The following is a 72,089-nucleotide window of genomic DNA, read 5'->3' as shown; positions in this document are numbered from 1 at the left end:
TGGTGCACCTGGAGGGGGAACAAAAGCTCCACACCCCTCCCCCATACCTTGCTCTATGGCATCTCTTCCATCTGGCTGTTCCCAAGTTATATACTTTTGTAACAACCTGCTAATCTAGGAAGTAAGATGTTTCTCTGAGTTCTGTGAGCTGCTAGCAAATTAATCCAACCCAAGGAGGGGGTCGTAGGAACCTCCAACATGCAGCCAGTCAGTCAGAAGCACAGGTGACAACCTGGGCCTGTGATGGCGTCTGAAGTTGGGGGAAGAGCAGTCTAGTAGGACAGGTTCCCTTAACCTGTGGGACCTGACGCTGTCTCCAGGTAGATAGCGTCAGAATTGAACGGAGTGACAGGACACCCAGCTGCTGTCAGAGCATCCTCTCCATCCGCTCCCACATTGAAACTGGTCTCAGAACACCGAAAGAGGTAGTTAGCATAATTATCCCATTTTACAGATGAGGAAACTGAGGCACCGAAAGTATAACTAACTCACCCAGGATCACATAAATGAAATTTCAGATCTGGGATACAAACAGAAACAAATCTGATTCTAAAGCCCTGTCTCTTCCATGTTTACGCTGTTCACTAAGAACACAGCCGATGGTCCTAGTGGTCCCCATATCTAACAGGAAGACGCGCTGCAGAAGGAGCAGTGTATGGGGTGCTGGACAAACTCAAAGGACAGTGCCTAGCTTCGGTCAGGGAGTGGGCTCTTTGGGGGTAACTGGAGGGGCACAGAGCAGTTTTATGAGGCTCTTCTAAACCTTCCTACCTGAGATAGAGTACCATTTTTCAGCTGAAGGCTATTTGTGGTTTTGAGTTTGTCAAAATGGCTCTAAAGCAGCTGTTAGCCATTGCAAGGCTGCTGGGTGGCTGAATATCTTACCTTTCCTGGCTTTTTTTCCCCCTCTCTCTCCAAGATCAAGGTGACCCTAGGTTTGCTTTCTTCTGAGGTCTCTCCCCTCGGCTCGCAGGTGACCTCTGTCTTTGCTGTTTCCCCTTATAAGGACACCAATCATATTGGATTAGGGCCCCCTCTCAAGGACCTCACTGAACCTTAATTACCAGAGGAAGTCCTCAAAGGCCCCGGGCATTTGAGAGAGAGCAGGTGAACTCTGAGGATCACAGGCCTCACCCACCTCCCCGTTCTGCACCTGAAAGTCCAGGCTAGTCTTAAAGGTCTATTTGTGCACGGGTCAGGCCTCTCTCTGGTTAGATGCTTGTCTCCTATTTTCCAAGGCGCTCTGAATGGGGAAAGCAACAGTCTTTGGTCTCCTACCTCTTCCGTTTGGTTGATTCAGTGCTGGAGATCGCTAGCATCTGGACCGGAGGAATTTTCTCACTTGTAGACATTCTGTGATAAGGACAGTGGCCCCCTGTTCCCAGTCTCTGCAGCCAACAATCTGCGCAGTAGGTTAGTACAGATGGCCCTCTGTATCTGTCAGTTCTGCATCCTTGAATTCAGCCAACCTTGGATCAGGCCCACTGCACCTTCCTCCTGCTCCTTAACCCACCGGGCGCCCGCCCCCCCCCCCCCCCCCGCCACCGCTGGGACCCGCGCACTTGACAAGGCTGTCGGTTCCCTAATGAGAATTGTATTTAATTGATTTTACTTTGGGATGGAGGAGTGAGGCCCGTGGAGTATATTTAAAACTGCCTTTTCATGGCTGATACAGCTAAATGAATACAACTATCATATTCAGAAGCTTGCCTGAAAGGTGTTTTCTCCAGACTGGAGTTTGTTTTGTTGGGGTTCAGTGCCCCTGGCTAGAGGAACAAATTCCCACAAGGCAAATGACTGTGAGAGCTTTTCCTGTGCACTTTGCTGCCACAGATGTATAACATTAAAAAAAATGATCCTCTTGTGAAGAGAGCACCCCGCCGACTCCAGCCCCCAAGCGGGGGGTGGTTCTCTCAAGCCTCTCTCCCACCCTCCGCTGAAGGCATCTCCAGGTCCCCCACTGCAAGAGACCCCAACTCCTTTAATTAGGGTGTGGTGGTCTAGGCTCAGGAAACAGCTGAGGATGGTTTGGGGGCGCACCCAGCGGTGGATATTTGATTCCTTAATCACAGGATCAAATTCAAAGGGCGTCCAGGGAGGACCAGTGTCCACCTGGGGCTGGGAACTGGCCATGGTGCCAGGCATGGCGGTGGGTGGTGGGGACAGGGTGGGAGGGCTCCTTTGCTCCCCCAGTCACTCTCTGCTCAGAGGCAGCTCTTAGGCTTGTTTCTTACCCCCTGGGCTGGGCCGCTGCCACCAGCAGGTAATATGTCAAACTACTGACAGTTTCCTACCCTTTAAGAATCTCCAAAGCGCAGCTGCCCAGATCATGCTTTAAAAGGGAGAAGGGCAAGCCTGGCTGGGGCCCTCTGGGAGCAGAGTTGGGCGGCAGACACTCTGGAGGACACCACACACGGCAGAAGGGACAGGGCGCTGAGGGCGCGTCAGTCCTCCTGGGGGTGTGGGGGTGGGCGCTGCCATGACAGATACTGCGGACTGGGGGCTTAAGCAACAGAAATTAATTTTCTCACAAGCTGGAGGCTAGATGTCCAAGACCAAGGTGACCTTAGGTTTGCTTTCTTCTGAGGTCTCCTTGGCTTGTAGATGACCTCTGTGCTGTGTCCTAATCTCTTCTTACAAGGACACCAATCATATTGGATTAGGGCCCCCCCCAAAGACTCATTTAACCTTAATTACCTCTTTAAAGAATCTGTCTCCAAATGGAGTCACATTCAGAGGTACTGGGGGTTAAGAATTCAACACATGAATTTGGGGGGGACAATCCAGCCCATAACACATGGTGAGGGGGACAAACATGAAACATGGCCTCCTTCTCAAGCCTGTGGAGAACAGCAGGGTCACACGTCCCCCCGGGAACTCCCCAGGAGGTGGGCACATCCTTTCATCCAAGATGATGTCCTAGGCCTGCATGGGGGGTGCCCTGCAGAGCAAGGCAGTAGCTGGGGCTCAGTGGCTCGCCTGACCCTGGAGGCCCAGGTCCCTGGACCGGATTCAACTTTGTCTGAGCAGGAGACCCAGGAGGGCCCTTTCCCTGCTCCACAGTCACGAAACGTGCTTAGGGGAGAAGCAAGCTCCGTGCTAATTTAATAGTTATTAATAATTGATAACACCTGTTCCTCAAGGATTGTTTTTTTTCACGGTGCTTGGAGGCTCAAGAACTCGTGATAAAATTTTAGCACCAAGATAAAACTGGGTTAAGAGCTTTTCTGCCTCTGTTTAAATGTTTCTCTACATAAAATATTCATTTTAAGTTATAAACTAATAAACAAAGATGTCCCCGTTGGCTCCCATGTGCAAAAATCTCATATGATCATGTAAATTAGGAAATAGTAATAAACAAATGATAAGAAAATGATCAGTTGGTACACAGCAAAGTATTACAGTATTAATAGGTCAGCACAACAGAATCCGAACGGGACAGGAAGAGGAAGGGGCTGGTGCCCAGTGCCTGCTCTGTTGTCTGTGGTGACATGTCACCTGCAGGTCTGGCCTTTCTCCCTTCAGCAGGGCTCTATGGGGCGGCTATGATTTGGCAGCTAGTCTCCCCCAAATCGGGGAGATGTCTTCCATGTGTGGTCCTCACTTACCTTCCTGCCCTTCTCCTTTAAAGCGATTCTGTGAAGATGAAAATGCTTTTAGACCTCAGGTCTGCCTAGGCTTCCCTACTTCAAAGCACTGATGCTGGCGGCTGCCTGCAGTCTCCCCTGCCTCTGGCTGCTTCTCTGTCTACCTACCGAGTCTCTAAACATAGTTTGTCCTAGAGTTTCCGCTCTTCTCTGCTACGCCCCTTTCCTGGTGGTTTCGTCCACCCTCCCAGCCTTAAGAGATGTCCTTGCAGACTTCCCATTTTATGGCTCAAGCCAAGACCCTCCTCTGCACTCCAGACTCACACATCTCTCTCCCTGACATCTCCACCTCCTAGAGCTCCTATTTCTCAGACCCCTCTCCTCCCTTCTCTGCTTCTCCTTCCATCTCGGTAAATGGCGACACAGCCACTCACCTGCTCAAGACAAGACCCCAAGAGGCATCCTTGGTTCCTCCCTCTCGCTCACTCCCCAGATCCAGTCCATTAGGGAGTTCTTTTAGTTCTACCTTCAAAATCCACCTGGACTCTGCCTACTTCTGTCCATCCACTCAGCCACCACATGGGTCCAGTTGCCATCATCTCTGGATAACATCTGTACCGTCACCTCCTGATAGGTCTCCCCAGTGTCACTGGGCCAACCAGCAGCTCGAGTGATGGTGAAACGAAAATTAGATCATGGAATGCCACTTCCACCCCTAGTTTGCACAGAATCCTTCAGTGGGTTCCTGATGCCCTTGAATAACATCCAAGCTTCTGATGGTCCCCCAGGTCCTGATGGAGCACGCCCCGCCCACCTCTCCAGCCCCAGATTGGCCTCTAACGGGCCCCTAGGACTCTACCACTGTTAGTGAAATCTTACAATCAGCAGTCTCAGCCTTACCTGGAGCTTGTGAGGAAGCTCAAGCCCCGCTCCAGATCTACTGAATCAGAATCAGGAGTGCTACAAGCCCCCAGGTGACCTGTCTACAAATTAAAGCTTGAGAGGCACGACTAGCAATTAGCACACAGCAAACACTGCACCTCAGGGCCTCCTGCACACACTGACCTTTACCCTGGCCTTCAAACGGCTGGTTCCTGGACTATCTTTGGAAATGGATGCAATAAATCATAGCTGCTTCTGGAGAGAGGAACTCGGAGTCTGGCATCAGGAGTGGGAGGGAGGGTTACTTTTTATTACATACTCTTATTCAGCTTCAAACTGAGACAGCCTTAGACCTGGAACGTGGGACCCTTGACCAGAGTGCTTGCACCTGGACAAACGTCTCCTCCAGCAACAGAACAGCAAGGAAGCGACAGGGGACTAAAATAACTGCACGCGCGCACAGTCAGGGCAATTATGAGCAATAAGATACAAAAAGGCCACAAGCCAACTGTCACTTCTGAGGATCTGGGAACAAAAGCAGGTCCTGTGCGTGATCCCTGCACACAGCGCCACGACGGGGGTGGGCAGGCCACCTAAGCCACCCCTCTGTCCAGACCCACTGATCTCCCCCTCATTCTCACCCCGTCAAGGGACCAGCTGGCCCTGGCGCCCGGAGGGAGCGAGGGCACCTGTTACTTGTTCTGCCCCCTCCTGCTGCAGCCCAAGCCCCACTAAAGCCTCGCCTGAAGTACTCATCTGGTCTGTTATCAATGTATCTATTGATTAAAGAGTTCAAGGACCCAAGTTGGTAAAAACAAACAAAAACGCCATGTGAATGGCTTTCAGTTCTGTTGATGGCCACCCCTGTATGAAAACTAAACCCCATGCCTTGGCGTCACAGCCGCCTCGGGCTTCCTTCAGAGTGCTCACCCCAGCTCTGTCACTGTTACATTTCTTCACTTGGTGCTTGTCTTCTCCATCACAGGGCTGGAAGGGAGTACCGGATCGGTCCCCTTCACCACTGTGTGTCCGCTGCCGGCAGCGCAGGGCCGGCACGTGGTCAGTTCTCAAATACTTTCAAGATGGGCTGCTGAAGTCCCACGTTCAGATACATCTCCGGCCCTGCCGGCCTCTCCCAGTGTGTTTCCTTGGTTCATCCGTCCCCAGGGCCTTGTGTTCCCCCTGCTCTGCTCTCTGTCTTTGAGGCTTCAGCTTCTAGCCGTGCTGGCTTGGATCTGGGCTTCCGTCCTCCTCGGCTTCCTCACAGAAGCTGTTGATCCCACCCCCAGTTAACAGAGGGAAATGGGAGTCATCGGGGGGGGGGGGTAAAAGTCCTCTTTCCCCGCCAGGAATTCCACAAACCTACCTGCGTTTGCTGCCTTTTCCTCCTTCCCGTCTGCTAACACGACAGTAAGTACTCCCTCCACAGGGGTGCCGTTCTCGCTCCTCTGAGGATGTGCTGGTAAATGTCGATCAACTGGCTCTCTAAGCGCTGATTTGTAGAGTTCTTTGATTTCTGTGGTGTGAACACTCCTTTCGTGGCCAGTTTCAAGCTGCCAACCGAGTACCACTAAATGCAGAGTTGGAAGAGGTGCAGAGAAGTGAGTGCCCCCCTCCATTACTCTTACGGTAGAGATAGAATACATGTAACCAACCCCAAGAGAATAGCTATTAGTAAAATGTATAAAAATAGGTAGGAAGGGATGAGTTTTGAGCATATATTACCTCTGTTTTTAATATAATCCGTTCAACTGTAAGTGTACGTAATTTAATTTTTAATGCTGGCTCTGTTGGACACTGAGCTTGCAAAGTTCTGGAAAATCTAACACTCAGCTCTCTTGCTGCCAGGCACCCTCGCTGCTCACTTTCCCAGTTCTCCAGCGACCATGGTCCTGCTCTGCTACTTACCTTTACTGGTTTATTAGAAAGGCCATTCAGGGACAGCCTCTGGGAAGAGATGCATTTCCCCTCCTCATTGCTGACTCCCGCCTCACCTTCCTGGATCCCCCCAGGGGCATCAGGTTGTGGGGCGGGGGTTGGGGGGCTGCTCCACTGGCTCCAGGGTGTTGCAAGCCTGGACTTCCTCCTGCCCTCTGGCTGCCCGCTCCTGCCCACTGTTCTTTCCCAGCTCCCTCCTCTGTGCATCCCTGAGCCACCCTAGCGTCAGCCTCTTCTCCCCGGTGCCCTGTCTGGGTGATCCAGCATGGTTGTGACTCCACTGCCGCCTTGTGTGTGTGAATGACACTGTGTTCTCCGTCTATGGTCCCCAGCCCTCCTGGACCTCTGCCCACAGCAGGCATCCACTCTGTGTTCATGGTGCTGAGATAATCCCCTGTCCCTCTTCTTACTGGCCTCCAGCCCGTCCTCCATGTCTAACTAGAAGCGCATCCCTCTAAAATGCAAGTTTTAAACACTGGTTAGAGCCCTTCAGGGAAGCTTCTGAAGTGGTCCAGGGAGACCAGGCTCAGACCAGCTGGCCGAGAGTCGGGGGTGGGCAGTACTGGAAGCCTCCCGGGCTGTTCTAGAGCCGGAAGCTTCAGACTCAAGCATCTGCAAGACGTGGAAGGTGGGGGAAAAGGGCAGGGGCAGGGACGACTCAGACCACTGGTAGAGGGAGCCAGATGGAGAGGATGGAGAGGTACCCTTCATTGAAACAGGGACTCTGAACGTTCCTACTCACAACACTGCTGACACCAACTCTGTGAGTTTTTCCCTCACACCAACCTATTCTCCAAGTTTCCTGAAACTGTCTGGGTGTCCTACAATTCAATCCCCTCACTGTACCTGGAATTAGAGTCAGAGCCCTCAAGTTCAAGGCTCAGTCCCACAAGCCTGCCTCCCCGTCAGAGGCCAATTGCAAGTCTCAGGTCTCCTGTGCTTCTGACCCACTAACTTTCTCAGGATCAGTGATGTGCTAGAATGGTTCTCGGAACTCAGGAAAAGAGTCTACTTACATTTGCCAGCTCACTAGAAAGGACACCACGTGCAGATGGAAGAGATACTGGGGGCGGGGGGTGTGTGCACAGCTCTGCTTTGCGTGCTCCAGGAGCCCCACCCTTTCAGCCTCTTGATGTGTTCGCCGACCCAGAAGCTCTCCACAGCCCGTGGTTAGGGTTTTTCTGGAAGTTCCGTGATGGGTGAAATCATTGGCCATTGGTGACTGAACTTATCTCCACGTCCTCCCCTCCCTGGAGGGTTTCTCTAGTAACCAGTCCCCAACCTCCAGGAGTCAGTTTATTAGCGTGAACTCAGGTACGTTTGAACTGGGGCTTATTACAAATAACCAAGGATGTGCCTCTCACCTCTATCAGGAACTTGCAAGAGTTTTAGCTCTTGTGCCAGGAACCATGATGAAGACCAAATTTATATCTACTTCTTACTTTATTACAGTGTCACAGGGACTATGGCAGGAAGAGCAGATTTGAGGGGAAGTTGTCGAGTGTCACAGGTGCCTCCTGGACTCCTGGAGATGCTGGGAGGGCAGACAGGGTCAGAGCAGGGGTCTGGGATGGAGAGCTGAAGCTGGAAGTTGTCAGCATATGGGTGGCAGCCATGTCACAGAGATTAACACAAAAACTTTCTGGTGATTTTTCCTGGATTTTAGAATAAACACTAAAGTCCTGAGTTTTCTCTCCCACAGTGCCCCTCCCCCGGTCAGCTCCCTCCTACACATGGTCTGGGGCGCAATGCAGGCACTGCAGGGTGTCCCTGGGCCTCCTCCTCCCTCCCCTGAGCCCCCTCTGCCTGCCCTGGGGGGGCTGGTTCCTCTCACAGCAGTTGTCACACTGAGTCACCTGCACAGAGGGCCACGGGACCTGACTTGCCTTTGTGGATCCCCCATGTGTGTGATCACGGTGGATGATCCGTCAATATTTGTCAAAAGAAGACGTTAAGAAATGAGCTTTCTGAGGCTTGGGAACCAGCCCCGAAGAATGAAAATCCCAGTGTTGCTCGTGTTGGAAGCATCTGGTCCCTGGAGTCTGGCCAGTCTCTCCTGGATGCTGTGAATTGTGTGCTCAGGGAGGCGTGAGGACGTCCAGAGATGCCAGGCTCCCAGGGATGCTAGGAACACGTGCCTGTTTGTTCCCTGGGTGGCAGCCTCCCCGTTTCCAGGCACATTTTAAACCCTTCTCGAGAGCCTGCCGGCTCCAGGAGACTTTCCCCAACCCCGCCCTGGGCAAACACACAGCCGCCAATGCCCCTCCACCAGCACTTCCCTGCCCCTCTGCTCTGTCTGAGCGCTGGGGTCACTCAAGGATTCCCTCGGGGGAGGGACGGGAAGGGTGATGACAGGAAGGAACTTCCCTTCATTTCTGATTTACTAGCTGGTGTCTGGGGCTGTGCTGGGTGCCGACCTTGTCACATTCCCAGAACCAGGTATCAGCTATTCAAATAAAGTAGGAAATGTCTGTCCCTGTTCTTTCTCAAGCTGGATTCCGTGCTCGTCGTCAAAGTACCCGCAGAGGACCCTGGGGTAAGAATGGCCTTGAGAGGCCAGGAAGGTCCAGGAACCCGGCCTGCCCTCCTGCCCGACCCCAGGCCCACCCCGGGCAGTTCCCTGAAGATGGCTCTCTAGCAAAGGAAGAAGCAATTGTGGATACTTCCCCGTAAGGCTGGCTCTCCCAGCAACCCTGCCGGGCAGTGGTTTAGTGGTAATGAAGGTAGAAGACATGAGAAGGCCCATGGCCACCTGTGTTTTACAGATTTGGTCACATCAGAGGCCTTGAGATACAATCTCAGAGAGTAACAGTCAGTGTGCGTGTGTGTGTGTCTATTTTTGGGGGCCTCCCTCCCAGGCCCTCCTCTGAGCTGGAGGCCAACCCCGCACAGGCACGGCTGAGCACTCACCCTTCTCAGAGCTGGCTGAGAACCAGAGGCAATTCCCAGGTCAAATTAAACACACAGCCTTGTTCCTGCCTCTGCTTTGAAAGTGGAAGTCACTGTCACATCCTCGCTGGCCCCCTCCAGCTGCCACAGTCCCGACCACATGTCTGAACTGTGGGTGACCTCACCCCTCAGTGCACACACCTTCTGGTCCACCATGCTTCACAGACCTGCTTCTGAAGTGGCAGGAAGTAACTGATAAGTGATCAGTCTGGACAACTGTTTCTCAGTGTCACCACAAAATACAATGTGGGAGGACAGACAAAACAGTTATTGTCTCTGAAATAGTAACATTAGAAGTCACTGTTCAAACCTAAATGTCCGTCAGCAGAAGACTGAATAAAGAAGCTGTGGTAGAGTTATACAGTGGAATACTACTCAGCCATAACAAAAATGAAATAATAACATTTGCAGCAACATGGATGGACCTAGAGATCATCATTCTAAGTGAAGTAAGCCAGAAAGAGAAAGAAAAATACCATATGATATCAGTCATATGTGGAATCTAAAAAAAAAAGACACTAATGAACTTACCCACAAAACAGAAACAGACTCACAGACATAGTAAAAAAAACTTATGGTTACTGGGGGGAAAGGGCTGGGAAGGGATAAATTAGGAGTTTGAGATTTGGAAATACTAACTAATGTATATAAAATAGATAAAAAACAGATTTCTTCTGTACAGCACAGGGGACTATATTCAATACCTTGTTATCACCTATAATGAAAAAGAATATGAAAACAACTGTATGTATTTATACATATGACGGAAACATTATGCTGTACACCAGAAACTGACACATTGTAACTGACTCTACATCAATTAAAAAAATAAATAAAATGTAAAACGAACAAAAAGAAATCACTGTTCAGTGGTGTATTAGAGTTTCTCCAGAGAAACACACCAATAGAATTGATGGATCGATTGATTGATTAAAAGGCGTCAGTTCACATGATTATGGAGGCTGAGAGGTCCTAGGACCTGTTGTCTCTGGTGGCAGAGTTAGAAGGCCTGAGCCTGGGGAACATGGTGTGGGTTCCAGTCTGAGTCTGAAGGCCCGGGAACCAGGAGAGTGGAGGGCGGGAGCAGGAGGGAAGCCGTGTCCCCGCCCAGCCGTTGGGCAAGGAGAGGGCAAATCATGCCTCCCTCTGCCATCCTGTTCTGTCAGGCCCTCCGCAGACTGGACGATGCCCACGCTGGGGAGGCCACCGGCTTCACTCGGTCCACTGATTCAGATGTGAATCTCTCCTACAAACACCCTCACAAACACGCCCAGACATGACGCTGAACCAGGTATCGGCATCCCGTGATCCCATCAAACTGACAGAAAATCAGCTCTCACGGGCGGTCACGGTGCTTTTTTCCCCCTCAAAGTGGCTGAAATAAAGGTTAAATAGAGGGGAGGGTATAGCTCAGTGGTAGAGTGTGTGCCTAGCACACACAAGGTCCCTGGTTCGATCCCCAGGTCCTCTATTTTAAAAATCAATAAATAAAGATAAAAATATATAAATCTGATTACCTGCTCCCCCTCCCCAAGAAAAGGTCAGACCGAGTCCAAGTTACAGTATTACGAAATGCAAACTAGTGAACTCCCACAGGCTTTGGGATTTTCAGAACCAAGTGGCGTGTTGCTATGTCAATACCAGGAGCTGCTTTTCATGCCCCAGGCCCCAACGGTCACAAAAGTGCCAGCCGAGAAGTTACAGTTTGCACCTGCTATTTCAGTGGTGCATTAGTGGAAAAAAATGTCCCTTGGTTTCCTTCTTATTTTAAGTAATATTTTCAGCAACATATTTATGCTTTTCGGGTCGGGGCATAAATCAGTATCGTGGAAAACACATCTGTATCCCTTCCAAGGCCTCGATCATCAGGGTGGTCACGAAAGGGCCAAACAGGCATCAGCACTAAATCACGCAGCTTCAGAAATGCAGTAATAAATCTGTAGTGGAGTCTTTCCAGAAGAAATGCAAACTACAAATCAATTGGCCTCACATAATTCATGTATTTAATTTCTCCTTTGGATTTACGAAGGGATCCAATTAATTTAAAGATGCTTCATCAGAGCTGGCTGCTCTCTCATTGAGAACGTTCCGTTCCCGGAACCAATGACTCATACCTTCATTTCTGTGCATCCGTGCTCAGCCCTTTGGACCTGGTTTCCTCCAACTCAAAAAGTCACGGGATTAACCCCTTCAGCACCGTAAAAGGGACACTTACTTCGTGCAGCTTAGCCTGTTGACCTCGCTTGTAGCTTTCCAAGCCGTTAAAATGATCAATAATTTCAATACACAAGGAGGAAGGAGAAACCAGCTCTGCCTAATGGATTAATAATAGTCTTTCAAATACCCCTAGACAACGAAGAATAACTTACTCTTTGGAGAAGGGGAAACCCAGGCTGACATTTTGTCTTGGAGACCTTTCCAAACTAGCAAATCTCTTTTCTTAGAAGTACTATTCCTTCTATTCAAGCAAGAGAAAAATAAAAGCAATTTCTGTTTTAGATGAAACTAAGATTATCCACATTGTCTATTTGTATGAATTATTTGGTTTAGTTTTTTGCCAAAGGGAAATCTACCTTGTGTATTTCATTCAGCGGACAAAGGTACCTTCCAGCTTCAGGTTTTCTAAGCTGCCTCCTTCCCATGATTCCACTGAGAATACTATAAAATGGAGTAGAAAATGGAGTAATTCCACAAGAGAGCTGACAGCAGGAGGGAGTGGCAGCAGCAGATCAGATTTTGATATACTCCTGGAAGGTGGGGAGCTGGTAATCAGGTTACCTACAGCAGAAGCAGCTCAGGAAAACAGCCTGGAAACTGAGTCCTGGTCTTGGCTCGCAAAGAACTTTAGGTTCGATTGCACAGACACAAAGTGCACCAGTGGAAAGAGGGGCTGAATTAGGCTGGTTCTGCAAAGGTCTCTGAAGAACTGCAGCCCCACCGGGCAGTTCGCTCACAGCACTGACTCCAAATATGATTCCTGCTAAGTCAAGACAGCCTCCCTCTAAGAAGTGGCATGGTCGGGATGGGTAACCCCAGGGATCGGTCCTGATGTGGGTGCTGGTGCCCCACCCCAGAGGAAAGTCCTCGTTATGTGGGCTTTGTGGGGGTGGGAGGGAGTAGACATCTGTTGCCTGCCTGTCACCCAAGAATTGAGCCGACCAGTTGTCCTTCCCCGTCCATGAGCTTGGTTGTCCTGTTCTAGAAGGGGAGCTTGGGCAGGAAAGGGCTACACAAGTGCAGAGGTGCCCACAACTCACTCCCCCCATCGAGGAGCCTGGCTTTCATCCATAAATACACAAGCACAACCAAGACAGCCTTGAGGAAAACCAAGAAAACAACCAAGATAAGTAACCCAAGGATGGTTCCCGGGGAAGGAGAGAGAATTCAAGAAATGGAAGTTTCAACATAGATCAGTGGAACAGAATGGAGACCCCAGAAATACACCCACGTACTTACGGTCAATTAACCTATGAAAAAGGAGGCAAGATTATACAATGGAGAAAACAGTCTCTTCAGTAAGTTGTGCTGGGAAAACTGGATGGCTACATGGGAAAGAATGAAATTAGAACACTCTTTGACACTTTTCATTTCATATTATTCTATGGCTCAGGAGTTAGCAAATTAGCAAATTATGGCCCATAGGATGGATGGTTACATGTTTTTGTAAATAAAATTTTATCGGGGCACAGTCACACTCATTTGCATTACCTGTGGCTGATTTGTGTTAACAATGGCACAGTTCAGTAATTATGACAGAGGTTGTATGCCTTGCAAGCCTAAAATGCTCGCTATCGGGCCTTTCACAGAAAAAGTTTGCTGACCTCTGCTATGGATTATGATTTTTAAAACTGTGTGCATGTTTATCTTGAGTTTTAAAAAAGAAAACAAAAGTGGGGGAAAATCTAAACTTCCTACTTTTCAATTAACTATTTTAAAATTTCTGTAAACTTGAACTCTAGGTTATATAAATCTCTTTTTAATTTTTATTTAAAGATTGCTATTTAAAAATCTTCTTTTTGGGGGGGGAGAGTATAGCTCAGTGGTAGAGCATGTGCTTAGCATGCATGAGGTCCTGGGTTCAATGTCCAGTACCTCCATTAAACAAACAAAAAACAAACAAACAAACAAACTTAATTACATCCCCCCAACCACAACAAAAACCGAAACCAACCAAACAAAACACCAAACACAATTTTTTTATAACTCTTAAATTACATTATGTCTCTAATTGCAGTGCATCTGATCCTGGAAACAAATTCTTTACCACGGAGGCCACGAGAAGATGCTGGAACAGAGAGAAATTTGGTTTGCTATTTGCTTAGTTTTTCCCCAACAAAAAGCCCAGTTTTCCAGAGGTCTTTAGAAAATCAGGTTTTGATTTATTTCTCATGACAATCTTGTAAAAAGTCTTTTTAAGTCAAATTATGTACAAGTGAGAGAAATCAAAGAAAACAGGGATTGCAAATAAGGTGATACTGCCCAACAACAAATAGTAAATAGCACTAGAACACAGGAGATGAAGGACATAAGGACAGGAGTGTTTCCAAGTGTGGCTGAATATAGCCCACAGTGTTAACAACTGACTGACACATTTACTGTGAGAAAACAACTCACTGCACCGTGATCTGAAGTCAAACGAAAATGTAAAGGTAAAAACTGGTCTTGGAGGTATTCACTCTATGCCTTTATTCTGACAGAATTTTTTTTTCCAGTTTCTGGCTTTTGATACATGCAACGGGAAAAATTGGAAATCTGATTTGTTTGTTTTTTCCCTAAGAAGTCTGTTCTTACCCTAAGAACTACAACAGACTTCTTGTCAGAAACCATGCAAGCCAAAAGACAATGGATTAACATCTTTAAAGTTCTGGGAGAAAAATCTGACAATCCAAAATTCTATACCTAGGAAAAAGAGCCTTAAAATGAAAGACAGGAGAAGTCAAACTTTCTCAGACAGAAAAATTGAGGAATTCAATGCCAGCAAACCCACCCTGCCATAAATGTTAAAGGAGGTTCTCTAGGCAGAAAGGATATGATAAAGGGCAAAAGAGCATCTTAAATAAAGAAGGTAAACTAAAATCTTTTTTATTATTTTTATTTGCTTTAAAATATAACTATTAAAAGCAAATATAGTAACAATGAAATATGTGTTTATAGCACACGTTAAAGTAAAATATATGACAACAATGGTAAAAGAGATGAGAGGGAAGAATTTAAAATATGCTGTTATAAAATCCTTATATTGCTTGTGAAATAGTGCATTATTTGAAGACAAACTCAGACTATTTAAAATGTATATTATAACTAGGCAATGATTTAAAATGTGTATTTTTAAAATTTGAGATATAATTGATATAAAGCATTATATTAGTTTCAGGTGTACAACATAATGATATTTGCATATATTACAAAATGACCACCACAGTAAGTCTAGTTAACAGTCATCATCACACAGTTACAAATTTTTTTCTTGTGATAAGAACATTTAAGAACATTTACTCTCTTGGCAGCTTTCAATATACAATGCAGTAGTAACTATAGTCACCATGCTGTACATTACAGCCCCATGACTTATTTTTTTATACCTGGAAGTTTGTATCCTTTAACCCCCTTCATCAATTTCATTCCCCCCTCATGTCCCAGCCCACTGCCTCTGGCAACCACCAATCTGTTCTCTATATCTATGAGCTCGCTTCTGTTTTTGTTTTAGATTCCACATATAAGTGAGATCACACAGTATTTGTCTTTCTGTCTGAATTATTTCACTTAGCATAATGCTCTCGAGGTCCATCTGTGTTGTCACAAATGGCAAGGTTGCACAGATATATTTTCTTTATCCATTTAAAATGTATTTTTTAAAGAGGTAAACAGAAAGTCACAGAGGAGATAATATTGAATCATAAAAAAATACTCAAACCCAGATAAACTGTAAAGGAGATAAAAAGGACAAAGAACAAGTGGAACAAATAAAAATACCTAGTAAAATGGTAAATCTTAATGCAATCATATCAATAATCATTTAAAATATGAATGGTCTAAACATATCAGTTAAAAGACTGAAATGGAACAAAAAAAGTGCCTCAACTATATGCTATCTACATAAACCCACTATAAAGTCATACACAGGTTAAAAGTAAAAGGATGTTGAAAGATATACCAACACTAACCAAAAGAAAGCTAGAGTAACTATACTAATTTTAAAGTAAACTTCAGAACAAGGAAGACTGTCAGGGCTAAAGAAATATTACCTAGTGGCTGCACCAAACTGCATTCCCATCAGCAGTGTAGAAGGGTTCCCTTTTCTCCACAGCCTCTCCAGCATTTGTCATTTGTGGACTTTTGAATGATGGTGCAGCCACTGTTAAAAACAGTATGGAGATTCCTCAAAAGACTAGGAATAGACTTACCATATGACCTAGTACTCCTGCTCCTGGGCATATATCCAGAAGGAACCCTACTTCAAAAAGACACCTGCACCCCAGTGTTCATAGCAGCACTATTTACAATAGCCAAAACAAGGAAACAGCCTAAATGTTCATCAACAGATGAGTGGATAAAGAAGTTGTGGTATATTTATACAATGGAATACTATTCAGCCATAAAAATGACAACATAACACCATTTGCAGCAACACGGATGTCCCTGGAGAATGTCATTCTAAGTGAAGTAAGCCAGAAAGAGAAAGAAAAATAGCCATATGAAATCGCTTATATGTGGAATCTAAAAAAAAAAAAAAAAGAACATAAATATAAAACAGAAACAGACTCATAGGCATAGAATACAAACTTGTGGTTGCCAAGGGGGAGGGTGGTGGGAAGGGACAGACTGGGAGTTTGAAATTTGTAGATACTGACAGGCATATGCAGAATAGATAAACAAGATTATACTGTATAGCACAGGGAAATACATATAAGATCTTGTGGTAGCTCATAGTGAAAAAAAATGTGACAATGAACATATGTATGTTCATGTGTAACTGAAAAATTGTGCTCTACACTGGAAATTGACACATTGTAAAATGACTATAAATCAATTAAAAAAAGTTTAAAAAAGACATATTACATAGTGATAAAGATGTCAAATATCCAAGAAGACATAATAATTGTATATCTGTTTGTACCTAACAACAGAGCTTCAACATATACAAGGCCAAAACTAATAGATTTGAGAGGAGACATAGACAAATCCGCTATTAGAGTTGGAGAGTTCAACCCTCCTCTTCCAGCAGATGATGGAACATGTGGGCAGAAAACTGTAAGGATATAAATGACCCAAACAGCACTACCTACCAACTTGACTTAATTGACATTTACAGAACATTCCACCCAACAACAGCACCACCTGAGTGCACATGGAACATTGATGGGGAACGTTCACCATATTTGGGGCTTTGGGGCCACCAAATGCTAACATAAAGGCTGCATTCCACATACCAGGTAGTCTGGGTCTGATGTGCACCAGAGAAGAGCAGGCTTGGGTCATGTGAAAAAAGCTCCTTGGAATTTCTGATTCTTTTCCCTACCTCCTCATTTCCATTCCCCCGCCCTTCCACTCTGACTAAGAACTTTTGGGCTGGACTCTGACCAGCAGGGAATGAATGAAGGTGAAGTGTGTGCAACTGGAATGATGTGTTCTCTTAGACTGACCCTGCAAGGGAACATCCATGTTGTTACATACTTTGTTTATCCCTCCATTGAGCAGACATTGATGGAGCATCTCCTCTGTACCAGTGACACCACTATGCTGGCGGCTGCCGCTGGCACTGCCCAGGCTGATGGGGGGCCTTGCAAACGGAGCCTGCAGCCTCCTGCAAACTGAACCAAAGGAATGTCCTGAGACCCAGTGAGGGGGACAGAGATCGGAGTTACCAGAAATTAAAGAGAGAGAATTAAAAACTGGGGATTACTCTCTTTTTAATAAACAATCACCTGCCAGAAGTATCAGATCTTTTGCTCAATATAAGAGGTTGACCTTGTTTGTGGCTCACGACAAAAGCCCGAGAGGGCACCTCTCCGGACCCAGACCCAGAGAGGCAATCCCAACTCTATACGTAGACCACACTAGACTTGTGTATTAGTTTGCTTGGGGTGTCATAACAATGCACCCCAGACCAGGTGCTTAAACAATAAAAAATTTATTTTCTCCTAATTCTAGAGGACAGAAGTCCAAGCTCAAGGTGTCGGCAGGACTGATTTCTTCTGAGGTCTCTCTCCTTGACTAGTAGATGGCCATCTTCCCTCTACATGCATCTGTGCCCCAATTTCTTCTTATTATGACAACTGTCATGTTGGATAAGGGCCTACCCTAGTGACATTATTCAACTTAATCACCGCTTAAAGGCCCTAATGCCAAATACAGTCACATTCTGAAGTACTGAGGGTTAGGACTTCAACACTTGAATTTACGAGGACCCAAGTAAGCCTATAACAGCTTGGAAGCCCAGCACTCAGTGAGCAGTGATCATAAACAGAAGAGAGCTCTGGAGACCTGCCACAGCCAGCGCAGAGGGGTCCAGTGGATGTACGGAGCAGCAGCCTTTAAGGGCAGGAGCTGCTGGGACCTCCAGGGCCTCCCGGTGACCCAGGAAAGGTCTGGCTCCAGCCAGTGCCGGAAAAGCCAGCTCCCAACTTGTCGCCGTGGAATTCAGTGCCTGGTTCCGCATCCTCTGTAAACGTTTCATGCACTTGAAGTATTTCAGCACCACCAGTGGACAGTGATCCAAGAGGCAAGGCAATCTTGAGGTGGGGGCTCCTGAGGGCTGCCCCACACTCAGCACGGTCATCCAGACTCTGCCTCCTGCTCTGCCCTCGGGGGGGGGGGGGGGAGCCCGGGAGCCCACCTGGTGGGAGGGGCCGGTCCTTGCAGATGAGTTTATGGATGAAGTGCGGGGCGGGGTGGGTGATACTCAAAACAACCTGTTCATTTCCCTCCTTCCCCTCCTTTGGGAAGAAAGATGGAGCATCTGAGTCTTCAGCTGGGTTTATTTAGTCTGAAGGACGCCCCAGTGACTTGCGTCTAGTTTCCTTTCCCTCAGTAGCAATTTTGCATTTTCCTAAATTTGGTAACCAGGGTCCTTATCTCCAGGGGAATCTTCCAGGGGCAACTTGCTCTTTTTTTGGACAGTGAGCTAAATGTTGACTTTCTGTTTTTCTGAAAATGTAATAGCAACTGTCAAGCTAGGCCCCTGGCAGGGAGGTCTGCACGTGCCCAGGGAAGGGCAGGTTGGAGGCCTCTGGCCTCTCCACAGATCCTTCTGGGTGCTCTTAGGAGAAGTTAATAAAGCAAACTCCTGGAGGACACCCCCAAAACCGGCCTCTGGGCATCACAAACACAGCTCTCCTTTCTTTCCACGCTGAAGAGGATGACTTCCCTACAGAAGAGGAGGAAGCTATATGTTGTGTCTAAAGTGAGTTGCCTGCCGCCTGAACACCTGTGCTGTTACTCCAAACACACGTATTCAGCTTCCATCATTTCTGCCATTTGGTCCTGAACAGCCTATTTTCTGGAGATTATTTTTATCTACCAAGGAATACATTACGATTTCTCTCCACATGGGAGTTAAACAGAACTGCCTGGGAGATGCAGGGGCTGGGTGGGGAGAGCAGGCCCAGACCCCTCCCCCATCATGGACGCCTCCAGCAAGGACTGGAAAGGCCCCGTCTTCTGACAGGCTGGTTCCGCCTGGCCTCCTTCTCCCCGGAATAGGAAGCTTCCCAGGCACCCTGGACAATGACATTCTGCATAAGAGCCCATTTGGGTGATTTTCTGGATGATTACTTCTTGGTAATGATGAGTATGACGAGCGAGGTAATGTGACCATATTACAGAACGAATGTAAAAGGCCCCACCTCAGGCCGCTGCAGGCCAGGAGGCCACCCAGTCCGAAGTCCCGTCCAGGTGGAGACGTGTGCAGCACCCAGGAGGGACGGCCTTCCTCGCTCCGCCTGCTCACCCTGGGCATCAGGGAGCTCACCCCTAACTGGGCACCCTGTCCCGTGCTGGACAGCTGTGACAGTTAAAACAGTTCTTCATCTGTCTTTCCCTTGAACTTTCATTTCTGGTCCCGGTTTGTTTCCTGCAGAGTTAGAATAAGTCAATTCCCTCTCCTTTCTCCAAATATCTGGACAGGCATGAATAAAGTGGAGAGAATGTTGTTCATCAAAATTCCCCTCGGCAGGATGACTCCCTTTGTTTCGGAGAAATCCTGGTAAGCTGCTTGGGGTGGTGTGTGAGTGGGGGGACCAAGTTAGGTCTGAGGAGCTCAAGATAACCAAGAGCAATTCGTCCTGCAGGCGGGGGTGGGCTGTGGGGTGAGGAAGCTAGAGAGGGCTTCGACCTCTGGGACGTGTCCCCTCCACGAGACCCCACCCCCAAATATTCATTAGGCTTGACTAAGATGAAGAATGCTAGGTGTGCAAGGATTTCTTCTGCAGACTGCTAAGGGGCCAAGTTCTGGGGGAAGACAGCAACCCCCCCTAAAATACACAAGTTCCAGGTGAAAAGGGCTGTGGGAACAGAAGATCAGGACAGGTGGGGAACATGACCAGGACGTTGCCATCATGGTGGGGCCGCCCTTGGCAGCTGGCTGAGAACCTGGGACTCTCGGTTCCAGGAGTGGGAGCAGCGCACCAGTGCAGGCGTCCCAGCCTTCTCTCCTGCGAGTTTCCTCCCAACCACACATGAACACACAAAAAGTGTGTGTTCACTTGTACATCCCTTCTGAGAAACAACAAACCCTCTGTTGGCCACAAACCTCTCCCCTTGTCCCACATGTGCCAGCCACACTGTTCTGGGATGTGCCAAGAGCCAGGGCCTGGGGCTCAGTAGAGCAGGTCCATCTCCCTGGAGGCTTCCCCTCAGGATCTCTGCATGGCTGGTCCATGTTTACAATTAGGTCATTTCTTCAGCAAACCCTCTCCAACCACCCAGTCTCAGGGAGACCTTCCGCCACAACTAAGTCCCTGTGTATTAGGCTCCCCGTTGCACTTAATGCTCTTTTCCCACGTTCTTCTCACATCTCATGTTCATTTATTTAGCGTGCACCCCCCTTCAACAGAACGCAGGTCACTCACCTGCCCACTGAGGTGCCCGCAGGCAGCGGGACAGTGCCCACGCACGGGTGTTGACTGCGTGAAGTGAGGAAACGAATGGAAACACCTCACAGTCCGTGCAGGTGCTCATGAGGAGAAAGTACAGAAGAACCCTCCCGCTTTCTCCAGGACTTTTAGGGAAATGAAGGGTGGAGTGAAGCATCAGGGGTTATGCCTGTCCCCAGGACATATGTCTTAGTCCGTCTGGGCTGCTGTAACAGCGAATGGATGGCTTAAAAATAACAAATCTGTTTCTCACAGTTCTGGAGTCAGGCGAGTTCAGGATTCAGGGGCCAGCAAGCCAGCATCTGGTGAAGGCCCCTCTCCTGGTTCACAGACGGCCACCCCCTCCCTGCATCCTCCTCACGCGGCGGAACGGGCGCCAGAGCTCTCCGGTGTCTCTTTCATGCAGGCGCCAATCCCATTCATGAGCGCTCCATCCTCATGCCCTAACCACCTTCCAAAGCCCTTGCCTCCTAATACCATCTCATTGGGCGTTAGGATTTAACAGATGAAATTTGGGGGAGACACAAAAATTCAGTCTCGAGCCGCACAGGAGCCTTCAAGGTCAAGTTTAGTGCTCCCCTGTCTGTGTTAATGTCTTTTAAGGATGCAGATTCACCTCCACACTAATGCTTTTTTAAAAAATGGGGATTCACTCAAGGGCAGGGTTTAAAAGCCAGGGGCCCAGGGTCACTTACCAGGTGCTCTGCTGTGAGATCTTTGACAGGTGACCCTCATCTCCATTTAGTGCCTCTGTTTCTTCATCCGCAAGGTGGAGATTGGTACTTATCTCCAAAGGACTGTGGAGAGGATTACAAACAACAGCTATGAAGCGTGTAGAGCAGTGCCTGGCGCAGAGGAAGGACTCAGTCATGGCGTACTGTCTTTCTTCTTATGACAACCAAGGCTGATGATTCCTTGCCGACTTTCCCATCACCACTGCTGCTCTAGACCTCCCACAGCATCCCCACATTCTGGCCTGGCTCAGCCCCTTTAGTTATGGAAGAGGGTGGAGGTGGGGTGGCAGCTGCAGGACCACCCCCCAGTGAATTCTCCCAGTCTCCTAAAATTCGAAACCCTCCCAACTTACCAGGTGCCAGAGAGAATTAAGCCAAGTCCTGAAACACATAGAGAATATCAACCTCTATTTGAACAAAACCGAACCAAATACTTTTCACCCTTACAGTCAAATCCACTGCCTCAGCATTGTTCATCTGAAATGTTCTGCTAACAGGAGAAATGACAGTACTGGGTAACAGTAGCCAACATAGCTCTTTTTTTCTAGGTAAAACTATTCACATCGAAGGTTTTGGAGCGTAAAACTATTCACATCGAAGGTTTTGGAGCAAGGCTAGAGGGAGGGAGTCCTTGCTCAGAGCATGTTCACCACGGACCTCAGCACTGATGGTCTCTAAGACAATGCAATTCTAGATCCACTTGGTTGGGGAACAAACAATTCTCCCAGGATTTTTTCAATACAGGTAGACCTGACCACGCTGTGTAGTTCCAACAGCTAGAAAAATAATTATTCACGAAGATGGAAAACACAATGAAGGTAGCAGAACTTAGGGTATATAAAGTCAAATTATGATATATATACATGAGGTTTTACTGATTCTGATGGCTAAATGTGCCCAGCTATTCCCATGGAGATTAGCTTGTTCAAATGAACAAATTGGAAACTTCTTTTTTTAAATAGAGGTATTCTATAATTGAGACATAATTCTGAGATCCCACATAGACACTCTTCCTCTGGTGGCTTCTCCACATTCCGCATCCACGGGTCATGCTGGTTAAGGCATTGATAATCTAGTTTTCAACAGAAATGTACAAGTTAGATTAATAAGATGCTAAAGAATTGCAACTTTTAAGGACATTTTATATTTTTAATATGTTGTACCACATAGCTGTAAAGAGAAAAACAAACAACCTATAGCATCTTCTGATTTCCACAAATGAACACCAAAATTTTACTGGAAAAAAAAAATCTCATAAAACCCAAACTCCAAAATCAACCCAACTGAGAGTTTAAATGAGATCTGTTTTAAGTGAAATTCCACAGATTGCATTGAACTCAGTTGCGGGAGGACACTGTCTCGATGTGAGTAGAAATCACACACGTATCACGGAAGCACATTTGAAAAGTTTTATTGAACAGGCAATGCATTGTGCAGTGGTTAAGGACACAGATGCCATGTGGAAAAGTTTAAAAATTATTTTTGGAACCAGCCTATGAATTGATGAACCCAGCGGGGTTCCTTCCACTATCTCTTAGAGTGGCTACCTTCAGGAAAACTGACTGCGTTATAGCTGCTCTTGGAAAGGGCATCCCTGTTTAACCATGAATGTCATGCCTCACAGTAAACATGAAAGAAGACGAGGTCTACAGGCAGGACCGCGCCCAGAGACACACAGTGACCTCAGTTGGAAGCGCAGACACACGTTCTCTGGGAGCCTTTCTATCTCTGCATCCCAACTCTGCATCCCAGCCCTGCATCCCAGCCCTGCATCCCAGCTCTGCATCCCAGCCCAACTCTGCATCCATGTTTCACTCACATTTTCTTCCCTGCCTGAGCCCTCTGCATCAAGAGGATCCTGAAAGACTCACATTCATACCTGTGGGCACAGAACCTTGCTCCTGGCCCTTCTCAATGGTGTCCTTGTCTTCGGGCCCCTCTGGCCCGGGCCTGCGGCCATGTGTCTGTCCCACTTGTTTGCCTGGTTTCTTCCTCTTCCCTGAGCTCGCTCTCCTGTAACCTGATGATAAAATCATTCTTAAGTTTCACAGTTTGTTTGCCTTGATTGGGTGGCAGTTTTTAATGAAGTGACCCGTCAGGGTGGTGGACACTTTTTAGCAGCACACTGTCAACCTATTTTATAATTTGGGGCATGTCGCTCCAAGCTTGAGATTTCTTTCTGGCAAGTTCCATCCAGGACGGCTGGTCCATGCTGGCATAACTGGCTCTCTTCAGCTGATGCAATTCTTTCTCCGTCTTCTCTCCAGCAGACTGGGCTGCTGGAGAGAGGACAAAACAAATGGAAAAATGAGAAATGAGTTTGGATTTTCACATAAGCCTCTTGTATGTCTTTAAAATATATGTCAAGGTCTTAACCGTGTAACAAACATAAAATCCGTGTAAAGAAAATTCCAGCGTAGAACAGTTTATGTGACAGAAAGACTTAAGAGCAGGTTCAAAGAGTTCTGGCAACGTGGTGAGGGAGGAGAAACTCTCCGAATAAAACTGCAGGAACTCTGGGGACTGGCTGCACGATGGCGTGAACAGTCTTAACACTGCTGAAATGTGCACTTATTAAGATGGTGAACTTTGTGACGTGTATTTTACCACAATTACAAATAAATTTAAAAATACCGATACATGCCCCAACAAAGATGAATCTAGAAACATTATGCCCAGTGAAAGAAGCCAGATACAAAAGAACACATATTTGATGATTCCATTTATAAGAAATGTCCCCAAAAAAGGCAAATATACAGAGACATAAAATAGATGTGTGGTTGCCTAGAGCTGGGGCTGGCAATGCTGAATGACTGTAAATGCACACGACGCAGCTTTGGAGGGTGAGGGAGATGTTCTGAAACCAGACTGTGACGGTTTACAACTTGGTAAATATGTACTTGCTGTCAATATACACTCCCTGAATTGTACCCTTAAAGTAGGTGAGGTTTTTTTTTTTTTTTTTTTTTTTTTTTTGGCCAGGTTAAGTGATTATCTCAAAAAAATAAAGCTCAAAAAAAAATCAACGTGGCAAGTAATTCAGAAAAACAAACAGAACAAAACCCAGCAGGACCAAGGCCGGAAAGGCATTTCACAGTGCGCGGCGCTGTTCTCAGGTTTCATACCCAAGTTCTGGTGGGACAAGGAGATGCCTCTCTGCAGCCCCTCCGGGAGGCGGAGCTTTGCCCCCGGCCTCTGGTCCGCAGTGGGCTTGGCCGGCGCCATCAGGAAGGACTTGCTGCGGACAAACTCGGCCTGCTTCACAGGCTCCTGCTGGGACACAAGAAAGACACACGCTGTCCCGTCACCTGAGACTCAAATGGGGACACATAACCAAAGGCAATGAGCCACCAGGCTTCTCTGCCAGCATGAACCATGCTGCTGGCACTTCCCCGGGAGAGCTGTGGCATTGAGCCCCCAGAATGCTGGGGTTCAGACACATGTGGGGCCCTCTCCTGGGCACACACAGGCGTCCTGGCTTCCGCCCTGTCCCCGCCTGGCCCCAGCCCCAGATGTCCAACGACAGAGTTCGGTTTGGAAGTCAACATGAACTGCGTTTGGTAATAGTTTTGAGACTTTTATGACATGTAGGGAGATAGTGGAGGCCCAGAACTGGGATCACTGGTTAGTATTTGTGTTATAAATTCCCTGAGCCCGCAGGGGGGTTTTCAAGCTTGGGGACGACTGCGGGTTGGGTTAACACGCAGGGAAGCAGGCCTGCTGCAGGCTCAGGCCCATGTCCCCACACGGTGGGGACACACTTCGGGATTTTCCCTGGCCACTGCGGGACCACAATAGCCCTGAGTCTCAGCCTGCTTCTAAGCATAGTCGTTTGGATTTGAGAAAGGTGTTTTCAGCCCAGAGTGCAAAAGGAGCCCAGGGTTCCAGCCCTGCAGCCCTAGGTGAGGAGAGAGGACCCCAGCAGGCGGCCAGCGCAGCAGCAAAGGCAGGGTTGGGTCAGGGCTTGGAAATGAGTGCAGATGGAGCTGTTGACATGGTCGCCTGGCGTCCAGCTGGGCAGTTATTTTAACCCCGCCCATCTCTCCATCTGCTGAGCTGCGTTGCCTAGGAGGCCGGGAGCAAAGGGCTGTCCCTGCTGCTCCCAGACTACATGACCCACGGCTTCTCTGCCCCCGTGACAGCCCAGCACACAGGCAGGGCAGACCCCAGCAGTCATCACAGGTGATGGTCCCTGTCATGACTGTGCAGGACGCGGGGCCATCGCGGGGTCCCGGCCCCTGCTGACAGCTCTCTCCTGCGTCTACGGAGACAGAGAGCGTTTGCTCACAGCACCTGGGCTCTTTCGGGCGCCTTGGCTGCCCTTCCTGTTTCAGACTTCAGGGTCCGGGCCCCAGGCTTGTCCTCCTGGCTGGGTGGCTTCTCCGGGGCCCCTCGCCGCTTCTGCCGCCCGACAGTGACCCAGGGCGGCGTAGGCTGGCCATCAGATCCAGGCTCTGCTGCCTTCTCTGTGGGTAAAGACACAGGTTGTGCAAAGCGATCCTCATCACCTTCAGTCCCCTTGTGGCTTCTCCCACACAGAGTACTGCACAGGGGCGGGGGGACAGGGGCGGGGAAGGAGGTCTGGGGGACCCCCCAGGGACACTAGTACTTTCGTTTAAGGGACTCTTTTCTTAGTGAAAAGTGAATCAAAGAGATCATACTCCTCTAGACTGAACCCCCCAGAATTAAAAGCAACTGCTTCTCCACACACATTTTAAAGCCATCTTCTTCCTATGGGATACGTTGTGAAATGAGACAGAAGTCCGCACATAAACGGGTAAGATACCTAGACAGAGGCCATCACTTTGGACCAGCACATACGACCCAGTATCCTATTCTTGGAATATTCTTCTTCTCTTTTAAGAAATTGGACACAAAACCTTCCCTGCATGGAGAGTGACACTGAAAATTATACTGGCTGTATCCCTCAGTATTCCAGAGAGAAGAGAAATAATGCCTTTGAAACCAGAACGTTTGGCCTTACATGTTCCTTACATGTTCCCAGTGCTTATTTTGGGGGGTTAAAACTATGGGTCGTTCCTCCTTCCCTTGCTTTCCAACTCTTCTGTATTTTCATATTTTCTATGACGAGAATGTATTACCTCCATCAGCAGAAAAAAGAAGACAGTTCATTTTTTCCAAGGAAACCGAACGATTCCATCAGCGGCTTTTCACGGGTCTCTTCAAAGGACAGTGAATCCAAAGGCTCCCCACAAGCCAGCCTCTCTGAATGTATGCCCCTCATTCAAACTGGGGAAGTTTGTCCCCAGTCCCTGGCCTGGCTCCTTCCTGCTTCCTGCCACCCCCACCCCCACGTCACAGCCATGTGGGGATGTCCAGGGCGTGTCCGCGTCCTCATCCTTTGGGACCTGACACCCCTGCTCTGCTGTGTTTGGGATTTTACTCTTTGGTTTGGCTTCTGCCTCTAGTTCAGCTTGGAGACCTTTTCCCCCAGTCCCCTGGTCAGCAAGGAGGGGCGAGGGACAGAGCCACTGCCCTGGGAACTTTGCTCTCCCTCGGCGTGGAGAAGAACCTTGGGCTCCACCCGCACCCTGGCCTGTGCAGCTGGGACTGGCTCCTGCCATTCTCTGGGACGCTCCCCGGGGCCTCCGCCCCACGGACTCCAGCCATCACGGCTCCGTCTCCTTGCCTCACCCCTTGCCCCTCCTGCCCCTCAGGCTCTCCCTGGCCGCTGACCGCTTCCCTGCTGCTTTGTGAAACACTTAGGGGTCCCCAAGAAGCTCAAAGAAAACTGACTCCAGGAGCCTGGCCACCCTCACCCTGGGAACCCCAGTTCCCCGCTCTCCTTTGCCATCAGCCCCAGCAGCCTCTGCCCGTGTCTCTTCAGCTCATTCCAGACCCAGCCATGGCGCGAGCACTGGGCTCTCCAGCCACCCAGCCGCTGGACCACAAATCCGAGGTCTCGCCCTGTCCTCGGCCTGCTCTCCCCCTGCAGCCTGGATTTGGCCACAGAACCTCTTCTGGAGGCCTGGCCTCCTCGGGTGTCCCCTCTCCAGGTCCCTGCCGACTCCTACTCCTAAACCTGGGATTCCTCCTTGTTCCCGACCCTCGGCCTTCTGTCTTCTCCCCCACACGTGCTCTGGTCCACCCCTGGCTTCAGCACTCACATCTGCCCGGATTACTTGCAATGTGTGATCCAGCCCGACTTTCCAGTCTTAGCCAGAGCCCAGCATTTCTGCTCCCCGGCTCCTGCCTCCTCCTCTCCTTCACCCCTTTCATTCATTTATTCATTCATTCACTCACTCACTCATCGTTTGCTATGGGCAGGGATTGTGTTAAATGCTAAGGTGGAAAAATAAAAACTGTTTCTTCCAAGAGCTTGAAGTCCAGTACGGGAGACTAAGCACAAACAAGTCACTTGGAACAGGAAAGGGCTACAATCCACAATGTGCCGTGTAGACACGGCGACACCAGTGGGTGGGATGTGAGGATGCCGTCTGGGGTGGGAACCTGGAGAAGGAAACTTCCAGGCTGAGCAAAGGGGCAAGGAAAGGCCTCCCAGGTGGAGGGGGCAGAAGGCAGAGCCCAGAGGGGCTGAAGTGCAGGTGGGGCTGACTGAGAGGGACTTCCTGTCCGTAATGGGGAGCCACAGGGGTTTAAACCCTGGGCACACTCTGGAGGCTGCATGGGGAGTAAGTGTGAGCAGGGGGACCAGGAAGCTGGAGGTGAGGAGGAAGGCTGTGGCCACAGTCCAGGAGAGGTGACACCGCGTCCTGGGATCATCCCTTAGTGTCCACCAAGTCCCGACCCGGATGCCTCCTCCATGAAGCCTGCCCTGATCACCTAGCTGGACGGGCTCTCCCCTCCTCACTCTCCTGTAACTCTCTTGACACAGTCTCTCCCTACTGTTTGGTACCATGTGCCTCTGCCAGCTGACCGCCCACCCCACTGATATGTGCTTTGGGTCATTGGAACTTCTTATTTACTCAACAAACACACGGCGGAGACCACATACCAGGTGCTGTTCTAATATTAGCTTATCGACAATGTACATTTACATTTTGTTTCTTGTCCAGAGAACCCAGCAGTTGCCCGGAACACAGAGGCAGGCTGGTGGCTGTGGATTTCATAGAAAGCCTGCATTTCTTCTCCCCCATCTCAGTGCCTCATTCCACAGAGTCCTCCTAACCTCTGTCTTCCTGGGCTTTTCTTACAGGGGCCCTCTCATTTTCTCTCTGATCTTTTCTTCACACTCAGTGGCTGGTCATGCCCCCTGCTCTCTGCTGGGCCGAGACGTCTGGCCACGCTGTCCTCCCGGCCATGTCGAGTACGTTCCAGGCAGATTAGAGGGCTGCGACCAGCCGCTGAAGCTCACTACCTCAGCCAGCCATGTTCTGAGGAGCTCTGTCAATTCTCCATGTTGTGCATGGAGAGAAAATTTCCATCCTGGGTTTCAAACTCAAGGCAGAGGCCGCCCTGGCATCTCAGTGTCCTGGCTGGCTCCCCGGCCCTGTGGGGCTGTGTCGGGCCCGTGGCGCTGGTGTCACTCTGACCGTGGGGGCACAGACACAGCTCTGGTGAACTCCTACCCTCCGCAATCGGATGACCCACATGAGCCCAAAGGAGGATTTTACAACTCACTGGAGAAGAGGGTACGGACCAGGGCACAGATAACATCCCTAGGGACCTGGGGCAGGGGAGGCTGGGGCCCCCCAGGGTGGAACTATAATGGGGGTCTACACCCCATGTGACAGCCAGGACACAGCTGTGACTTGTCAACAATACCGTCTCCTGGGTGAGGTGCAATGAGCCACACAACGTGAACCATCACGGTTTCTTGCTCTCTGGCTGTGAAAATACAGCAGATGCCCTGCCCTGAGCTCACACGAGGCAGGATAGCGGGCTTCTCACGCCTCATAAACACTTGGTAGATGCTGCCAGGTTTGAAGCAGCTATTTTAAAGAATCTTTGTCCTTTCATAAAATAACTTTCTTGTTCATAAAAGGACACACAAAAACAAACAAACAAACAAAACAGTATGCACGCACATTGTACACATTCCGAAAGCAGATAAAAACACAAAGAAGCAGAAAAAAGTTTTCCCTAAATTAACGAGCCAAGAGAGCCGTGTTAACGCTTGGCACATGGCTTCCAATCTCCTTCCATTACACTGTTGTCTTTAAAACACACATCAACAGCTCATTTCCAGCCCTTCAAAATACTCTCTGTGGACGGAGGGGCCCGAGTTTGCTCCCTAAGACTTCTGATCTGAAGTGGACGCACCACCAACCTTTGTCACCACAGAGCTTCAGCAACGGAGAGACCACCCCTTGTTTCTGTCTCCCCTCCAGCCCCTCTGCCAGCACCCTGGTTTACACGGGGAGGAGGGGACAATGTGCACAGAGAGACACCAAGGGGACCGCTGGGGTGGGGAGGGGCCCTGAGGTCACATGGGCCTCACCCACACCGTGGGCTCCCTGTAGGAAAGGTGAAGGTTTTTTAAAAGTGTTTATTGATTGAACACAGACAGCTCCTGATCAATTCATGGCCTTGCTCTGCGTCGGCTCTGGCTGTGAGCTCGGCTGTGTGATCCTAGCAGAGAACTTGGACATTTAATGCTCCTGTGAGCATTTACCTCGAAGCCACACTGAGGGTTTTGAGAATGAGCAAGGGCTTCTCGCAGACCAAGCTCCAACGTTTAATGATATGTGATGCAACCGGGTCCTAACTCTACCTCCAAAGGTAACGTATCACCGTTCCTCCATTTGCTCATTTGACAGATACAGTCCCCCCTCGCTGACCAGGAATTCCATATTTGAGAATTCGCCCACTCACTAAAATGTATTTGTAACCCCCAAATCAATACTCCTGACCCTTTGTGGTCACCTGCAGACATGCCCAGAGCAGTGGAAAATTTGAGTCCCAGGACAAGCATGTTCCCAGCTGATATGGGTGGGGATGCTATTTCTTTCCTGTTTCTGCTCTCAGACTGCACACAAGGGTCCTTTTTGCGGTATGCTTAGTGCCACATTTTTGCATTTCTGTGTTTTTTTCTTGGGGATTTGTCTGTCGAAAATAGCCCCCACGTCTAGTGCTTAAGTGCTGTCTGGTGCCCATGAGCACAAGGCAGTGATGTGCCTTATGAAGGAGATACATGTGTCAGATGGGGCGTGTGTGACCCTATGGCTTGCTGGAAGGTGCACGGAAAGGGGCCAACACTACATATTAAATAAGGTGTCTTTAAACAGAAACACACACAACACAAAGTTATGTACCAAGCAGTTGAGGATAATGTGATCAGGGATTGGCAGGAAGCTGACCCCACATTCCCCCCAGAGCGATGGTGCGAGACTCACTGATTCAGTGCTCATGGTGACTTTGCAGAGCATAACTACTGCAAAAAACCAGAATCATCTGTCTTTGTGAGTGCCCACCTGGCCCCAGGCCCCAGGGGAGATGCTGTCTACACGGAGGAAGAGTGTGTCTAATCTCGCCCATCTCTCCGGTGCTCGCATACAGACTCTCCTACAAGCACCATCAGGGAGAGTGGGGTCCTTCCACCACTAACACGGAGCCTGCAGCAAAGGAAAGGGCTCCAGGGCCCGAGGGAAGGGGGCATGGAGGGGCCTCTGGGCACCGGTCTCCTTCTGCGCCCTGGTCTGTGAAATTCACTGAGCGGCACACACATGATCTGTGCCCTTCTCTGTGCGTGTATCGTTCTTCAGTAAAAAGCAAAAAACCAAAACCCAAACACAAAAACAACTCTAAGATGATCAGGACTCACTCGGTGCTTGGAGAGTGACCAGGAGAAGCAGGTGGCTCCCTTCTCAGCCTCTTCAGTGCCCCTTGGACCCCAAATGCACTGGGGGTTCTGGGCCCGCCTGCCTTCTCTCTGCTGCCCCCACTCTTCCTCTTCCATTCTCCGACGGCTTGCCCTGAACCCCTCCTCCTGCTCCCACTGCCTCTTCTACATAAGACCACAGTCAGCAAGGGCAGAGAACTTGTCTCCAGAAACACAAGGCACACTGCAGCTCTCAGGGAGAACAGCTACAGTGTCTGAGGGCCTCTTTCTTCCCCCTCTTCCCTACTCCTAAGCCAGGAGGCACTGCAGGGATCTCCTCGTCCCCTCAGCTTCTCTGAAACCCACCTTCCCCAGACCTACTGCTCTCCTTTCTCACAAGCTCCAAAACCACTTGTTAGGGGGGGAAAAGCCACTGTTGCTTTAAATGTTCCTTCTGGAGTGTTTCTATCATAACAGGTGACAGCCAGCAAGGGCCAAGACGGTGCCCTTTTCCTTTGTCTCATGGACACACTCTGAAGCATCTGACAACTTGCCCACCCGTGTAGGGCACAGTTACGCCCCACTGATAACCATCAGCACGTCAAGGTTTATAACCAACCCAGTTCTGGTGAACCGGCCGATGGACTTAGAAGGTTTCCCAGTGTCAACATTTATGAGGGTCTGATAACGCCTAACATGTTCATCCGGGGCAGGGAGCAGTCAGTCCTTGTCCAGGGCCGGAGTTTGTACAGGCCTCCAGAGCACAAATTTATGTGAGCTTTTTTTCCCCAAATGGGGGCCTGAAGTCTACTTTGTTTATTGTCACAGCATCAACTATCATAGTTAAAAAAATTATTTTAACCTCTGTTGCTCCTAGGTAAAATCTGTGAAAAAGTGTTTATAAAGTAAAATGAACTGCATCTAGATGGGGATGTGTGGGGCCAGGGGTCTGGGCATGGGCAGGCACGTTTACTGGGGGTGCCCCGGGGGCCAGGTGCTTTGCCAGGCTCTTTGCCAGGCTTGGGGTGCTGAGCCCAGGCCTCAGCACGTGAAGGCTGCAGACACCCCAGGGCTGTCCAGCCCAACCCCTCGCCTCACCTGGAGACCTGAGGAGCCAGTGACAGCTCCCGGGCACAGAGCTGTGATGGAGGGGCTTGGATTGAAAGTCCATCTGTTCAACCACCACTGTCCGTGCAATTAAAACAGTCTCTAAGCAGGAGGCAGTGACCACAGTCCTTCTCTGAGCACAGAGACAGCTGGTCTCCATCACCTGCCAGGTGATATAACTGGGACTTTACAGGGATACAGGGATGGAAAGGCACTGTTATTTGAAAATAATTTTGAGCTACAGCAGAAAAGGAGAAAAAGTAGTGAAGTTACTATATTATATGCAGAATGTAAACAGTTGCCCCACCTTGGATTCCTTGTGGGGTCTCCAGGGGCAGCTGGACTTCTGCAAGAGCTGTCTAGAGGGGCCAGCAGAACAAGTAATCAGTCGAGGGACAGCCCGTGTCCACAGAGCTTGGGTCTCCGCTCCCCCATCACACCTCCCGCTCCCAGCCAGGTACGGCTCTCTCTCTACTCGAGAAACGTTAACAGATAAGGGTTCTTCGGTCTTGATTTTCAGAGCAGCACCACATGCAGAATAACCCTCACAACTCTCCTCGTCACGTAAGGATACTTTCAATCCCCATTTCAGAGATGGGAACCCAGAGCCTCACAGCATAAAGGACTTGTTTGGGGTGACACGGCCCTAGTGTCACCAAGGGGGCACTAGACACAGGCTTCTGGGTCTCTGACCTTCATTCACTCCACCACACGTCACATCCTATTAAGGGCAAGGACCCCACAGCTTTCCTAGACGTCATTGCCTCCTCATTATCACTCACCACCGAGTGGCAAACGACAGTCACTCAACCTGGCACTGCTGAGGTGTGGGGCTGGGTTATCCTCTGCTGTAGGGGGGCTGGGGGAGGCTGTGCATTGTTTATTGTCACAGCATCAACTGTAACAGTTTAAAAAATTATTTTAACCTCTGTTGCTCATAGGTAAAATCTGTGAAAAAGTGTTTATAAAGAAAAATCAATGCCTGAACCACATCTAGATTAGGATGTGTGGGGCCAGGGGTCTGGTCATGGCAGGCACGTTTACTGGGGGTGCCCTGAGGGTCAGAGGTCTGGTCTAACCACCACTTGCTAGAGCTGGCGGTATCTGCCCCCCTCCCACCATAGTCCTGACAATCAGCTCTGACTCCAGACGCTGCCACACGTCTGTCAAAGGATGAACGCATGCAGGTGTGAGGACTGGGTCAGGGACCTGCGTGTGCCACTGTCACCAGCCTGGTCAGGGTGGGAAACAAGCTTGGACTGGAGGCTGAGGCTGGTTATCAAATGTGGTCCCTGGTGAGAATGGCACTTTGTTCAGCCAGTCTCCTAAACAGCCAACAAGTGTCCACCACATCATCATAGAAAATAAAACACACACACAGAGAGAGAGAGAGAGAGAGAGAGAGAGAAAGGAGGCCGACATTCAGAGAGTGGACTTACAAGTGATTGCTTTTTTTAAGGTACTTTCTATATTTCACCATTTCCCCTGTTCTAACTCTAATCCTGTGCACAGGAAGGAGGCTGCTTCCAGGCTGGTAATTTAGACTCTGGGATGGACTGGCCCAACAGGGGATGGGGACTGCCCTACACACACGAGCAGGGCTGATAACCCCGGGCCGTTCACCTCCTACGGCAAATGACTGGATTAACTGGTCTCGAGCACAGATGTGCTGGGCTCGCAGCCACCATCCCAAGTGGCCCTGGGAGGCTCAGCCCAGTTGGCGAGCTGGACTCCTCTGTTTATAGCAACAACCGTGGAGTCCTCCCCACACCTCTCCAGCATGCCAGGGGGGTTTCTCCATCTCCAAAGAAGGAAGACAGGGTGTGGAGGAGAAGGATTCCGGGGACAAAGCAGCTTGAGTCCCAGAGGCAGAACCCTGCCCATCTGGGACATCTCAATAACCCAGCTGTGTGATGTGCAGCCCCCCAAAGGGGGACGGGCAGGTGGTAGCCCATTTGGGAGCTCTGGGTAAGGTGCCTGCCATCACAAGGTAATAAACAGCCATAATTAGGTCTTTCTGGAAAACTGGGTAATACTTTTATTACAACTTTTATTGTCTGTATGTTTTATATCAATTTAATTGTCTTTAGCTGCTATAATTTGGGAGCAAAGGGGGTGAAGGCAGAAGTGATAATAACAAACTGACCCACGAGCAGATCCAGTGTCTGGGGAAGCGGCAGAGGCCCTGCTCATCCTTACTCGCCTCCCACTGCCCTGACTCTCTCGGTTCCTTGCACAGGATCACTGATGGGGTCCAACAGCATGGGCTCTGGGCGTCCGCTCTGGCCTGCACGAGGCAGCCCCCTGAGCTCAAGGTCCCAGGTGGGACCAGACAGCAGCCCCAGCCTCTCCTGGCTCTTGCCCTTCAAATACCACCCCACTCTGGGAGGCTCGGTTCCCCACAGAACGTAGGAATACGTCCCTCCTCTTCGCGCTGGAATGAAAATCACTACCCATGCTAAGTAACCTAGATTCTTCCACTTGAGAAGTCATCTGAGTCCGTTATTTCTATGACTTAGGGAATGTTAATAAAAATAAATGGACAAGACGATTCTCCACTATTTAAGCGAAGCCGTTAGATAAATATTAGATGGTATTTCATAAACCAAAGGAGAAAACACAAGGTCTCTGACTACAGACCATTCCAGGCATTGGACAGTGAGCAAAGCCTCACTCTCCCAGCTTAAGATGAGGAAGTTATAAATTGATCGATGTGTCAAGCATCACCCTCCAAAGCTTCTTTTCCCGCTCTGACCACAAACGTGAGGCTCCTGTGTTTTGGTTCCGTCCATTCAGCAAGCCTGTGGGAGACACCTTCAATTCTAGGCCTCGAAGGTGGATGGTGCTGATGCTGGGGTTTTATCTGCCCAGAGCAAACCCCCTCCTCCCTTGTCATTTCAATGGTTTTTTGAATCCCTCTACGACAGCTTCAGGAACCTGGACATTTGCAGAGTTACAGCCTGAAGCTCCCCAACTGCCCCCTTCCTCACTGATGATTCCCGCAGCAACAGCAGAAAATCACAGCTGAGCCCAGGGGCCTGGATCAAGAAGGCTACATGGGCCCGTTTTGGGGGGCGTTTTCCCCAAAGGTGCATCTTTGCGTGTCACCTTAGGAATTTAAGGTCCTTTAGACTCTGCACTTTTACTAACCTCCTGGGAGGAAGACACAAAAGACTAGGATGCCTTTGAACCTGTCTTTACGTTGAGTGTGCCCTTCATCCTCCTTTTAGGGGGAGGGGTCCCCAGGAGAACTGGGTTCTGCTTCCTCTCTGTCCCGTCATGGAGCGCTTCAGCGGAGTCCTGGACTTAGAGCAGCCACTCAGAATATCCTGAAAGTTGTGTTGTTTTATCAAAGCTGCCTTGGAAAATTTCTCCTTGAGGCCCCCATCACACACACACACACACACACACACACACGACTTGCATGTCTGCTTCCATTTTTGGCACACGATTTCCCATTAATAAAAGAAACCAGCAACGAGAGAGACTTTAGCTCTACCGAAAATACCCATTTCCGACAGCTTTCTCATTTCGTCTGAAACACTATAAATAAAAAGTGACAAACGTCAAAGACATAGAAAGGTCATCTATTTCATCTCTGCTCATTTTAAAAGACAGTTGCTTCAGAAGGTTCTTACATTCTGCCCCAGTCTTAACACCATCTCCCTTTTGGGAGAGCTACCGCCCACACACTGAGCATCTCAGACTCCGGGAGCTGGGATGCTTCCTGTGTGAGGCTGGGCCCTGCGGGCCTGCTTATTAAACAGGAGGAAATTCTTGCTTTGAGGGAAAGGTTAGAACAATGCTGAGTGACAGAAGAGCCAATGCTTCATTCATAACAGAAAACTAGCCCAGGCCCGGGAGAGCCTCCATCCCTGAGAGCACACACACCCCGGGAGCCTGGGCCTCACCAAGCTTCCACACTAAAAAGCAGAAGCAACATTTGAGTGATCCACTGAGGGGCCCATCTCCTCTCGGGACAATATGCACGACGAGTTTTTACATTTTCCTGACTTCTCGGATCTTACACAAAACCTTGTTTTCCTCCTCCACGCTCCATTCCTAGTCTTGATCAGACATGTTATTGGTACCAAGAGGAATTCTGACTTTTCCTTCCAATTCTGCTGCAACGAGGCTCTTACCCAAAGCATTTACATACATTGTGGACGTCCAGCAAGATACTCCAACTGTGACCTGATTTCCCCGTCACCCTCCCCTTCTGAACACCCTGCCAGGCCGCTGGCTCTAGCTAGAATCTTACCAATTGCCCTGTGGGGCGACTTTCTCTCCGCCGGCTGGTTCTCCTTCCTGGGATCCAAGTCCCCGGGGCTGGTGTCCGGGGGGCGCAGGCAGCTGGGGGAGGGTGAGGGTCTGCAGCAGCGGCTTCCTGGGCAGGGGCGGTTTGGAGCTGAGCTGCTCTGCGGACCGGGCCTTCGCCTTGCCCTGCTCGTTGGGGGTCCTGGCACCTCGGGCGGCGGGGCCCGTCCCCAGCGGACCCCTGTCGTCCCTGGAGAGCAAGGTCAGCCCTCCTTTCTCTAACCTCACCTCCGCACTGTGCCTCTTGATCCCTCTCCCGTCGGGGCCGGGCGCTTCCCTGTGTTTGAAGGACAGAGACGTGGAGCGGAGCTTGACCGGGAAGGGGCTTCCGTGCTCGCCCGCGGGGCGCTCCCGCGCCGCTGCGCCGGGGTCCGCGGTGGCCGCCTGGTCCCCCAGGTCGGGAGAGCCGCGCTCGGCCGGGGAGGGCGGCTTCCGAGGGCCGGGCTTCGCGCCCTGGGGCTCGGGGAGGTCCTCGAGGGCGGCTTCGCTCCTCCAGGCCAGGCCGCTCCTCAGAAGCCGGATCGGGGGGCCGCGGGGCTCCAGCAGGAGGCTGCCCGCGCGCGGCCACTCCTGGCCCGACGACACCGAGAACTTCTTCGCGGCCCGCGCCTCGCGGCCGCCTCGCTCCATCTTCCGCTCGGGCGCCGCCGCCTCCGGTGCTCCTGGTGGGGACTCCGCCCGCTCGGCCCTGGGGGGCTCCGGGGGGGCGGCCTCGTGGTCCGGAGACCGGGGTGCGGGCTCCTGGGGAGACGACTCCGAGGCAGCTGGTGAGGGGGCGGCGCCGAGGCTTCACATTCAGGGTCACGGCCGGGGCCTTGCGCTTCAAGCAGCTCTTGGGGGCCGGGGGGCTGGGGGCGGGGGCCGGGGTTTCTGGGCCTGCTCCCTCGGGACCCGGCACGTCCAGCATTGGCTGCACCTCCTTCTGGCCGGTGTGGTCTGGCCCATGGGGACTAGGGAGAGTCTCCAGCGTGGTGGCGGGGCCAGGCTCGGGAGGGGCCGTGTCCCCGTCGAGGATACAAGGAGATAATTGGCCCTCTGCGTCTCCAGAAGCACAATCCACCTCGTCTGCTGTGTCCCTGTCTGAGGAACACGTGCTTTCCTGGGACAGCTCCTCCCTCTGGTCTTCCCTGTGATTAGGGTGCGGGGAGCCTTCTGGCCCAGACGGGGACTCTGCGAGGGAGGCTGGGCCTGACACAGCCTCTGTGACCTCTGGGGTGGCCGGGTGGCTGGAGGGGTTGTCCCCCAGGAGGCTGTCCTCCTCGATGCTGGCACTGAGGGCCGGGCAGTGCTGCAGGCGCCTCCGCCGGGCACGCGCCCCCCCAGGTGGTGGCAGCATGGTGGCCAGTCCCCCAGGCTCAGGGCCTCTGTCGGGTCCCGCCTCCTGCTGCCCAGAACTGGGCTTCTCCTCCGTGCTGACTTTGGGGAGTGGTTTCTCGTCGTATTCCTCCTCCTCTGGGGTACCCGTCAGATCGCTCAGGGATTCGGACTGTGCTCTCTAAGGAAAAGAAGACAAGCATCACTAGGATGAATACGAGGAAGCCCCCAGGCCTCCCCATTGTGTTCAAGGTTTAATTAGGTTTAAAGGAAGTAGTATGTCTCTAACGCTGGCACTCAGGTGGCCATTCACATACAGGTGTCTTTTCTTAATCCCCCCTTACTGGTCTGTTTGGAATCTTGCCTCCCAAGTTCAGTGTTCCGCAGAACAGAGGCAGCTACGCCCTTAGGATAAATGCTATCTAAGGCTCTTAAGGCCAGGCCACAAAACCAGTGGACACTGCTCTACAGGGAAGGGGACCAGCATCAGCCCCGACTGCCACGCTCGTGCTCTGCGTGGTTATTTCCCTTACTCCCTGACTCATCCCAGTGAGGAGAGGATCAGTATTTCCTGTTTGCACTTGGAGAACCAGGAGCTCAGGGAGGTCCCTACCTTGGTCAAGGCTGAGCAAATAAGTGGCTCAGTAGAAAATCTGTTGCCCTCTCTGACCCCCGCCACCCTCGTGCTGCCTGGGAGGCGGTCTCCAAGGTCAATACCCTCTCTGTCCAGGGATGCACCGTCATGGCGAAGGCAGGCTGGTCTCCCTAAGAGACGATTCACAGCATTCAACACAGGCAACAGCAAACTGCAGCTTACAGGATAAAGCCCAAACTTCCCAGCTAAATCTCATGTTCTGTGGTTTTAAATGGTTTCTCCCACCCCCTACTCGGGTCAAACCAAGCTCCCACCACTGTATGTGTTAGACTCTGGGCCTGAGGGACCGCCCCGCCCCACCAGCAACCCCAGAGCTGTCTCCACTTCCAGGCCTTGCCTGCTCCCTGCGCCTGGGGGCTCTCCCTTCTCTCCTGAAGCCTCCTTGGCTGGGCAATAATACACTGTCTTGTGTTATTTTTCTTTTGAAAGGTCTCTGGGATTTAGATTCAGTCCACTTCCTCCCTACCGTACACAAAGTCAGTTCCTACGCAGTTAGGAAGGAAAGGAGCCCAAGGTACTCGTGACTCACCCCAAAGCCAGCGAGAACATGGTTGAGAGGCCGAGGGTATTGAGGTTGGGCTTTTTTAAAAGTTCCTGAATTTAGACCTGACTTTAGACTTTAGAGAGTCCCCCAGGCTGCTGCACAGACAGTGCTCGCCTTCCTTCTTTGTAGGAAACACCGGGGGTTGGGGGGCGGTGTTTGCAATAGGTTTTTGTTATTTGAACATTTTCCAGCTGGCATCTGCTTGCTAACACAGGATAACTGGGATGTTTGTGACAACACCTCAGCTAGCTCCTTGCCAAGATGCACAATTCTATTCCTCTGGATTTAAAAAGAGGACGATGCGAAAAGAAATCGCAGAAGAATTTTCAAAAGCTGCAGGTTCTAAAGGTGTTACTGGCCTCTCGCTGCTACAGGAAAGCTCTGGGGTTGAAATTCCTTTAGCACGTGGGTTGTATTTTAAAACAGCTGGAACCCACAGTAAGTCAGAGTAGGAATGAGGAGCAGGTCTGGCTTGGGCACATCCAACCTGAGGCACCAGCAGGTCCAAGGGGTTAGAGTGGAGCGGCCAGGCTGGAGGAAGGCTGGCATGGAGCCTGGACTCCAGAGGGTGGACTCAGACGCTGAGCAGAGGCTTTGCAGAGAACAAAGTGGCTCCCATCTGAGCCCGGGTTCTCTGGCTTGGACAGCAAGGAGGATGCACATGCCCACTCCACCCGCACTGCCTCCCCTCCCTCTCCTCCCCTGGGCCCTCAGAGCAGCTTAGCACCCTGGAGCCCTCCCGAGGAACCAGAAGCAGGGACCCAGTGCTCAGCCTGCAGCCCCCCAGATGGAGACTGTACCACAGCTGCCCGCTCATCCACCTTCTCCCACCAGGAGAAGAGCGTCTGGGCAGCATCCCCATCATCTCTGGGCAGAGGACGCTGCTGGTGAGCAGCACGGTGTGGAGAGGAGGCATCAGTCTCTGTCCGAGACCTGCGACTTGCTGGCAGCTCTGCCAGCCACGTGACCACGCCGCTCCTAACAGAGCAGAGTTAACAACACTCCCTCTCCTGGCACTGCCGGGGCTGGGATGAGGACCAGCTGGCGTGGTGAGACGTCAGTGTAAACATTCATGGGCGTTCCCTCCTGGGGCGCCGGAGCCACGCACAGGACATGTTCTGTGCAGCGGGGTAAAACGCGGAGACGACCAACAACCCGCGTTTGTCTTCCGCGTGCTCCTCCTTCCCAGCCCGGGCTCCGGTGGGGGCAGCGGGAGCCGGCCAAACGCAGTCTGGAATGTGGTTTTCAAATTTGTAACAAATATCACACTCTTGATGGCCAAGGGTTATTTTTCCTTTTTTGCTGTGCAAGATGGGATTTTTAAGCTAGGAAAAAACCTTTTTTCCCCTAGTGCTCCAAAAGACTCTGAGCCTAGATGATGGGGAGAGTTTCCCCCACCTAGAGCTGGAGGGGCAGAGCTGGGGGACGTCTGGCTGGGCGTGGGCAGCTGTTCTGCCCACACGGAGGAAGAGCTTGGGTAGCAGCAGTATAGACAGGGAGACAGAAGATGCCTGAGCCTGGGGATGCGGGAGGCAGTGAGAGTGGGTGATGGAGAAAGAAACCCCAAATGCTACAGGGGATCAGAGAAGCAGGAGAAACTTGGACTGCACTGTCCAGTGAAGCGCCAAGGGACAGCGAACCTCCAGAAGTCCTCAGGTCAGCAGGGCAGCAGAGAGGGCAGCATGGTGGCGTTTCACACCCTCAGAGCAGAAGGGGAAGAGCTTAAACCACATGGTCCCGAGGAAGGTCCTCATGGCTGGGAGGAGGGACCTCATGACCAAAAGGCAAAGGGGGCTGCAGACACGAAGGGACAAAGGCCTCCAACTTGGGACCCAACAGTGACACTGGTGACCACCAGCCAGACACCTCTGTCTAGTCAGGAAAATATGGACACCTCCCCAAATGTAATGTATCCATGCCTGCTCCCGACCAAGAAGGGAAGGGAAAGAAAGAGGCAAAGATGTGGAAAGGCCAGAGTTTAAATCAAGGAATGACTGTGTTGACCCACACCACCTAAATCAGATTTTCTCTTATTTTGAAAAATGGGATTCAAGAGCTAAGTCAAGTTCAAAAGTAAAGAAGGAGGTACAGCTCTGCTCAGCGGGCAGCAAGAGGTGTGTTTCCACCTGGATTATGAGAGCCGGCCTTCCCTCTGCCAAGTCCTGGCCAGGCGGTGGCTGGGTACACACACCCTTCCTGGGCAGAAGGCATCTCCCTGAGAAGAAAGGCCAGACTGGAGGGCCAGAGGGAACTGGCTTTGCCCCTGCCCTGTGGCTACCCTCAGCACGAGGACAGGCAAGTCAGAGTTGTTGGATCTTGCAAGTCCCCAGAGTACTCAGCCTTTAACTGCAAAGGTTCTGATGGATAAGCGTTTGTACAAGTCGCCAGGTGCCCAGTTTGCACAAGGGCACACCAGCCCAAAGGTAACACCGTTCGCTTCTTTCTCCAGCATTAGTCCCCTCAGAAGTCAACCCTGCCGGCATGAGCTTAAAAAGCACCTTCCCCGTGCCCAGAGGAAAACCCACGCTCTCCAGGGAGCCCCTGACATGCCGGGAGGCCCCAGACCACTGCCTCCAGCTACAGCACCCCACTTGTCCTGGCACTTCATCAGCACACCCCAGTCTTGCCTCAAGGGAAGGGCCGTGGGATGTCAGTCGGTGAGCAGCTCTCTCTCGGCCCTGACATGCTCTGTGGCCTGGCTGGCCCCACACCCTGCCTCTCAGCACCACCAGACAGCAGAGAAGACAATAACCCCACGTGGACCTCTAGCCCCCTGGTCCCATGAAGCCGAAGCACGGCATGAGAGAGTTCCCAGCCCCCGGCGTGATGAGCTGACGACGGCCCCAGGCCGCAGGCCCGAAGACGGGTCTGTCCTCACAGGGGCACCACCCCTGGGTTTCTAAGTTGGTCCTCACCCTAGGCAGGTGTCCATCTAGTCATTCACCTCCCTCCTCTGTATCCACTCATTCACAAGTCTGTTTATTCATTCATGTGTTCCACTCATGTCCACCAATGCCTGTGACCAGCACTGTCCAGGGCTGGAAGTACACGGGGTCCAAGGTCTCAGGGGCGACTGGCAATAACCCAGGGAGTGTCTCTATTTACAAAGGTCACTTCCGTGTGTGGCCGGTGCCTAAAGAGGAAGTGGCCACAGTGACGGGTAAGTGGGGCTGCTTTCCAAAGGATGGTTAGGGCGAGACTCTCTGCGGGGAGGACCTCGGAGCCGACCCCCAAGGGCTGAGCAGGAGTCAGCTGGGAAGAGGGTGTCCCCACCAGGTACTGAGTCCTGAGGTGGGTGACAGCTTGGAGAGCTCCAGAAGCAGAAAGGAGCCCAAAGCATGTTGAGTGAGAATGGGAGGAAGTAGGCAGGGCCTGGTTGGGCCAGGTCTGCACTGTGAACGTCACCCTGAGTGCAGTGGGAAGACAAGAGACCCACGGCACACAGCACGTTCTCTAAGTGCGGCAGAATGAATGAACCAATGAACGAATGAATGAGTGTTTGCGCAGGGAGAGGAGCATCTGAAACCACATGCGACCCCAGCTCCTGCCACATGGCCACGGTCCCACTGCCCGTGGGGGTTTCTCAGGGGCTGTGACCCTGCGGGGAAGGGGCTGGGGTGGGTTGGGCTCCCCGGCCTGCCCGCCCCACCCCTGCCCAGTTACCGAGGACAGACGCCGCATTTTGCTGGACCGCTGGTTGCGGGGCTTCACCAAGAGCTTGTGCTTGGCTGCAGAGTTGTCCAGGCAGGAGGAGGACTCAGGTGGATACGCGAAGTCCGCCACGGGCGCCCCGGCGCTGTCCAAGGTCCTGGGGGAGACGGAGGTGTCGCTCGCATGCCGGGAGAAGAGCTGGTGGGGAGACTGCAGCGGGGACGAGGAAGCCACAGAGACCTTCAGGGGACAGAGAGCAAACGCGCCAGGCATCAGCTTCTGGACAGGAATGGCGCAGCCAGCACACACCCACCCTCTCCCACCGTCTCAGCCTCTGGACTCTACCTGAGGGGACATACTTGAAATCTGACTTCCAGCAAGGAGGGCTCCCTGATACTCCTTTAGAAAAATAAATAGCTGGGGGTTTGAAAGGTTGGGCCAAACCCCGGAAGCTCATCTGTCCTTTCCAAGAACCTGCGTCCTAGGCACCCCTTAGCTGGGTAACTGCACCCTCCCACAGCAGCTGGTGCAGGTGCTTCAGACTGGGGCTACTTTCTCCCATGAAGCCCACCAGCCCGATTCCTCAGCCCTGTCTCTGGAAGCCATGAGGGTGGCCGAGGGGTGTGGCTTCACAGCCCGTGCCCAGCAGTTCTCATCACTGTCCCTGGAGCTCCATGTGCTCCCTCTAGGGGTCTGTAGCTTCATGCATACTCTTGGGAAAAGCTGGCTTTATGTTACCAGCTCTTAAGTCTCAAACATTCTACTAGTTCATATCTCAGCAGGCAGTAACGGAAAGGCAGCAAAGGGCAAAAGTTAGGTAGGGGAGTCTCATGAAAGGGTGACGGCAACACCCTGCGATACCATCCCCGCAGAGCTTGCAGGCTTCTTCCCAGAGGAGGAAGCTCCCTCCTCCTGCAAAGACACATATCAGCAGAGAGCAGCAGGGGGGGGGGGGTCACCCACCGCGCACCCAGGAGCAAATTCCACTCCCCGACGAGGAGCCAGGTGCAGAGGGAGAACCTGGGAGGTGCTGGGTGTTAGTGACGATCCTGCCACCTACAAACAAACTCACAAAACCTTCTGTTCCAGCACGGTGCTGGATATCAGTGTTAAGCTCACACTTTTTCCCAGTGTGTTTTATTTTCCAGTTTCACTTATTGTGATAAAACACACATAAAGATACTTACCATCTTAACCACTTTAAAGTGGACAGTTCACTGGTATTAAAAATGTTCACACTGTTGTGCACCCATCACCACCATCCACCTCCAGAACTTTTTCTCTTGTAAAACTAAAACTCTGTGCCTATTAAACACTAAGTCCCCATTCCCCCTCCTCCAGGCTCTGGTACCCACCACTTTCCGTCTCTATGAACTTGATTACTCTAAGTACCTCATGCAAGAGGAACCACATAGTACTTGTCCTTTCGTGTTGGGCTTATTTCGCTTAGCATAACGTCTTCGAGGTTTACCCGTGTTGTGGCACGTGCCGGAAGTTCCTTCCTTTCTAAGGCTCAAGGACATGCCACTGTGGGTACAGACCACCCTTCGTCTACCCACTCATCGGCTGATGGACCCTTGGGTGGCCTTCACGTTCTAGCTGCGATGAAATAATGCTGCTATGAACACAGGAGTACACGTATCTCTGCGAGGAATTGCCTTCAGCCCTTGTCGGTCTATACCCAGAAGTGAAACTGCTGGATCACATGGTAATTTTATGTTTAATTTTCTGAGGAACCGTCATGCTGATTTCCACAGTGGTTGCACCATTTTCCATTCCCACCGACAGTACAGGAGGGTACCCGCTTCTCTGCATCCTCTCCAACATTTGTTCTTTTCTGTCTTCTGTTTTGTTCTAGCAGTAGCCATCATAATGAGGTGTGACAGGGTGCAAAGGTTTACATTTTAACTTAAGACCATAACTTTATGCACCTGACGATTTAGTAAATGGTCTCCTCAGGAAGGCAGCAGCAACAAGAAGATGCAGGCAGCGAGGGGCATGTCTCACTCAAAGTCTTTTCCACAACCTGGGGCTCCAGAGGGCACATACCCCGCAGCACCCCCAAACCAGAGGAGAAGCCGGAGGGGAGATGCTGTTAGCAAGCCTGGGCACGGACGCAGGGACCACCCCCTGCAAGGAAACTGCCTGCAGAGGGATGTATTTTTCCTGTTAACATAAAGTCCCTTAGGTTTTCTAATGCAAGTACAAAGTTAATTCCTATCGACTGGGAGAAGACAATTATCAAAATGAGGGGGAAAGAGTTATAAGTGAACACAATCTATTTTAATTCCCTTGTTCTAGCAACTTGGGTTCTTCCGGGAATAAAACAAGAAAAATTATTTTTAAAATAAACCACAGGACTCCTGGCCACGACTGCCTCCGTGTCTGTGGCTTTGGTTTCTACTCTTGTAGCTGATGATTCAGGGGGTCACCTTCCACTGAAGAGGAGACCCTGCTCCCAGGGAGTCCTCCAGCAGGACGGGGACATTTCACACTCACCCAGAGTCCTTCATTTTCACCTTTGTCTAGAGAGACAATGGATATCCACACTTGGTGAAATTCTGGTTTCTGTTTTTCTTACTGTGTGAGACTCAAGAGAGCAGATGAGATGAACTGCTGCAAATGCAGTGACTCCACAAATGAGAATGAATTCTTCTTCTGTGACAATGTGACACTAGGGGACTCGGGTCTCCCCTCTGTGAACCCAAAGGACCATCATCCCCTGCCTCCTCTCCACTTGGGTCCCCCTGTGTCTGCACTGCCTGAGCAGATGGTCCTGGCCCTGGGTCCGCTCTGGCTGGGGGTCCCGGGGAGGAGCTTAATGTCCCCCGCTGACGCTGAACAGTGGTCTCGGACCCCGTACACCCCATGCCGGCCGTCAACAGCTGGTCTTCCCATGAGAGAACAGAACTCCTGTCTGCACCAAGGTTCTGAGAGTTGTTGGGGCCTGGAGAATCCAAGACCTCCCTGATGTAGGAGAACTGAGTTTCCTCTTTGGTTGATACAGCAACTTTGCGAGGTGGGGTGGGGCCCCCGGGAAGGAGGACGGGGCAGGAAAGCTGACCTGCATTGTACCTGCCGGCTGGCAGCATCCGCAGGTCATATTTGCGTGGTCTGCCCCTAGTCACCCAATTTTCCTGGACTCTGCCTCCGGATGATTCTGGAAGTGGATAATTTAAAAGTCTAGGAAGCCGCCCTTTGTTGGGGGGCTAATGGCTCACAGAGCCCTGAGGAAGCAGCCTGGGGTGCAGAATATTTTGGGGGTCACCCTGGGTGACAGCTATTTTACCACATTTGGCCTCAAAAAGGGGCCCTGCCACCGAGGAGCGGGCAGAGGGCATCACACAAGGAGTGGGCAACAGACACGGGGCAGGGGCGGTGGGCAGGTCCGGGAGAGAAAGGGAGGCACTGGGATACCTGGTCCCATCAGTCCTCTCCCAAACCCTCCCAGGACACAGGTCCCCAGAGCTGACCGATCCAGCCCACAGCCTCGCCCGGGGAGCAGGGAGGGGGCAGCACCTCCTTCTGCCGCCAAAGCAGAGCCGTGTCCCCTTTGCTCTTCCCTCCTCGCCCGGAGCAAACTGGACCTGCCAGTTTGCCACTCTCTACCTGTGTTTCCTGCTTAATGGCAGGACACCTAGACCAGGACAACTTTGATGTGATTCTCCCTTAAAAACCACCGAATGCATTACCTCACATGGTAATGAAATTTTAAAAATAATCACATGTATTTCCTGAAAGACTCATTGTCAGGAAATGTCACCTTGGCTGTGTCTGAAGGCCTTTTGTTCACAACAATCTTCATTAAGTTTCTCTGTCAAGCGTGTGCGCCTGTCTAAGGTGCCACCAACAGGAAAAAGTCAAACAGTCCACAGCCCCATGCTTTGGGGATTTAAGGTGCCATTATATCAAATACCATGTGTTACATAAGTGTGCTTTAAAGGGTTCATTGTTTCCCCCTCTTACCCAGGCTGCTGTGCCGGAAAAACTTTCAGGGCACAAAATATGATCATTGTGTCTTCAAAACCGTTGATGATTATATTTTTTATGTCTTAAAGGCTCAAATTTTGGTTTCCTATGAAGCTAGTGTATTGTTCCTATTACCCAGTAGTTGATAAAATCTCAGAACATTAAAAAAAATAACATCAGCACCAAAGGAGGGATGTTGAGAAGGACAAGGTGGGCCCCGCCCCGAGTGAGTGGCCCCCATCGGCTGACGGTGGACTTTGTGCATCACGGCGCTTCACAGCCTTGGAGCTGGGCTCACTCCTTAATGAAAAGACTTAGAAGTGACTCGTTCCTCTGTCCCATCTGTCCCAGCTGAACAGAGAACCACGATGCTGGGAGAGGCAGAAGAACTGTGCGATGCAGTGAGCATGGAGCGGCGGCTCACCACAGACGTATCCCCACCACACACACAGTCGCCTCTGCTCCTGGGGCTGCGCACCCATGGATGCACAGATGTGTGTCACAAGGTGATTACACCTCAGACAGCCTGTCACCCTCCCCCTCCAGCACTGTAAGGTATGAAGGGGTGCAGGGTGGGCTAGGAGTCCAGGCAATGGGCCAAAACCTTCCTCCTTGTCTTCTCTGCCTTCTCCTCATGCTGGGAGGGCAGGTGTGGGGGCCCACTGCTCTCTGTCCTGCCCATGGAGCAAGCAGGGACAGGTCCCCCCAGGGCAGAATTCTGGGGAGAGTTGCTCTCGAGTCTGCAGTGTGGGAACCCCCACCCTGGGCGTGTTCAACTCAGCCACACCACAGCCCTTCCTCTGCCTTTCATCGGGGGTGCTCTGGGAACCCACAACTGCACACAAGTCAAGTAAACACTCCTTCACCGGCCTTTGCAGGGGGGCTTCTGGACGCCCAAGTTGAAGTGACCATGGAATGCATTTCCAGCAGCAGAGAATGTGCAGACTTTGTGAGGACCGCCTGGGTCCAGAGCACGGGGGCCGCTCCAAGGACACCCGGGGCAGGGGCGTGGCTCTGCATCAGACTTGTATTTGTTTTTCAAGTGTCAGCATAACACAGACAACTCCATCCACCCCGCAGCAAGGCTGGTCTCCAAGGGGAAAACGATCACGTACTTCATCACTTAGATACTCACATCCAGAAGAGCTCCAGTGTTTACACACGAGGAAGAGCTCAAGTCTTCCTCCTGGATTCCAGGGGGGAGGGTGGCTGCTGGGGCCAGTTCCTGGCCCTGCTGAGGCCACACACACCCTTCTGCCTGTCAGACTTTCCCTGAGGCCCTGCTGACCGGTACCATGCCTCGCATCTCTCCCCTAAACCAAGTTCTCACTGTCCCAACCTCAGATCTGGGAGCCTAGATTAAGTCATAAATGTCACCACTCCCTTCTCCCTCCACCAAATGTCACGATGACAGAACACAGATTCGGAGCTGTTTTTCCTTCTTTCAGATGAGATGCCCAGTCTGGTCACCTGCTCAGACAGGAAGAACGAGGCATGGGGTCGAGAGTATCAGACCTTAAACCAGCATAAAAAATGTTACCAAAACCGCATCTGCTAACAAGACCCGAATTCTGGCTCAAAGAATGAAAATAAATACAGCCCAGGGTTCCGGTGACCTGGCTGGAATACCTTCTGGCCCCACTGAGCATGGCCACACCCACTGGTGGGGACCTTAGAGGGACACGCAGGGGCCCCCAGAGCCCCTGACTTCCCCTGCGGCGGGGACGGACGGAGACGGGGAGGGGTGCAGGCTGCACTTGCCTTTATGGTTGTGCCGGGACCCGTGTCCTGCAACAGGGACATCTCTGGGGGGCTCCTGGGCAGACCGTCGTCCTCAGAGCTCATGCCGGCATCGTCCCCACGCTGCGCAGGCAGGTCCCCCGGAGGAGGTGGCGGCCCCATTTTCACATTACACTGTATTTTTAACTAGATTGGAAGAAAGAACATTTACTGTTGTTTTCATTAGCGGCTTTCATCAATAAATCCTCCTGCTCCCATTCATTCCTTTCAGATGTTTTCAACGCCCTTGGCTGGGGCAGGGAACTGAACCGAGCGTCTGCCACCAGCTCTCTGGCTGTGATCGTGAAAAGGAGGGGTTATCACTGCGAATGAAGCACGATCTGGTTGTAACTAACCTGGCGAGTCCTGGGAGAGCTGTGACCTGCGTGCAATTCTGCTTTAGGACCTACCCTGGGAGCCCAGCAGAGACCCCTGTAGGAGTTCCCGCTTCCCAGCTGACACAGAGGCCAAGGAAGGGTTTACCTGCAGAGCTTTAATGCGGTCACACACGTTCTCTTGGGAAAACACCCGCACAGGTCGAGCAGGGTCCTGTCCCGACTCAGGAATGAAAATGCTGTCGTGGGAGAGGGCCCGGCTGCCCAGCGCGCCCCTCGACTCCCTAGGAGGAAAGAGGCACCGTGAAACCCGGCTCAGCCCCCTCTCCGGGGGCTTGGGGGTTAACAGCACATCCCACAATACGCTTTCAGCTGCACTGACTTTTTTCATTGCTTCTGACTTGGGTCCATCCTGTCAAATACCACGGTCAACTATGAGGAGCTTTGGAGAGACAGGAATTTTCCTAACAGTTCTGAAGGTGGTGTGAATTCTTTCCATTAATGGGAAAACCAAGGTCTGACGAGGTGTGAGGTCCAAGAAAGCAGGCCTGAAGAAAGGCAGGGCTGGCAGGGGGCCTTGGCTGGTGGCCGGCCGGCTGGCTGCGAGCCGGCTGGAAGACAGTCGTGGATGCCCGGGGAGTGCGAGGTCATCCCTTGGAGGGCTGTGCGTCTGCACAGCAGGATGAGGGCCTGCCTGATGGAAGGTGGGGCCCAACGCACACATCCGTGGCTGGGCTTCAAGTGAGAAATGCAAGTGTGCAAAGCCACGCCTTCCTTTCATTACCAGATAGGATCCATGCCACCCAGCTTGGGTGACGAGGTTCTGGAGTGTGGATGGCGGATCCCTCTGTCATCACCGACCTGACTGCTTCCCCAGCCCCAACCTCAAGGCTCCAACTGGGAAGTGAACCCAAGGACATTCACAAAATGTCCTAAGAGGATGTGGGACTTAGTTGTCAGACTTTCCGAGTGGCGCTGGCTGGCTGAACAATAGATGGAAGGAGGTGACTGAGACGTGATGGTGCGGGAAGGAAAGCCCATCCTGGAGACGCAGCCATCTTCTGCACCAGGCACCCCCACCGCCGTACTGGGCATCCTGTCCTCCAGGAGGCATTAGGGACCCCTAGGTGTGGCCCTGCTCCACTGCAGATCAAACTGTGTCGGTTAGTGACAGTTTCTAACTTCCTTCTAGCCTGCTACAGTAAGTTTGCAAGTGGGATGTCCTCACATTTCCGGGAGGGAGTGAGGCCAAGGTAAAGAATGGGGTGAGGGGCGGGGGTGGTGGTGGTGGGGTTCCTGCCAAGGGCAGCCCTCATCACAGAGATCACGTGCACACTGGGGCTTCCCTCCCACAGCTGGCAGCCCCCAGCCACTCCCTTTGGAAACCATGATCACTGGCAGGACCCCTCCACCCTGGGTGTCACTAGTGGCTGAGACAGCGGGGAAAGGCCTCCGAGGAGATACGATGGCAAAGACACAAGATGCCATGTGCTCAGGGCCACAGCAACACTTCTAGAAGCAAAAGGCTGGAAACAGCCTCCGTGTCCCCAGTAGGTATCTGAATAAAGTGTGGGACATTGTAGAATAGAGGCTTTTCAGCAACCAAGTGTATGAGGGGATCTCTGAGCACAGGCGACACCAGGCTCTCCTAAGTGAAAAACTAAAACGGGGCGCGGAGCGATGTTTATGGCATGTCAGCTCGGAGTGGGAAAGGGGGCACTGACAGACGTGAACGTATGTGTGTTTGCTTGTATTTTCAAAAATAAACATAAAAAGATAAGGAACAAGGGAGTAAGAATAGTCTCCTTTAAGGGGAAGGAGATACAAGGTGGGGAGATAGGCGCCGAGGGATTTCCTTACATTTACAATTTTGTCTTTGAAACTATTTGAACATTTCACACAGTTAAAAGACAAAAATCAAATGAAGAGGGAAACTGAACCATCTCTAAAACTAGAAAACAAACAGAAGCAAATAAATCTAATTTTGTATCGGGTTGTTGGCCTAACCACACAGAGAAAGGAATTACTTCAAGCGACTTTAACCCAACATTCAAGTGACGTTCGATGCTATAACAGGATAAATTCTAAGAACAAAAAACCCAAAGACAGCACATTATACTTACTTATTTTAGTAACAATATTGATTTTAAAAAAGCTGTGCAGAACACTCTTTACAGTATGTAACCTCTGTGTGGGAAAGCGGGGTAATGAAATTATTATAAGCATATTGGATGAAGAAGAAAATAAATAATTTTGTTAGTATCATTAGGAGCCAAGATTTCCAGTATAAGAGAAGAGTGAATTCAAACAAAGAATCAAAGCAGTAAAAATTTTTGTCTAATTAAATTTGATCTGGAAATAAAAGCGGATTAATGATTTATTTTTTCTTAAAAAAACAGAACAAAACAAAACCATTATTTCCCAGCTATATCTATTGGAAAGGCCCAGAAGGAATGACGGCAATCATCACCCCTGGAAGCCAAACTGTGGTCTCTAAAAACCATTTCACGCTAAAAGGAACCTGTGAAGAAATGGCTGACCACAGGTCCAGGGCAGGAAATTTGCAGACTAAACCTGGAATTTCTCACTGTGCAAGAAAGCAAAGAACCTTTCAGAGACAAACGGGAGAATGTTCAAAGAACCCAGGAACTAATCTGAAGTGACTCCCAGTAGCAGAAGATGGGACAGTGTGAGCATAAAAATGAATAAAGCCTGTCATGGGTTTTTAAAGCAAATCAAGTATATAAAGTCCATGTATTCAAAATGAGAGTCACGGAAAAAGCAAAGAAAAAAATAAAACTCATCACTCAGAGTGGAAACTTCAGGTCATTACTCTGAAGGTAGACTGAGAAGCGGTGAACCAAGCATGACCTGCTTTTCCTGTGCAAACTGTACGTCAGAGCAACCACAGGGCTGATGGAGGAAAGGTCTTCTGCATAGAAGAGTTCTAGCCAGTGCATGCAGAACGAGTGACAGAGTTAGAAAACCCTCCATTTTACAATGAAATAATGGATCGTCAGCAGGTGTAAAAACCACCCAGTGAGCTATGTCTGCTCTTCAGTAATAATGCAAAATCGCCCCTAATCTCCATTTTATGCTAACCGGAACAAGGCTGGCTGGTAAACCATGATAACACATGCTTCTAGAAGACAGCTACTGCCTACTATTTCTGTATTTCTTTTTGATCGTTTATCTTTTAAGCTCTTCCACCTTAAGCAGCACAAAATGTCAAAATTCATCACCGCCTTCAAACTCCGTGGACCTGATCTTTCCAGAAAGACAGCCAACTCTTTTCTCTCCTTTCAGGCTTTTCTATGAGGTGGGCTAAAATTCCTTTCCCATCATATAGCAGAGTCCCCACTGTTTCTTAAGGGATACAATCAAGTTTATAGTACGTATGTTTTTCTGTCCTCACTGGATAAATGTACACAGCCCAGTGCTTTCCATGTCTGGCTGCACATTAGAATCACTGGTAGAAGCTTTGGGAAAAAAACTTGATGCCCAATTTGTCTCTCACATTAACATGCCTGGGGGTAGGAGCCAGGAATTCATATTTTTAAAAAACATTGGTATCTTTCAAAAAACAAGTGTTTTCAACATGCAACAAAGTTTGGGAACCACTGGCATAGCCCAAAGCTAAGATGTAGGGCTAAATGTTGTCCAAATGTGTCATACTGTATCATTACTGAAGATAGAGCCAGGCTATCTTTAAAACAAACAAACAAATAAACCCAAAAAACCATCAGGAGCAATCACACTGAGAGAGACCCCTAAGGCCCACTGCTCAGTCTCAGTGTCACCAGAAGAGGGACAAGCAGAAAGTATGTGCCTTGTGATGTAATGCAATGTGACAGTAAGTATCCAGTACCATCTTGAATCCAATCTCATTAAATATCTAGATCCATCTAACATTGTACCAGAAATTCAGAGAATACAGGAATGAGTTCAATCATGCCAAAAGAAAGCAAATCCAGAGTGTGGGATGTTCTCCTTCAGATCAATGACATGAAACAAAGCAGGCAAAGTGAAGTAAAATTGTTATAGATTAAAGGATTCAAGAAACATAAACCCACTGACACAATAAACAGGCACCAGCTTTTTAAACTGACACCAGGTTGGCCAGCACTAACGTACCCTGGAATAAATGCAGCTCTTCTGCCCACAGCGATGGATGAGAAGCTGCTGCAGAGTCTGGAAGGCACAGAGATTCTTCAAAGAGGCTAGAGTACCTTTAAATTTTTGTCTCTTACCTGGTCAATTAACTTATGACAAGAATATACAATGGGGAAATACAGCCTCGTCAATAAACAGTACTGGGAAAACTTGGACAGCCACAAGCACAAGAATGAAACTGGACCACTATTTCACACCATACACAAAAACCAAAATAGACGAAAGACTTGAACATAGGACCTGAAACCATAAAACTCCCAGAAGAAAACACATGGAGTAATAAGTTCGTTGACATTGCTCTTGGCAATGAGTTTTTGGATTTGATACCAAAAGCAATGGCAACAAAAGCAAAATTAAACAAATGGGACTACATCAAATTAAAAGGCTTCTGCACAGCAAAGGAAACCATCAACAAAAATGGTAAGGCAATCTACAAAGTGAGAGAAAATATTTGCACATCACAAAACTGGTAAGGAGTTAATATATTCAAATTATGTAAGGGACTCACACAACTCAATAGCAAAAAACTAATCCATTTGAAAAATGAGAAGATCTAAACAGATATTTTTCCAGAGAAGACAACAGTCAACAGGTACAAGAAAAAGATGGTCAACATCACTTATCGTCAAGGAAATGCAAATCAAAAGCAGGAGATACCACTTCAGATCTGTTAGAAAGGCTTTTATAAAAATAATAAGAGCTGAGTGTCAGTGAGGATGTGGAGAATAAGGAACCCTTTTGCACTGCTGGTGGGAATGTAAGTTGGGACAGTCACTATGGAGAACTGTATGGAGGTTTCTCGAAAAATTAAAAGTAGAACTATCATATGATCCAGCAATCCCAATTCTGGGTATTTATTTGAAAGAAATGAGAATGGGATCTTGAAGAGACATCTGTACCCCCATGTTCATTGCAGCATGAATCACAATAGCCAAAATACGGGAGCAACCTAAGTGTCCATCAGTGGGTGAACAGATAAAGAAGATGGGGTACACACACACACACAATGGAATATTATTCGGTCATGAGAAAGGTGGACATCCTGCCATTTTCAACAACATGGATGGACCCTGAGGGAATTATGCTAAGTGAGATAAATTAGACCGAGAAAGACAAACACTCTATGACCTTGCTTATATGTGGCATCTATAAAAGCCAAACTCATAGACACAGAGAGCAGAATGGTGGTCACCAGGGGCCGGAGGGTGGGGTGGGGGTTACCGAGAGATGTTGGTCAAAGAGTACAAACTTCCTGTTACAAGAGAAATAAATCCTGGGATCTGAAGTGCAGTGTGCACAGCAGTTATTATAGTTAATAACACTGTACTATATACTTGAAAATTGCTAAGAGAGTAGATCTCAAATGTTCTCACCACAAAAAAGAAATAGTAATTAGGTGACGTGACGCAGGTGTAGCTAACGCTCTGGGGTGATTATTTTGCAGGATGCAAGTGTATTAAATCGACAATACACTGTACACCTGAAAACTCCCACAAGCTGTCAATTACCGCTCAATAAAGCTGAAGAAAAGAAGAAAAAGATCTTGCCTCATCTCTGCGCTGCTCTCTAAGAACATTATTTGCATTTTCTGGGCCTCATCACTGCCCCCCACCCCCCGCCAAGCTTCCTTTCCAGGCATCACTCCAGCAAACGTTTACCAGTTATTGAGGACCCGGCCCCCTCTAGGAGCTGGGAATATAAGGATGAAAAGGGCATTGTCCCCACTTTCCACGGGCTCTGGTGATAGAGGAGATGGAAAGGGGGCGGTCATTTCAGGCCAGCGCACCCCTCCTCCTGTCCTCTTGTTCCTTGGCTAGGGGGGGCCACTGAAGGTTCTGGTCAAGAGTCAGGGGGTAAGGGGGGGTGAGTGTTATCATTTCCCTGGGGCATTTAACAGTGAGCAATATTATACGATAATGTCTTGCTCCCCAAGAGTTTGGAGTGGCTTAAAATTTGCCTGTGTAGCTCGTCCTCTCTGCACCAGGGGTTTAAAAAAAAACCTGAAAGAAAAAACCCAAATCAGTCTTTGGTGCCCCCTAGTGGTCAGTGTGGTTTCTACTCCTTTAGAAACAGGAGAGGAGATTGGTGAGGAGGGAGGGGACAGGACACCCTAGAGGGGATGCTGAAGCCAGTGACCAGTCTCAGCGTGGTCTATTTCCCCATCCCCAAGGTCGTTGTGCCTTCCGAAGAATTTTATCCTCAAATTAAGGTGCCGACGTTGTTTAAAAGAAAATATAAAAGCTGGCAGGGCAAGAAACCTGGGGGTTTTTTTGCCACTTTTTACTCAAAGGAATTAACGTCTGGAGTAACTGAAGCATATGTATTGTAACTATATTTTGATGAAGTACAAGTTACAAAAATAAGGATTTCTTCACTAGACTCCCCCACATTTCATTCCTATTGGTTCTGTTCTTCCTAAAAATATTTTTGGATGATTTTTCTAAGACTGAACAGCAAGAAGCCGTCCCCTCCTCACCCTTCCCCCTTTTCTCTAATGGAAAACTTTCTCATTGGGTGACTCAGGGTTCAGGCTTAGAGAGACGTATTTTTCTGGTATAGTATCCAGGTCCTCAAAAGAGTTTTAAGTCAAATTAAATCCGGGCTTACATCCTAATCTTCACTTTCAGCTGTAGGACGTTGGGCAAATTTCCCAAAATTTCTCTAAAGCTTGGTTTCCTCATTCGTAAAGTGGTATATCTTACCTCCTCTCCCATAGTTCTCTAGACTTTAAATATATACAGCACCTGGCACGTAGCAGGTACCTGAAAATCCACCCCCCACACACAACAACTTTCTCCATCCCTGTGTACAAAAAGTCAGAAAACACCACTTCTTTGGAAGACCCTCCAGTGGAACCTAGGAAGAAAGGAGGCTCAGTGATCCATCGAGTTACCATGACAACGAGCCCCAGTATTTGGGTCCTCCTGTGCCCCACCCCCCGCTGCCCCACTCCTTGGAACACAAGCCTGAAGGACGGAGAAGGCAACTTACTCCAGCTCATCCTCTGAGTCATAGCCCACTGGCCCCGACTCGATGGCAATGACCTCATTCTTCGCCTGACTTTGTTTCCAGGTGCCACCTCCTGTGGAGGAAGGCGATTCCTTTCTCTTCTTCTTCCCGAAGAACTTCTTAAACGTTTTGAATTTGGATTTTTTCTTCCCTAGGCAGAAAGAAGGTGTGTGAGTGTTTACCAAACACGTGTGAGATGTGTGCGCGGAGAGAAAGAAAGATTCCTGATCACACATCAATCACCTGCTCCTGGAAAGTCCTTTTGCCACAGAGAAGTATGTGAAAGACACAGCGTACCATTTTTGCACGCCTGAAAACAAATCTTGATTTCTGTTTATTTCGGATATTTAATAAAAGAACCAAGCAAACTTCGGAGCATGATCACAGAATCAAAGCACAAGCAACTTTCCTCTTACTTGAAATCAACAATTTTCAATAGATCTTTCACTTGCTCAATTAAATTTATTCCTAAATACTTTAGGAATTAATGAATGAATAAATTAATTAATTAAATTGCTATAGGCTTTTTGTGTAAACATCAGGTTTCATTTCTCTTAGGCTAATACCGAGAAGTGTAATTGGTGGGTCATAAACTAAGTGTATGTTTAATTCTATAAGAAATAGTTAGACTACTTCCCAAAGTGGCCGCACCATTCTGAATTTTCATCAGCAACACATGACAGTTCCGGTCGCTGTGCATCCTCTCCAGCACCTGCCGGGTGTGTTTCTGCTTCTGTTTTGCCACCTGACAGGTGTATAGTGGTATCACATTGTAGTTTTAATTTGCACTAATAACTATTGATGTTGAGCACTTCTTCAAGTGCTTATTTGCCATCTGAATATCTTCTTAGGTAAAGCATCTTTTAAAATCATTTGCCTATTTTTAATTGGATTCTTAGTTTTCTTACTGTTGAATTTTGTCTCTTGTCAAGTGTGATTTGCAAATATTTTCTCCCAGTTGGTGACCTGTCATTTCATTTGCTTAACAGAGCCCCACAGAGCAAAGGTTTTTTTTTTTAATTGACGTGTAGTCGATTTACAATGTTGTGTTAATTTCTGGTGTACAGCATAGTTATACATATATATATATATATATATATATATATATATATATATATATATATATATTCCTTTTCATATTCTTTTTCATTATAGGCTATTACAAGGTATTGAATATAGTTCCCTGTGCTGTACAATAGGACCTTGTTGTTTATTTATTTCACACATAGTAGTTACTATCTACAAATCCCAAACTCTCAGTTTATCCCTCCACCCTACTCACCTTTCCCCCCTGGTAACCATAAGTTATTTATCCTTATTTATCACGCCCCACCTCCCTTCCCCTCTAGTAGCCACAAGGTTGTTTTCTGTTTGTGAATCTGTCTGTTTTGTAAGTAAGTTCATTTGTGTCCTTTTTCTTTTTTTAAGATTCCACATATGAGTGATATCATATGGTATTTTTCCTTCTCTTTCTGGCTTATTTTACATAGAACGACTATCTCTAGGTCCATCCATGTTGCTGCAAATGGCATTATTTTATCCTTTGTATGGCTGAGTAGTATTCCATTGTATAAATATACCACAGCTCCTTTATCCAGTCATCTGTCAATGGACATTTAGGTTGCTTCCATGTCTTGGCTGTTGTAAATAGTGCTGCTATGAACATTGGGGTGCATGTATCTTTTCGAATTAGAGTTCCCTCTGGATATATATGCCCAGGAATGGGACTGTGGGATCATATGGTAAATCTATTTTTAATTTTTTGAAGAATCTCCACACTGTTTTCCATACTGGCTGTACCAAACTACTCTCCCACCAGCAGTGTAGGAGGGTTCCCTTTTCTCCACACCCTCTCCAGCATTTATCCTTTGTGGACTTTTTAATGATGGTCATTCTGACTGGTGTGAGGTGATACCTCATTGTAGTTTTGATTTGCTGATAATTAGTGATATTGAGCATTTTTTTAAATGTGCCTATTGGTCATTTGTATGTCTTCCTTGGAGAATTGCTTGTTTAGGTCTTCTGCCCATTTTTTATCGGGTTGTTTGGTTTTTTTGTCATTGTTGTTATTGAGTTGTATGAGCTGTTTGTATATTCTGGAAATTAAGCCCTTGTCAGTCTCTCACTTGCAAATATTTTCTCTCATTCTGTAGGTTGTCTTTTTGTTTTATTTATGGTTTCCTTGAGCAAAAGCTTTAAATTTGGATGAGGTACAATTTATCAATTTTTTCTTTTAAGGATTGAGGTGTCATATCTAAGAGCTCTTATCTAATCCTCAGTTATAAATATTTTCTCCTATATTTTCTTCTAAAGGTTTTATCATGTTACATGTATGCCTATGATATACTTTAAATTAATTTTTATATGTTCTTTGAGGTATGGGCCAAAGTTCATTTTTTCACATATGAATGTCCAATCGCTCTAGCACCATTTGTTGAAAAGACAATTACCTCTGCATCTTTGTCAGAAATCAATTATATTTGTATGGATCTATTTTTGGACTCTGTTCTGGTCTATCTTTATGTGTCTATCCTTTCTTTCATTGATACCACCCTGGCTTAATTACTATAGCTTTATAGTAAGTCTTGAAATCAGGTAATGTGAGTTCTCCAACTTTGTTCTTTTTCAACATTGTTTTCACTATTCAAGTTCTTTTGCTTTTTATGCAAATTTTAGAATCAGCTTGTCAATGTGGAAAAATATCCTGCTGGGATTTTGTTTCACCTTTGCTCCTCCTCCTCCCCCTCCCCACCAGGTTATTTCAAAGCAAATCATCCCAGAAACTATTACCATTTCATCCATATGGATTTGGGTTCTTCTGAAATTAAAAAAAAAAAAATCTCTGACTCTTCATGGAAATCAAATAAGTAATTACTGGTCAATATTCTTGCTACAGAATATTGAACTGTGTCCTGCCTTTCATAGCGGACTTATAAACAGTGCACTCTATTCACAAGTTTTACTAAAACCTCCCATTCTCCAGGTCAATTTGGGAAGAACTGACAGCTTAGCAACACTGAGTCTTCCAATCCATAAACATGGTGTCTCAGTCCAATTCGGGCTGCTGTAACAAAGTACCATTAACTTGGTGGCTTATAAATACATCTATAAATATATTTATAAAAAATGATATTTGGAGGGTTAAGATTTTAACATATGAATTTGGGGGGGGCGGCACAAATATTCAGTATATCACATACAGTATATCGCTCTATCCATGAAGGTCTGCTGATTTCTTTAAACAATTATTTGTATTTTCAGGATTTTCATGGATTCTGCATGTATTTTCTTAGAAATAAACTTAAGTATTTCTTTTTATAGGTTCTATTAGCTCACTCTTATTTGAAAAAAAAAAAAGCACCATAGTTTCTTTCTTTTTAAAAACTGATTCTTCACAATGACGTCTGTAAATATCCCAAACCAGCATTTATGGAGTTTGCTTCAGACTAATGAAATACTTCTTTAAACAGTATTTTCTTGTTTAAAATCAGTAATAACTCAGTGCCCCATAGTACAAGAAATTCTGAAACTCCGTCTTCTTTCAGAGTTGATTTTTAACCCCCGACCTTATATTTGGGTTTATTTGGTGTCTACAGAAATGTGGCAGAAGAAAAGTGGCTCTCATATGGAATAAGGGTAACCCCTCTATAATATATGAAACAAAGTCTTAATGAAATTAACATCTGAAGCTAAGAGTTAGCAGCTAGGATTTAATATCATCGGAAGCTGTTCCCCTGAACTATGTCAAAGACAATCACTACTAGCATTTCGACTTTTAACAAGAGAAAGATGGAGACCTTTGTCCCTGGAATGGGTGAGTATAAATGGCTGATATGGGGAAAAAAAGGTACATGTGGGGAGATCAATGTTTTTTAATGTCAATTTTACAACTCCATCAAGGTATAAACAGCAATCTATAAGTAACAGTAAACCAATTACATCACTGGGTAACTCTTGGAACGTGTTATGAGATGACTCATGTGCTTGGAATTTAGCTCAGTAGAAAGTGATCACAAAGGTCTCCTGAAAGAGAACAACAGCCACACAAGTGGGATCAAAGGCTCGCTCTCGGTCTTATTACTCCTTCTGGATGATAAGGCTGCCCAACACCCTGCCCAACGTCCCGCTGAAACTTTCGAGTGCTCCTAGATGATAAATGATTCCACTGCATCTCTCTTCCTTTGCTTTCAAGTCAACCAAACATGGGACATGTTTGCCTCTGGGAACGAGGATAGCGATGTAACCACCCCTCCCCGACCGGGTCTGACAGCGACACAAAGGAGCACCGCCCCCCGAGTGGCCTTCAACAACCTGGGTGTGTTCTCCAGCCCCAGCCTGAGGGGCCGGGGGTGTCTGAACACACTGTGAACTGAATCCACTCCCCACGCGGGGAGCCCACCAGCAGCCCCTCTCCCTGCCCCGCACCCCAACCGGGGCTCTTCCCAGGGGAGAGGAAGCGAGGGCCTTACCTGTGCTGTCCTCTCCAAGGCCTTCTGCAGCCTCCCGAAGCTTAATGTCCATCACCCTCGTGGAAATCATTTCCAGCTCACTGAAATCAGACAGAGTGTCACGTTAGAGGCACACATCGAGCAGAAGCCAACAATGACCAAAATGGTGGTGACTGTTTCTCACCCAGCAAACTACAGATTCCTGGACAGTAGAGGCCAAAACCATGTCTAAGGCTCAAGATTAATAACGTGTATCTAATCACTGACCAGAGCAATTTAATGGAAAACAGAAAACTGGAAAATGCTTCACCAATTTACACCATGCAGATTTGGTTCCTTTGTTTGAAAAAAAATTTTTTTTCAGAAGCTATGTTTTTCTCTTGCTCACTGTAGAAAGTTTGGAAGATATAGAGAATGCAAATTGCCCATTATCCCCCCAACCAAGGATGACTAACCACAGTCAATGGTATTTCCTTCCAATATTTTTTCTATGCAGACTTCTGTGTGCACAATCACACATGCACCATAACAGTAAGATGGACCCCCTGATTTTCTTACTTATTCCACATCATTAAAATTTTCGAGGTGTTATTGTCATGGCTAAAAAATACTTTGATATATACCCACACCATTATTTATTTACATTTTTTCTTTTTTGAGCTTTTTATTACAAAAAAATCTCAGATTCAGAAGTATACAGAATGTATTTTGAGCTTAACACTTGGTGACTATTGCTTCATGATGACCCCTTCTCCCCCAAAACTAGCGAATCATCCAGATGCTATCGTCATTGCATCCATAAGGACTTGGCTTCCTCCAAAATTAAAAATCTCTGACTCTTCAAGGAAATCAAATAAACGATTACTGGTCAACATTCCTGCTACAGAATATTGAGTTATGTCCCTGCCGGCCATCGCTGACTTTTAAACAGCACACTCTACCCCACCCACACAGACGAATTCATCATTTATTTGGAGAGCAATTTCTTATTGGCAATTACTATGAATTCTCACACTTTAAAAGGGAGCTCGAATATTTAATTTACCAATTAACATTTACCACTTGTACACAGCATATAATGAGAAGTGACAGGAGAATTTTTTTTTTAATATTTAACAGAGGAAAAAAGTTTCAGGTCTTTGCTAGAGTTGAGTCTAATATTTTTGTCTCCTTTAATATTAATGTCAAACTTTCCATCCCTGTCCAGACAATTCCTTAAAAGGTGCACAAAGCTTCATCAGCCTTGCTCCTTGACTGTGATATAATTTGGCTTTAGAAAAATGTCTGATCAACAGAATGAAGAGGGGGGAAAAAAACCCACATGATCATCAACACTGATGCAGAAAAAATATTTGACAAAATTCACCACCTTTTCATGACAAAACACTAAAAAAACTAGAAAATAGAAGAAATTACCTCAATGTAATAAAGGCTATATTTGGAAAGTCCACAGCTAACATCACACTCATCAGTGAAAAATTCAGAAAGTTTTCCCCTTAAGATCTGGAACAAGACAAAGGCACCCACTCTCACCACATCTACTCAACGTAGTACTGAAGTCCTAGCCAGAGAAACTTGGCAAGAAAAAGAAATAAAAGGCATCCGGATTGAAAAGGAAGAAGCTAAACTATCTCTTTTCACAGATGATATGATTTCATACGTAGAAAATCCTAAAGATTCCACCCCTCAACACACACAAACTGTCAAATAAATGAATTTAGCCAAGTTGCAGGACATGAGATGAACACACAAAAACCAAGTGTGTTTCTATCAACTAACAATGAACAATCCAAAAAGGAAATTAAGAAAACAATTCCATTTGCAGTAGCATCAAAAAGGCTAAAACACTTAGGAATAATTTCAACCAAGGAGACAAAAGAATTGTACCCTGAAAACTACCAAATTGTTGCTTAAAGATGCAAGATGATGCTAATAAAGGGAAAGACATCCCATGTTTATGGATTGAAAGACTTAATATTACCGTTATGTTGTCCCTACTCCCCAAAGCAATCTACAGATTCAACGCAGTCCCTATCAAAACCCCTGATCCCAGAGCATCCTGCTGCTTAATGCTACACAGGGGGAGGGGCAGCTACCAGGGCATTTGAAGGAAGAGGCAGTAGTGAAGGAAAAGCAGGAAAATATAAGGAGCACGGAGAGTGAAAGAAGTGACGGTTGGTTGAGGGTTACCAAGTACTGCCCTGGGTACCATCCTCTGTGGTTGGCACTGAGCTGGACAGTACAAGAGCTCAGGCTTTCTATTGCTTGAATTTGAAGTTAACAACTGAAATTACTTCTCCAGCATGAAGCATATCATGTGAATTGTCTCATTTAATTCCCAAGAACTTTAGGTATTCCCATTTTGGAATTAAGAGCATACATTATGTATCAGGTAAGTTTATTAACTGGCCCAAAGTAGTCAAGCAGAGACACCAACCTGTGTACTCATTTGACTGTATCCCCAGCACGGGCAGGCACTTACGAGGCCTGGGGATACAGGCTGGATGAGAACCACGTGGTCCCCGTCTCTTGCAGCTGCTAAGCCAGTGGAAGGGAGAGTCTTGAGCTGTCACAGGGGGGCTTAAAGGAAGCGGGGAAATCCAAAGGACACCCATCCCCAGGGAAATGGTCCTGCCTGCCAGGCAGCCCCGGTCCAGGATCAGGCCGGGGCCCGGAGGTTGACGGAGCCCCAGGAGACCACCCACTGGGACTGACAGGGCATCTCAGTCTAAGGGATGGGGGGTGACGCTGCCATTATTTTTCTACTAACGCTCTTGAGAAACCAAGACATTGCCTTCAAAATGTCCAGTCGCCGCTGCACATTTTAATAAAACGTTCCTTGCTGGGAAGCACTGAGAACACGCAGGCACACATAAGCGTGTGCGCAAGCCCCCCGGGTGGGTGTGCAGAAGGGCGCCCATCCCGCCGACCGTGCAGCAGATCCAGGAGCTCGGACACGCTTCTCCCTGGGTCGAGCGATGTGGCTGTGATGAAGCCACACATGGCAGAGGGTTCAGGAGCAGGCGGCGGGGAGGGGGACCCGGGAGGATGGCCGAGCTTTCACCGTGCTGTGAGGCACATCCCGGTGGGGCCCAGGCGCAGAGACCACCGGATGCCAAGTGTGCTAATGGACTCACACACGGAGACAAAAGTCACCCTGCAGATGAAGGGACAAGTCAGGCTCACCCCACGTGAGAGGTTGAAAACCTGCTCACGCTTCATGTTCCAAACATGTCCTCACTAATGAGAGTGCAATACGGTGCAGAGGAAAAGGGAAAGAATGGAGGCAAGGCAGTCCTGGAGCTGAAGCCACACGCCACCACCTACTGGTGCTGAGCCTCAATTTCCTCATCTACAAAATGGGAATGATAATACTTTAATCAAATGGGACTGAGAACACAGCACATTCAAATACGGCTGAGAAGAGCTGCTGGTTTCTGCAGCTCATTCCTCTCCACAGGCTCACCCCTCTGTACAAACACAAACAAGAACACACACCACCGCCAGGCAGCGGGCGAGTGTCCATTCCATCTTGTGAAGGCACAGCCTCCTTGTGTAAATGACTCACTTTAGAGCCACCAGCAGCAAAGATCAAGACATTTGGATTCCCAGATGATCCCCAAGCTTCCCAATGCCCCACAGCCTGATGGACCACGAATGAAACTGCAGCCAAGTAACTGATAAAAATGTACACCAGCCATGAAGGAACACCCGCCCTCTGAGACTGCGGGATGCGTGGATGGAGGGCCGTCCCTGCCACTCAGCCACTCCAGGTGCAAACGCCCCATAGCTGTGACAAGGGAATGTTTTCTCTGTTGGGCCCAATAACTTGTCCTGCTGAGCACATGTTCCCCTACCCAAGCAAAACTCAAGGAAAACGCAGAGCGATACCATAATTAGAAAGGCCATGTGGCAAATACCCAGTATCTCCCAGCAGCCCTTTCGATCTGGCTAGAACTCAAAGTCCAAGTCAGGCAGCTGCAACGCCTCCTCCACCAGCTTCTGCCCTCCACCTGCTCACCCCTGTTGCTCTGACAGCTCAAGTTCAAGTACAGGAAAGTTTGTTCTTTAAATCTGGACCTGAGGGGGCCTATCCAGGGATTCTAATTAACCCCAAAGGGTGCTGAGCCTCCAGCCCCCTCTGCAGTTCACAGCACTCACCATTGTGTATCTGGGCGCCTACAGAATCCAGGGGAGTCCTGCATCCAAAGAAAGATCTCGGTGGGGCCTGCCCCTGCACCCTCTTTCTATACCCTAACCAACCATGGGCTTCTCCCCAGACTATGGCAGGATTCTGTCATTAGTTGCAGCTTACACTAACAAATTCTACAAAAGTTTATTCACGTGAAGAATGAGAACAGATTTGAATATGGCATTTGAAAGGTTCTAATCTATTATATTTATCTACACAATGCAAAGAAAAGCACCTGTAACCTGATTACAGACCTCTGGGCCCGTAATTACGTGTGAAAGCCCTCGTGTTCACCCCTACAGATCCACCAACCGCCCACCGCCCTCCAGGTCACGCTCACAGCCCTGTGTCTCCTTTCTCAGCCCCTGAACCTTCTTTCACAGTGCTCACCAAGGCTGTCAACAGCAACGTGTTTGTAAGGCGTCTGCCCACCATTCCCCGTGCTCCCGAGACTGTGGGCTTTGAAGAGGGAGTCCTATGCCTGTCACATCCATTACTCTCTTACCAGCTATAAACAATCTGAAAATGAAGTTAAGAAAACAATTCCATTTACAATAGCACACAGAAGAATGAAGCACTCAGGAATAAATATAACCAAGGAGGTGGAACATCTGTCCTCTGAAAACTTCAAAACAAGGTGGAAAGAAATTAAAGGCAGAAATAAACGGAAAGAGATCCTGTGTTCATGGATCAAAAACTCAACACGTTTGAAATGGAATTACTCCCCCAAATTGATACACAGATTCAATGCAATCCCTATCAAAACCCCAGTGGGCTTTTTTTTTTTTTTTTTTGCTAAAATTGACAAGTTGATCTGAAAATTCATATGGAAATACAAAGGGCCCAAGACAATCTTGGAAAAGAAGAACAAAGGTGGAGGATTCACACTTCTCAGTTTCAAAAATTACTACAGATCTACAGCAGTTGAGATCCATGGTACCAGCACACAGACAACTAACAGAATACAGAATTCAGAGTCCAGAAATACACTCATGCATTTACGGGCCACTGACTCAATTGCCAAGACTATGCCATGTGGGAAGGATTAGTTTTTTTCAACAAATGGTGCTGGAACAACTGGACATTCACATCCAAAAAAAAGAAAAAATTTTGCACTCCTACCTCACACTCTACATAAAAATTACTGCCAAACGGATCACAGGCTTAAATGCTAGTGCTAAACCCACAGAAGTTTAAGAAGAAAACATCGGGATAAGTTCTGAAATAGGCTACCTCATGGATGAAACTTGAGGACTTTATGCTAAGTGAAATAGGCCCATTGCTAAAAGACAAATGCTGAATGATTCCACTACTTACGTAGAGGAGTCAGAATCATAGGGACGGAAAACAGAATGGTGGCTGCCAGGGGCCGGGGGCCAATGGGGTGGGGGGTAGTTTAAGGAGGAGGGCGTTTCTGTTTTGCAAGATGGAAAGAGTTCTGGAGGTGGAGGGTGGTGATGACTGCAGAGCAAGATGAATGTGCTCAATAGCCCTGAACAACACACTTAGAAATAGCCAAGATGGTAAGTTTTATGTTAGGTGTGTTTTACAACAATAGAAAATGGGGAAGCACACACAAAAACTCATACACCAATGTCGAGCATTATCTATAATAATCAAAAAGTGGAAATAATGTTCATTGATTGATGAATAAATTTAAAACGTGATACATACATATAATGGAATAGTATTCAGCCATAAAAAAGAGTGAAACAACCTTGAACACATTATGCTGAGCAGAAGTGGCCACACACAAAAGGCCACATACTGCATGATTCCACTCATATGAAATATTCAGAAAACGAAAATCCACAGAGACACACAGATTAGTGTTTGCCTAGAGTTGGGGAGTGGGGTGCGGGGGTAGGGAGGGAGGGGGAATGGGGAGTGACTGCTAATGGGCTCAAGGTTTCTTTCAGGCGACATGAATATGTTCTGAAGTTAGATTCCGTTCATAGCTGCACAACTCTGTAAATACACTAAAACCTAGTGACTGTACCCTTCTAACAGGTAAACTTTATAGTATGTAAATTAGATGCCAATAAAGCTGCTGGAAAAAAGTGTTACCAGAAAAAAGGTGAAATACAGACATTTTTGGAAGACAAGACATGATACAGTGTGTCCCCAGCCATCCCACACTACAGCAAATATTAAGGGAGGAAGGGTATGATCTCGGGTGGAAGCTTGGAGGTGTGGGTAGGAATAGGGGGACACTGTGCATGTGGGTAAATCTACACGTGGACAAGACGGGCAGGCCGTCTGGATCTAAGCCAGAGGCCCCATGCACAGCTGGCATGAATGTGCCCGCCCTGTTCTCTCTGCCTCACAAGGCTTCATGTCCTTGTGGCCCAGGGTCTTAGCAGATGCTGTTCCCTCTGCTCACATGCTCTTCCCTGCTTTCATGCTCCACTTTCTCCTTATCAATTCCCACCCAGCCTTCAGGAGTCAGCTTCACTTCCACTTCCCCAGGGGGACTGGCAGGAGGAGCCAGCACCTCCCACAATGCATGGTGAGAAGCACGGCGGCTTCTGGTCACCGCACTTACCAGTTTTAATCACATCTTGGCACGATTCTTCGATCCACTTCCCCTTTATAGATTGAAGCCTGCTTGCCTTCCCTACACATTTAATCAATTTCCCCCTTCCTTGGGGAAAAAGACAAAAATAAACTGTGACTTAACTATTGTTCTCTAGTGAGTCACACCAGGATCTGCCTGTACCTTTTTTTAGAAAAATAAGTTTCACATTACTGAGGCAACGGAATGTGTAAGGCTTACAAAGTTCCTGTGAGAAATCTCTGTTGGAAAATTGTGCCAGCTCTGCTGCCTTGTGAGAGATACTTTTATTCTCAAGGGCAGAGGACCTGACCTCTGCTCCCACCCCAAGGTGGCAGGGCCACTGGCACTGGACTTCTGCATGGCCACTTCTCCTCGAGGGTGCTTGGGGACCTCTTGCCCTGTGGAGCAGACACCTCCGTGTGTATGTGCCAGACCTTCTCCATCCACCTGTCAGGACAGGGAGGAAGGAGAATAGATCCACTCTGACATATGGAAGAAAAGAAAGCAAAGGGCTGAAATCAGAGGACTCAGACACCTGAGTCACAGGGCTCGGAGGAGAGCGGGAGGCGGAGCAAAGGAGCGTACAGGGCGGTCGGTTTTGAGGTTTCCTAGCAACTTGTAATTGATTATCTTGAGATTAAAAAACTGAAATTAGGCTTGGCCTAGAGAAGTGAGTCATCCCCTATCTGGCTAAGGATGTAAAAGTTGAAGACTAACTCCTTGAGAATAGGGAACAGGTACCAGCATGTGCCACACAGGAGGTGCTCAATGAAGATTGTGGGAAGGCAGGAAGGAATAAAGGAAAGAAGGAAAAAAGGAAAGAAAGGAAGGAAGGAAGGAAGGAAGAAAAGGGAAGAGAAAAGAAAGAAAGGAAGAATCAGAGGCACTTATAAAACTTGCTATACAAAGGACTCATCTCCTGATAATGAGTATCAACTACCCAATCATAGTTCCCAAGGCCACCCAGCACGCAATGTCTTGAAGACAGACTTCCTTCAAAAGCCATGACTTAGCAAAACGATGTCACATTTCTTTAGCCTGAGTTCTTCAAGTCCATTGTCCCCCTTTCGACGTCACCTGCCCTGTAACCATGCAGAGTGCAACGGCCTTTGGGAGTCAAGAAATATGGATGCAGAGGAGGTCGCTGTTCCAGATGTCCTGTCCCTGTCCTCAGGCTTCCTTCCGGCCGCGGGCTGGGCGGGGACAGTGAGGGCAGCCAGAGAGAAGGAGGCCGTGGGCCACAACTCACGGGGCTGTTTCTTTGCAGAGAAACAACAGAGCTTCATTCAAACAAACTCGTCATCCACAAGATAAACAGCATAGTTTATAAGCATATACATAGTATCTCACGTAAGATAAACTACACCATTTTTTGAAATTTATGTAACAGTTGATTTGGTGGTACTCAGAGATCTTGTGAATGGGCACATTGACAAATTACTTAGCGGAGAAGGCATACAGTGCCCAATGCAGCGTATGTGCCGCCACACTCACACACACACACACACAAACCTGTGTTCACGTACACAGCCTACAACTACATGAAAAATCGCCAACAAAACTCATATCTCAGAATTGACGCATGACAGCTTTCACAGGAGTAACCTATTTCCACTCATCCAGAAGTGAATGTTTTCCTACGAGATTTGAAAAACTTTAGACATTTTCAGGTTATTAGAATAAGAAAACCTATTAGAGACATCTACAAAAACCATCATTTCCAAAATAGGTAAGCGTTTAATAGCTTCAAACGTTGCAACCTCAGAAACTGTATTTGCATAATTCCCAGGAAAACATATTCAAATGCTGCGCTATCCTGCCCAGATGCGATGCCACTCGGAAAGCCTCCGAGTGAGAACTGCGCCTTGTGCTGACCGCTGCACACACAGGACGAATGGGGCCCCGCAGCCTGGCACTCGGGGACGCTTTGTGAGGGCTGGTTTACTTTCAACTTCATGAGTTTATTGAGGCAATAAATGCCCCCCTTTTTAGCGCATGTATACCAAAAACAACGACATGAAGAAAGTTCTTAAGGCTTAATTTATCAAGAATGTTCCATATGTGATTGGCATTTCTGCAGCACAGCAGATGCAGCGCTAAGGGTTTTTTGTTTTGTTTTTTTTTTTAAGTAGGAAGTCATGTTCCAAAGCCTATTAATGAGGAGACATCACACCACCATTCTATTCTCATCCACTCAAAACAGGCAGCATCGGACACTGAGGTTGAATAACTATCAGCGAAAAGATTTTTGTGGAACAATGACAGTGATGCTGACTTCCATGCACAGAGCTTTCTGCAGTACAAAGGCCCCTGTTCGCAAGGAATCCTTCAGCTGTTGGGTTACTGTCCCTGTGCAACCGAAGAAGGAAGGGCTTAGTGGATGGACTGTCTGCCCAAGTCCCCCAGGATCTCCCACACCTCCAGGACGTGTGTTGCAACTTCCGCCTCCCAGGACTGTCCACCCAGCCCAGGTGACGTGCAGAGGCGACCACCACCAGGGCCTACAGAGAGCGCCACGCTGGAATTTCCCATTCGGTGCATGAGACGTGCAATTTGTTTCCCTGCACTTGCAAGTGAACTTAAACCATGTCATAGCTCTATTTCCCTGGGTCCTATCATCACAAAATCAAAATGCACTAAGGGCCAAACATTTTTAAGGGATGAGGTCACCTGCAGCCCGGGCGGTGGGGGGGTGGCTCTGCCAGTCCCCTGGTCTCTGCTCCCAAAGGGAGTCTGTCAGCTAAGAACAAGCCCTTTGGCATCATGTTGAGCAAAACAAGTCAGACAGAGAAAGACAAATACTGTATGATGTCACTTCTATGTGGAATCTAGAAAACACAACCAAGTAGCGACTATAACAAAAAAGAAAGAGACTCATAGATACAGAGAACAAGCGAGGTTACCAGCGGGGGGGGGGGGGGCAACAGAGGAGGGGGGAGGAAGAAGTACAAAGTATTGGGTAGAAAATAAGCTACAAGGACACACTGTACAACACAGGGAACAGAGTCAATACTTTATAACAACTATAAATGGCGTGTAACATTTAAAAACTGTTAATCACTATACTGTACACCTGTAACATTTAATACTGCAAAGCGACTACACTTCAATTTAAACAATAAAAATAAATAAATAAAAGAACAAGCCCTTTGTGCTGACCTTTAGTTACAGGAATACTTTTAATGGTCTTTTACTTTGACCTCCGCTGCCTTCCCTCCACCCGAAGCGCACAGACTACGCCCTGTCCATCCCAGGTACGGGCCTGGGCTATTAAGGGGCAAATGCCCTGTCTCCCGGTCCTCCTTTGCTCTCCTTCTCCCTTCCTTTCATTCCCCACCCCCTCACCTCTGCTCCCTGCTCCCCTCTCTTTCAATATATGCATGTGTCCCAAAGAAATCATCGTTTTGCTCCAGAATTCACACAATGCAAGGGGATAAGATAATGTCTGTGAGGAAGGAGGTCATAAACGAGGACAGATGCTGAAAGGCTACTCTCGGGCCCCAGCAGGCGGTCGTGGTGGTGGCAGGCCTCCCTCCCTCTCAGCCCCTCAGCCTCTCCCACCACCTCCTGGCTCTCAGAGGCGCACCTGGGGTCAGGCTTGATGCACTGGTAAAAGGCAGCCATCTTCGTGAAGGTGGAGGGGGCCTCCGGCACCTTCATCCTCGGGGAGAAGAGAGGGCCTTCCCTGGCCGCCCCTCCAGGGGCTTAGGATCCTCAGGACATCACTGGATGCCGATCAAGAGCCTGGTCCCCAGTTCTGGAGCAGCACCCAGGGCCCCCGAGGAAGCAGGGCGTCTGCCCACTCCTGCTGCCCCGCAGGTCCCCCGGCAGGTGTGCGGCACAGGGCACTGCACTGGAAGCTCGGAAATGCAGGTACTTCCGTCTTTCACTCCATTCACGTGGGCAGCCAGGGTGGGGCTGGAGCACCACCCGCCTCCCTCTGAGCAGAGTCGCTGCCCAATGGCTGAGGATGGAAAGCAACAAGCCTGGGCTCTGCCTTCCTGCACTCCCCAAGGAAGCGGGCAAAGGGCAAGAATTTCTCCATCTGAGCAAGGGCTCAAGGCCCTGGAGGCATGTCCACCCCTGCACTTCTGCTCCCAGGCTCTGGCTTTCTTGCTATTTGCTCTTAAAAGGTCCGGCATGTTGCTGCAGGTCCTAGGTGTGCTTTGTGAACTGCTTTCCTGGGACCTTCCAAAGGCTCCTTTTTGTCAGGCACCTGCTGCAGCGACAGAGTTCCTGCACTCCCTGCTGGAGACCACACCTGGCAGGTGCACAGACCACGCCCGCCCGCGGGAGGGAAATCATCCACTGCAGCCCTGCAAAATCTACCTCCCTGGTGACGTCCTCCCTGATGACTGCAGCTGCCATTTCAAAATAATAGACTCCTGCAGCTCAGCATGGCAACTGCACCTGAGTAGATACAAGGCCTGAAGGCTGCAAACCGGGACAGCTGGCAGTTTCCAGGCAATGTCTGGAGGACTGACAGCAGGCTTTGCACGGCCAGGCGATCCTGCATTACTAATACCGAGGACCCGGCTGGCAGCAAGTGTGACTTCTGAAGACGGTTCTAAAAAAGCCCCAGCTTGTTCTTCTGTTTCCCAAAATGCATCTCTATCAAGTTCTGGCCAAATGGTTTACAATTTAAATAATAAAGCATAACCAGTGTATTTGATGATGACCAGAGAAAGCAGTGAGTTTCGAGAACTTGGAAAACAACCACTGAGTGCTTTGAAGGCAGTTCATAGACTCGCCCTCGTACGCTTCAGTCTGAAGACTCGCTGTCTGGATGCTGCCAGCAGCTCAGCCTTCTCCAGGGAGAGGGATGACACGCTGGCAGAGGTCTCCGACTCCCACGAGGTGGTTCAGAAGCAGAGCAGACCATTGAAGGGTTAGGGACAATGTCTCTAAGGAGTGGACCCAGCCAGTGGCCCTCTCTCTCCAGAGGCCAAATCCAACAGACCCACGAGAGACCCAGCAAATGGAGTCAGCCTCGTTGAGCTTGGAGCCGCCCTGCCACTAGCTACGGCCTGCTCTGCTCTGGGCCTGGTCAGTGTTCCCTGCCAGCCCAGCATCCAGGAGGTTGCCCAGCACAAGACAACACTCCTCGGACCGAC

General features: G+C 48.9%; 1 protein-coding gene across 1 annotated transcript; it reads right to left on the bottom strand.

The window, feature by feature from the left end:
* Nucleotides 1-22,577: 22,577 nt before the first annotated feature.
* Nucleotides 22,578-70,868, bottom strand: CRACDL (CRACD like). Its single transcript, XM_032469551.1, is given in 12 exon segments — nucleotides 22,578-23,459; nucleotides 24,309-24,453; nucleotides 25,477-25,649; nucleotides 36,294-36,375; nucleotides 36,377-37,134; nucleotides 37,136-37,844; nucleotides 42,526-42,753; nucleotides 48,244-48,408; nucleotides 48,745-48,880; nucleotides 55,761-55,929; nucleotides 60,248-60,327; nucleotides 70,562-70,868. Coding segments are annotated over 12 exon segments (2,862 nt in total). The 5' UTR covers nucleotides 70,636-70,868; the 3' UTR covers nucleotides 22,578-23,316.
* Between the last annotated feature and the right edge of the window lie 1,221 nt (nucleotides 70,869-72,089).

The sequence above is a fragment of the Camelus ferus genome, chromosome 28 (genome assembly GCF_009834535.1).
Source record: "Camelus ferus isolate YT-003-E chromosome 28, BCGSAC_Cfer_1.0, whole genome shotgun sequence".
NCBI classification, from domain to species: Eukaryota; Metazoa; Chordata; class Mammalia; order Artiodactyla; family Camelidae; genus Camelus; species Camelus ferus.
This window is presented reverse-complemented; position numbering and strand designations above follow the sequence as displayed.